This window comes from Crinia signifera, chromosome 1 (assembly GCF_055691185.1).
Source record: "Crinia signifera chromosome 1, ASM5569118v1, whole genome shotgun sequence".
NCBI classification, from domain to species: Eukaryota; Metazoa; Chordata; class Amphibia; order Anura; family Myobatrachidae; genus Crinia; species Crinia signifera.
The window spans coordinates 61792143-61864231 of record NC_139217.1 but is presented as its reverse complement, the minus strand read 5'-3'; positions in this window follow the sequence as shown (position 1 = coordinate 61864231).

Sequence of the window (72089 nt, the reverse complement as noted above, 5' to 3'; positions counted from 1 at the left end):
CTTTTGGTAAACAACTGCTCGTTCACTGCCGTTCACATTATGAAAGCTGCCGACCCTTTGGGTCGACTAGATTCCTCCCTAACTAGCACGGCATCCCTGTGCGACCCGTTATTACCCATGGTTACAGGAATAAACGTTCACAGCTAGTAGACACCGGTGGGTCGTTTATTTCGTGAGTAGCTCCCAAAACACTCCTCCTCAGCGACCTAGAACGCTTCCGCACTTAAGCGTAACGCGAAGGCTACGAGGTAATAATACTCAATCACCAAGTCTTTCGGCTAGTAGCGTACTGCTAGTCAACTTGCAAGGTGCGGCCAAATTTTTCCAGGACACAACAAAACTTGTTTTTCCTGTATCCCCAAAAACTGGTATTTCTAAAGCAGCTGATCAGATCACTGGGTTCCGATTTAGCTTCTTGTACCCTCCCGGTGGATCAAAATAGGTAGGTCCACGGAAGGGGCAGTTCCTATGGGCACGTCGTCACGTGCACCTTGTCCTACACCGGACTGTCCTACACCGGACTGCGCTACTACGCTTGAGTCGTGTCGTCACACACCCGTTCACCTCAGTGATTGTTTCACACTGGGTGCTAGTTACACCTTGGTCTTACGCTTAAACTTGAAATATTTCTGTACAGAAAATCTTCCCAGGTTGGTAGTTTCTCACTAGATACTTATGCAGGTATAAATCCCTTTTAATGGCTATAGGAATCTATTAAAATAATGTTTGAGTTGCTTGTTTTTTGTTTTTTTGAAAATGAACAATAAAAGAAAAACTTACTTTCTCTTATTAATCACCGCTTTATCCACAGTATGTTACTATACTGTTTTAAATAAAGCTAGTGATTAAATACTGTTCACCTTTGGGTTCCTATGTGTGCTGCATGTGCAGTGCCAGTGAACAGCCACGTATGTACGTGTGTTTGTTAAACCTGTTCACAGGCCGCCGATGAATCGGCCACCCACGTGTTCTATAGTGTATTTGCAAGGTCGCGCTCGGGTTTCGCTATACGCAGTAATTGCGCATAAATATGGAATAAATCCCTTAACTCCGTCCGAAAGTTACGTATAAAGATGCGAAATAAATCCAGCACTTAATCCGTAAATTTTGTACAAAGATGCGAAAATTTCCCAATGTAAGCACGTGCGCGTGCACCTTGCGTAATACACAATAGACGCTTCACGTTACTGTAAAAGGCCTAGAACTTATCGCCACGTGGCGGAGTCCTTGGCCCTGCAGTAACTAACAATAAAAGTTATAGTTTTGCACAGAAGGGATCCTCTATGTACTATAATAAACACAGGCCTTTGTCTCCACGTGTGCGAACCTTATCGCACGTGGCACATATACTGTAATGAACAAGCAACTCAAGACACTATACCCCGTTAAACTACTTGTGGCAGGCAGAAGTACAGTTTACTAAACACTTAAATATACTTTAAAACACGTGGCTTAATGTTTCCTTGGATTTCACTTATTGTACTTCGAGTTCAAACGCTAGCACCTCTCAATTCCTGCACCGCCGCGGACCTGGCCTATCCAGCAATGATTAAATAATCACTTCCACCCTTTTGCTGGTATAGGTCAAGCCGCGCGTTTGGTACCGAGTTCTAGAGTGTGAACAGGCCGGACGCCAGCCCCCAATTATCAATGTAGATATTTATTTGATCAAAGAACAATAAGTGAAAAGCGTAGGTTACGTATTATGGGTGACATTCTATGGGATGCGATTATCGTTTTTTTGCGGTAATTAGACCACAAAATGGCGATATCGCATTTTCCCATTAAATCGTTTATTTAATGGGATGCGCACAGGGGCTGAAATCGCATATTATGTGCGTTAAGGTCTGGTGAATAAAAATGCGAGATTAATTCGCATTTTTATCGCATCCAGATGTTTTCGCACAGAAAAGTATACAAGTCGCTTATTTAATGCTATGCGCATTTGCACATCGCATTTTTTAAGTGACTAATTATCGCACTTATTTCAGACCTGGGTCTGTTAGGCGAATTAGCCAGAACCCTGCACAGATCGCAATGTTCCGTGCAGGGTTCTGCTGTAAAAAATAATAGAAATGGTTAAAAAATAAAAAAAACGAGCGCGGGGTCCCCCGCCCGAGTATAACCAGCCCCGGGCTCACTGAGCCGGTGCTGGTGACATAAAATCAGGGTCCCCGACAAATAGGGGTCCCCTTGATTTTATGAAACCAGCACCGGGCTCAAGGTCCGGCGCTGGTTCCCAAAATACGGGGGACAAAGTGACTAGGGGTCCCCAGTATTTTAAGAACCAGCACCGGACACAACCAGCCAGCAGGGTAATGCCACAGCCGGGGGGAGACCTTTTATACAAGTCCCCCCGGCCAAAGCATTAACCCCCTGGCTGGTCAGCATGGGCAGGGGTCCTGGGGAAGTGGGGACCCCCTCAATGAAGGGGTCCCCCCCCTCCAGGACTTACCAGCCCATGCTGATAGTCCGGGGCTGTCCCCGATGCCCCTGGGCGGTGGGCATCGGGCTGATGATTTGTGTAAAAAAAAGAATGAAAACTATTGTTTTACACTGGCGAACTATGAGTCCCAGCAAGCCTACCCCGCATGCTGGGACTTGGGGAACCACAAGTCCCAGCATGCGGGGCATTAAAGGGCCCGCTGGCACTTGTAGTTCTGCAGTGAAAAAAATAGTGCACAAAATCACACTGACACCCTGTAAAATAAAACTTTAATACACACAAAACACACACACACTGATACTTACCTACCTTGAGCCCGTAGGTCAATCCCTGGATCCTGGGTCCGTCCTCCGGTGCTCCAGGGCAGAAGAGTCCGGTTCCGGGGCCTTGGTCCTGGTTCCGGGGCTGGTCCTGGGGTTCCGGGGCTCCTGGCGTGAAGAATCCGGGGTCCGGGATCCGTGGTAGTCCCAGGGGTACCTAAGGAGGCAAATCCAACTCACCTGCTCCCCGGCGGCGACCTCCGGTGACAGCGCTGCTCCAGACTGGTACCCGGCTTGCAGGACTTTGCCCGGCGCTGAGATGTTTCCTCCTCGCCGTCTCTGCACAGAATGATTTCTCGGCCAATCAGGAGCCGAGAAAGTCGGCTCCTGATTGGCCAGAAATCATTCTGAATACAGACGCCGAGGAAGTAACATCTCTGCTCTGGATACGCTGAGATGTTACTTCCTCGGCGTCTATATTCAGAATGATTTCTGGCCAATCAGGAGCCGACTTTCTCGGCTCCTGATTGGCCGAGAAATCATTCTGTGCAGAGACGGCGAGGAGGAAACATCTCAGCGCCGGGCAAAGTCCTGCAAGCCGGGTACCAGTCTGGAGCAGCGCTGTCACCGGAGGTCGCCGCCGGGGAGCAGGTGAGTTGGATTTGCCTCCTTAGGTACCCCTGGGGACTACCACGGATCCCGGACCCCGGATTCTTCACGCCAGGAGCCCCGGAACCCCAGGACCAGCCCCGGAACCAGGACCAAGGCCCCGGAACCGGACTCTTCTGCCCTGGAGCCCCGGAGGACGGACCCAGGATCCAGGGACCGACCTACGGGCTCAAGGTAGGTAAGTATCAGTGTGTGTGTGTTTTGTGTGTATTAAAGTTTTATTTTACAGGGTGTCAGTGTGATTTTGTGCACTATTTTTTTCACTGCAGAACTACAAGTGCCAGCGGGCCCTTTAATGCCCCGCATGCTGGGACTTGTGGTTCCCCAAGTCCCAGCATGCGGGGTAGGCTTGCTGGGACTCATAGTTCGCCAGTGTAAAACAATAGTTTTCATTCTTTTTTTTACACAAATCATCAGCCCGATGCCCACCGCCCAGGGGCATCGGGGACAGCCCCGGACTATCAGCATGGGCTGGTAAGTCCTGGAGGGGGGGGACCCCTTCATTGGGGGGGTCCCCACTTCCCCAGGACCCCTGCCCATGCTGACCAGCCAGGGGGTTAATGCTTTGGCCGGGGGGACTTGTATAAAAAGTCTCCCCCCGGCTGTGGCATTACCCTGCTGGCTGGTTGTGTCCGGTGCTGGTTCTTAAAATACGGGGGACCCCTAGTCACTTTGTCCCCCGTATTTTGGGAACCAGCGCCGGACCTTGAGCCCGGTGCTGGTTTCATAAAATCAAGGGGACCCCTATTTGTCGGGGACCCTGATTTTATGTCACCAGCACCGGCTCAGTGAGCCCGGGGCTGGTTATGCTCGGGCGGGGGACCCCGCGCTCGTTTTTTTTTTTTAAAACTTTGCGCTGTCCTGCAAATGTGCGATTTTCAGACTTGAAAATCGCACATTTTTAGGACTAAATACAGCGCACCACTTCGCTGCAAATCGCCCCTCTTCGCACTTTTCAGCCTCCAATGCGCATCACATTAAATATGCGCATTTTGGCTGAAAAATGCGATTTGAAAAAGTGCGATTTGCGGCGATATGGTGCGCTAATAAAACATGCGCATTTAGCGCAAACCATAGAATGTCACCCTATGTCCGTAACCTGTGTACCTTTTATTCCTAGCTACGTGCGAACAAAACGTAGCGCAGCGTAGCGTACCTTTATCGTGTATTATACACGGAAGAACCAATGCATTAATAGGAGATCCCTTCGCAGTACTTTGTCTCTAATCTGCGAATACACTTTTAAGGACAATGTCCGTAAAACACCTTATCGCTAGATGCGAATAATAGACGAGACCACAGTATAAAGGTGAGGAGATAGAAACTCCGTAAATAGTGTATTTAGTCCCTAATGGACAAAAGGGGATTACAGAAATAGGAAAAACACAGGGTAACACGTGATGCAATTCTCTAACAATAATAAGTACTTTTAAACACTTACAAAGATGCAGAAACAGATACAATCATAATCAGCCACATTACATAAAAATGGGAATACAAATGTTACCGTCAGGGAAAATAACGCAGCGCAGTCCGGTCGGAGCTCACTATATTCAGATTGAACTATAGCCCGGTCAATGGTCAGGGAAAGAAGCAGTGCCGAAGTGACTGAGGCCGCCCAGGGTCACCTAACTTATAGGGTCAGAAGGGGGAGGTCAAAGGCCATTCCTATTGGTCAGGGTTCGAATGTCCAGTCCTCAGTGATTGGGGCAAAGTAATACAACTGGTTTGCAAAGGTGCAGGGGGGGAGTGAACTTTGGAGTCCTTTGTGTGTTGGCATCGTCGTCAGGGGTCGTATATAGCAGCAAGAACCGGTTATAACTGGATTCTTTTGTCACACACAATTAAACAGAAATAGTCCTTGGATTATGGATTTTGTCCATAATTATCGGACCGTATGACTTGCGAATTATTTGCAATAACCGGAATACTGCGCAGGGGAAACGGAACGTAACGGTACCAAACATTATACAGACAGAAGTATGTAATGCTGATTAAACTATGTGTAGTGCTCCAAACCTTTAATTAACTATATTTTATTTGGTGTAAGTGTGGTACTATGAATTTATGTGTAATAGTATGGCTGCGCTTCTGGTCCACTTTGTCACACAGACTCGGGTATGTATACTTTATTTGCGCAACTCTGCGAACCAAAATGGCGGCCATACTATCCTAAAATGGCGTGTATAAAACTCGACATTGACACTACATCCCCTTTCCTATACTTACAATGTGCAATTGGAGACCCAAAAAAGGTACAGGCCATAAAAAAAACGTACTGTACCTGCCAAAAAATAGTAAAGTTGGAGGGTATGCAATAAAATATCAGAATCGGTATAAGTTGGGGACAGTGCAGGTGTCTATCAAGAGTAGAATCACACTACACAAGCAGAGATAGGTTGAGGCGGCATTTAACAGCAGAGGGACGGAATGAGTGGTGTGAAATGCTATAACTGTCAATTATCTCCCAATGCAGTTGCCCTATAAAGCAGCAGGGGTCAGTCAGGAAGTGACATAGGACAAGTCCACAGAGGCAACAGTGCACATATATCATATGACTACACTACACCCAGGCACAACGCTGCTACCTTGTAGCACTGCACAGTCTGCTAGCTGTACCTCACCACAGGATGACAGTTTCCATCTGCAATAAGTCAGGCCATCAGGCCAACAGATGTAAAATGATTGGAAAGTTTTAATGAATGTAAATTCAAAGAAATATTCTCACAAAATATAAATATTTCACTAATGTCTCAAAGTATATCTTAAATCAATTCTAAAACCAATGGGAAAAAAACTTACCGGAAGATAAACACAAAATAACACCACAAGGCTGATCTGTTGATTCATTGTTTTTTTGCGTTATTATCGTCTATTTTATCTGACATAAGGACGGCTTGAATTTGAATATCAGTTACAAACTGTAAAGAGCTTTGTGAATGTGTCTGTGTCTGGTGCAGTGGTAAACAGGGTGGAGTAGCAATAGGATATGTTGACACTGCCAGTCTGTTATTTATGGGAGATAATTTTGCTATATGTGCATTCAAGCGTGGCTTGTGGTGAATGGGTTGGGTTATTAACAAGAAAAACAGGGCCAGGAATCCTTTTTTAAGGGAATCGTTCTGTGAATAAATAACAATTGACATCATCCATTGTTCACTGAGTGGCCAACGTATGTGGACACCCAAAGTTTACACCCCTATGTGCTTTCTTCCAAAACCTTGGACATTAATCTGGAGTTGATTTCCCTTCTGTTGCTATTTTCAGCATCTACTCCACTTTACTGACAAAAAGGCTTTCCACTAGTATTTAAAACATAGGATTTTATTTAAAGGGCTAACATCAGAAATTGTGGGGCCCGGGTGTGATAAAATAGGAAGCCCCTATGAACCTGGAGTGAACTAAAACAAGTGAAAGACCCCCCCTCCCCTTCCCACTGTATACCAGCCATTTATTTTAAAGAAATAAAAAACTGTCTCTGTCTGATGTAAAATAATTATTTCTTTTCTTTAATTACCACGAGGCATGGGTGGGCCGGGAAAGCCAGACGCTGATCCCAGGCTGGGCTGCACGTGCACCTCACTCACCAGGCTCATGATAGAGAGGGAGGGGTGCCAGCTCTTCCTCTGTCACGTACAGTGTGACGTCATGCCATGCGGTGGGGACTTCCTGTGGGTGTTCCTTGATTCCTGGACCCTGCTGCCCGCTGCACTGCCTTTCTTAATGCAGGTGCTGGATTACTGATTAAAGTTGGAGCCGCTGTGTGACACGGGTGTCATGGGAGTAGATTTGGATGGGTTTGTGCAGTTCCCTCCATTTGTTCTAAGTGGCTCATGATTCCTTGTAGGAGGTCCGTTGGTAATCCCTGGTTCCCTCTCAATTCCATTGGGTCAGTACAAACTGTCACCGGAGTGGATTTGGATGGGTTCGTGTGATGTTCAGGAACTACACTCAGAATAGGAATTGCGGGGTTAAAACAAGCTGGTTAATTATGGATTTTTTTCATCAATAGAAAAACAAAACAGGCTGATCCGAAATAATGTCTTTGAGAAAAGTCAACAGGTTAACAAAAGAATGGGTGCAATAAGTTCGGTACTTGTTTCCTAGCACGGCGCCCAGATTTCCTACGTACGGCACTGTAGGGAAATCGCATCACATGGGCCATTATAGCGGCATGCGATGCGATGTGATGCAATTTTTTTACGTATTTTTTTCTATGCTCATTGTACCCCACTATATCGCATGGCATTGCATCGCATGTCCCGCAAAATCGCATGCGATCGCATGCGAATAGGATGTGCGATGCCATGAAACTATACAATAATATGATTGTATGTCCCAAAAATAGGTTTAACACACCCCCCTTCACTATCCACACGAGCCCGAAGCGTGGCGTGGAGTTGATTTTATATAGTGTGGCGAGCCCAGCGCAGCGAGCCCGAAGTGTTGCGAGCGGACGTGGATTACTTTACATGTATTCCGTGTCCCCTCGCGGGGCGCGCTGCGCTCGCTGTACTTCGGGCTCGGTGGCTCGCTGTCACAATATACAAAATCAACTCCGCCAATGTGGATAGTGGGGTAATGAAAAAGTCGGAGGACGCATTCGGCTGCCACTCGCCACGCTTCGGGGTGGCGTGGATAGTGGGGGGGGTGCATTAAACCTATATGTCATGGCATCGCACACCCTATAAAATCGCATGCGATTGCATGCTATTTTGCGGCAGATGCGATGCGATGGCCCGGGGCTGAGAGAGCAGTGAATAAATTACATAGGAATATCGCATCTCATCGCACGGCCCTTAAAAGGGCCCATGCGATGCAATGCGATTTCCCTATGCAGAATAGCCCACTAAGCAAATTGCTTAGTGGGCGCCGTTCTAGGAAACAAGTACCATAAGTTCTTGCATAACAGAATAGTTCAATTGGTCTGGATCTTGGAAAAAATGGAAACAGGGATGATCGAGCTCTGGCGAAGATAATCAGAAGAGATGAACACCGGCTAGGAGCTTTTGCATGAGACTTAGAAAGACGTGATTGTGGTGATAGCTGGGTCCGGATGGAGCAACTGGAGAAGACGAAGTTTGATGACAAGATGCTTGGTTCCGGTTTTGAAGAACTGAGAAGATAATTGGATCCACTTAGAATAATAGAGAGGACGTGAAGATAATTGAATCCGGTTTTGATGAATGGAGAAGACATGAAGAAGTGTTGGTAGTGCGATGGTATCGTGATGCAATTCAGTGGACCCTGAACAGAACAGAACCGGATGTAACAGACCGGGACAGTCAGAAGTTTCCACGATGCAGAACTGTGACAAAAGACAGGGTATGCAGCGGACCATAATAAAGCCAGGAGTCTCCATAAGTGAATTGCACAATAGACCTTTTTGTACTGAAACGGGACAGCCTATGCAGATACTCTATATAGTTAGAGGGCGGCTGCCATTGGCTGTCAGTGCAGGGAGGCAGAAATCTAATCTGGCTGGCCCAATGCCCCTTTAGCCCATAATCAAGATGGTGGTGCTGGCCTCCATGCACCACCTCAGACCCTGTCCCTTACACTGCACTGGGACCCGCTCTCTAAGTGTCACCTCCTGCCTGCTCACCTGCCGTGGCCAGCCTGCTGCCAGGGCCGCGGCGGACACACGGACAGCCGACAGTGGACAAGGACAGGTGAGTAGCAGACCCCCAGGCGGGCGGCGGCGGGCCGGCTGTGTAGTCAAGTGAATGGGAACGCTGGCGCCAGGAGTTAGGGGATAGTGCTGCCTGGGCCCTACTCTCTGTCAAAGCGGCCAGACCAGGGACAGCTGTCCCCATAGCAGCCCCCTAATAGTGGCCCTTTTCATATGCATTCAGCCACAAAAGAATTATTGAGGTTGGTCACTTTTGTTCAGTAGTAAGACCTGGGGCAAGATGTAATAGGATGAGAATTTTTAGACAGCAAATAAAAAACGCACCATATTGTACATGCCACTAGTGCAAATTTTTGCTGAAAATCGCACAGTGACAACCACAAATTTGGCCGAAAATCGCACATGTAATAGGGTGTGAATTTTTAGACAAAGTCAGAAGTCACTTACAATTTCTGGTGATTTTTTAAATAACGGGAATGTGCGATTTTTATTAAAGGTACAATTTTTAGTAACAGGAGTGTGCGGTTTAGATTGGTACATCCCACCCATAATATTAAACGTACCACACAGGTTATAATTCTGAACACATATGCAGAGGAAACATGAATATGTTGGATCAATTCCTAGGAAAGATACAAGCACATGTGCACCAATAATTCTTCTGCAGCCGGCTACCTAGGATGCTTACGACCCCTTGCGCTAAGGACAGCGGTTGAAGACGGTTGTGTTCACGCAATATACATTGCTTTGTCTATTTGCACTAATACAATGCTATTATTGCACCGGTAAATTTTCCTTGTTAAATTTTTATATACTATATGGCTTTTAGTTAGTTTTATGATCTTTAAAAAGGAACTCCTCCTCCATAGTATAAACTTTATTTTATAGAGTGTGTCATATATTTTGTAACTTATTATATATTTACCAGGTAAGATATATTAATACCAAAGGTATATTAGATTGGAATAGCTAATTTACTAAGATGGGCGTTCTACTGAAGATGGGATATTGCTCATAGAAACTACAGTGGTTTTTCAACCACTGTGCCGTGCCACACAAATGTGCCTTGAGCTGTTCTCAAGAGTGCCACCAGGGATAGAGATGTCCACACCAGTTCAACTGTTAATCACTGGTCTTCCTGCTCTCTCTCTCTGGGCCAGATTCTCTAAGCTTCAAAAGTGATAAAATGGAGAGTGATGAACAGACAGCCAATCAGCTCCTACCTGCCATGTCACAGACTGTGTTTGAAAAATGTCAGGTAGGAGCTGATTGGCTGCTTGTTTATCACTCTCTCTTTTATCACTTTTGAAGCTTAGAGAATCTGGCCCTTACTCTCTCACACCCATGGTGTCAGTCCCGGGGCCCTGGTTTAAGGGCTTGTTACTTAAGAAGATCCCCGGAGACTGCATAGGACATTAATCGGACATACAGTAGAGAAGCCAAGTCACTGGGACCTAGGGGAGGAGCTGCTTGGGTTTCCACTAGCTTCCTCTGAGAACATAATGGCAGCAGGGAGGCACATGAGGGAATTTTTAACTCCACTCCCGGGACACTTCACACTGAAATTGGCACAGACTGTACTGTGTTCATCTGGGGGGTCAATGTGTTTTCTTTTTGTGTTCTATGGGGGACAATGCGATTGATTTTTCTTTTGTGGGGTTTCATGTGATATTTGTTTTCATGTGCAGGGGCAAACGCAGGATTTTCAGAAGGGGGTTTCCAGAGGGGCAGAGCAAAGCACGGAGATGGACACTTAGGTGACCCAGTATATGCGGGGTCAGTTAAAGTATTATAGATTGACCAAATTTACATAAATAATAATAATAATATATATATATATATATATATATATATATATATATATATATATATATTGTGTATATATATATTTATATAATGGTGGTGGATTTCCCTGTAGGAAAAGGAGCTCATTTAGGGGGACTCATCTGGTGCTATCTGTTTGGGATAATTATCCAGTATAAGTCTACACTAAAAAAATTGGTCCAGCACTGAATGCATAGGATATTTGTATCTTTATCAGAGAATAGGCTAATACATTACTACTCTAATCCCCACTGAGGAAAGCTACCTCGGGATCCCCTTAAAGAATTAGGGCGGTTAGCAGATCCAGTTCCAGGAAGATTTACTTTAACCTTATAAGGACGAGGTATAACACGTCTGGATATCTATTGGAAGAATTTGAACTATTTCCCCTGATGAAGTCTATAATAGACGAAACGCGTTGGGACATTGTTTGAACCACTTAAGAGTTGGATAAAGAACCTCTTGGAAATCCAACGTCTTTTGGTTTTATGAACATTGATGTGACACATGGACATTTAATCTAGGCGCTATACCACCATTTGGGAAGTATATTGTGGGTATTGTTTCCTAGCCCTCAGGAAACCTGGTGGTTAAGCAGCCGCAATTGAAGTTTAAAGTTGTTTCAATTTTTATTGTGCATATAAGCGCGAGAGGAGTATTGGGGATAATATATATATATATATATATATATAGACACACACACATATATATATATATAACAGCAATGTAGACCCCTGGGCATAGCAATGCATTGGGGCCCCTACCGATCCTCCCAGCAGTAGGGGTGGGGGAAGCTTTGATGTCCCGCGGGTGGTAGGGGGTATTATATCAACTGCTCAGCATGTAGGGCCTGGATCAGTAATTTCCACTAAGTACCCCTTTACTGCACAGATGGTGGGAGATGGGGTGGGAGAAGGGGGCATTGGGCTGAATGAAGGGACCCTGATACATAACTTCCAGGGTGGTAGAGGATGTTTAATACACAGAGGAGGGGTGTATAGTGGAGTGGGCTTATTATTCATAATTTTCTGGTGGGAGGACAGCTTGCTTGACTGCAGATATCTCCAGTTCCTGGAAATAGATTTCTTAGATTTTAATGGAATTGAAAACTAGAGAATCCCACCTACCAAATGGTATTGGGGACTAGGGGATGAGAGTTCAGGAGGCAGAGCAATCTGCCAACGAGAATATAAAACTACATACCAGGTGTGCGGAGCTGGAGCCAAGCTACTAGTGTCCATCAAAGGGGGAGAGTCAGACAGAACCTGAAATATCTGACAGAAGAGCAATTAACAGGCTTGGATGGGGACCACTATTTTGAAGTCAGATATCTCCGGTTCCCAAGGGCCGATTTTTTAAATTCTTGTACCCCTGGAAAGAGGGTACCCTCAGCTTTCAGCCTAGGGTCCTTAGACTCCTGGGGGGGGGGTTTCTGGGTACTCAGAACCCCCCCCCCCGCCCCTGCATGCGCTACTGATGTGGGGGCCAGTTTTTTTTCATATGTAAGCCAATAGGATTGTTTTTTTTCCTGTGGGAGCCGATGTTTTTTTCCCCTGTGGGGGTCTGCATTGGCAAATTTTAAAATCTTGTTTGGTGTGCCGCGAGTTGATTAAGGTTGAAAATAACCATTCTAGAAGTTAATGGATATTATCTGATTGGTTGCTCTAAGTAGCCATCTTCAATAGAACTCCCACCTAAGATATGTGCGCATCACAAACATCATCGATTAAACTGCTCTTATTCGACCTATGCTCAGCATTCCATGCGGGGCGTTTCACACTGCAGGCACCATCCTTTAACATGGGAGCCGCATTGCAGGAGGTCGAGGGTCACGTTTGGCACACAGGCTGTAGTTCGGACAGAACATCCATTCTCTAGAAAGCTTGGGAAGTAAGACACCAGGCTATAAATGACAGCTCAACATATTTGCACGATTATGTTATCCTTTGTTATCACAGCTTTTTGTCCTACTTCAGAGCAACAGGGGCAGAACTCTGGGAGGCAATGGAGTCATCTTTTGCCGGGCTCCTGCTGCAAAGGGGGCACCTCTCCTCCCCAATTAGTTTAAATCAGTTAATGAAAGCCATTGATATCCCTTCTATAGCTGAGTTCTGAAATATACATGTGTCCTCTCTCTCTCTCTATCTCTCTCTATATATACATATATATATATATATATATATATATATGTGGCACCCCACTGCAGATGCCCCAGTACCCCTTAAAGGACCTAGGAATGGTTGCAAGAGCCATACTTGCCGACTTTGGCATACTCCTTTCCGGGAGAAGCCCGGAGAGGAGTGAAAGGGGGCGGGTAGAGGCTTCGTTTTGGGGGCGGGGCACGGGTGATGTCATCAAGCCCCGCCCCCATTCCGGGCTGAAGCCTCAATTTGCTGGTCCGTGGGTGGGGGGAGGGGCTAAAAATGACGCGAAATGCCGCGAATTGCGTCATTTAGCCCCGCCCCCTCCCCGCGGACCCGCGAAAGTCATAGTTTTTAGACCGCGGGGAGAGGGGGAGACGGGGCTGTAGGGAAATGTGGGAGACTTGCCCCCCTTCCCGGGGGACCGGGAGGGGGACCCGATTTGCAGGACCCGGGAGGGTAGGCAAGTATGGCAAGAGCTGCCCAGTAAAACCCCTTCCCTGTAATCAGGGCTGCAAGGGGTTAAACTAATCTGCCCAGCACTAGGACCCTGCTGGCTGCTCTGATCATGTCCTGCAGAGAGAAGCCTGCTGGGATGCAGGAAGGAGAGGTGAGAGGTCAGCCAGGCAAGCAGCACGTGTAGGAGAGAGAGAGAGAGAGAAGCAGCAGCATGGTGTGTGAGATACTGGAAGGATCACAGAAGCCAGGACTGGTGATGCATGTGGGGTCAGTGTTGAGACATCCCCAGACAGAGTGCTGATAGCAGTGTCACTGCAGCCATCTGCTTACAGCCCTAAAGAAGCATGGAAAGCAATTCAGGAGAAACCCCTGCCATGGCGTGTATCTAACAGCTAGTGCAGAGTGGGAAGTCCTGTTCGCAGAGAGGAATCCTGCAGCCGGACACAGTGTTGTGTGGGAGACTGAGTGAGTACTATCAATAGATGTCTGTGATCCCTGATCATGCCATTTAAAGGGAGTGTTTGGGCCAGCTACCCACCTATCTCAAACTAAAAGAACACTTGCACAAGTTTGTGGAGGGGAGATTGCCATTCAGAGAGAAAAGTGTGTGACTATTGCCCAAGATTCTAAATGACATTGTTTATTTCTACACGTGACCTTAAACTTTGGGTGCATATATATAAATATATTTCTTCAGCCACTTTCTACACACATTGGTGAAAGCTGTTATTGCAAAGCGCCCTCAATTGGTAGGAACTGTCATTGCCTACATCCAATGCGCCCTCTATTGGTGACTCTGATATGACATGCATGATCTACAGCACCCCCTATTTGTGGATTACAAACAATTGTACACAGTTTCAATTAAACTCTTCATTATCCTTGGAGGACATTTAAGAGCAGGACAGTTCATGCTCTGAATAACTTTAATGGTATAGATAGTATAGTAGTATAGTGACTGTTTGCCTGAATGATTAATTGTTATCATATTTACCACCAAAGCCTTATTAATTGCATTGCCTTTAATTGTATATCTTGTAACGTGATGCTTGTTGCATTTACCTAACTTTTAACCTAAATTGACTTGCAGTGGCGACCAGTTCCCTAGTTAATAAATATTATTTTCACTGCCTTTGTGTATGTTAGTTATTGTGTGTATTGCTTGGGGTGTTCATCCTTCTGCCACAGGCTCCTGCTAAGGAAGGAGAAGTTACTGAGTGCTGAACCCACCCATCATCTGGAAACCAGGTACAACACCACACAGTGTCAGTCAGCCTGTCACATTTATGTGTGTGTGTGTATTAAACACAAATATTTCAGAACAGAAAGACAGACAGACATATAATATAAGTTTGTGTGTGTGTGTGTGTGTGGTGGGGGGGGTGCACTAATATATATCTTGCCTCCGGGCAATTGTGACAAACTTACGCCACTGCAGAGCAATGCTATAAACAGTTACATAAGTTAGACATGTAATTTATAAGCGTGAGGCGTGCCACATATACAGCAAATAAGGGTGTTAGGAAAGTGATTGCATTCTTTGCCAACGTCGATTTAAAGAACAGTATGTCAATATGTCATGTTAATAACAGGCCTTGCACTCTGATGAAACAACTGGGCACTAGGTTTGGAAACAGCAGCTGTGTGCAGCTCACTTTTATCTTACATTGCTTTTGTTCTTTGGGATAATTTTCCCTTCCTGCTGGGCGAGCAGGAGTCAGCACTGATGCCACCAGTTGTTGACCGAGTACAGAGAAAGTCGCTTCGGCAAGCAAAGTGGAGCCTTCTGTGTGCTATAATTCACTTCAAATGCAGGGCCGGTGCAAAGTGTTTTGACACCCCTAGGCTAAACTTCAGCTTACTTCTCCCACAACCACCCACAAACCAATACCACCACCCATACAACACACACACAAATACCACCACCCACACAACAATACAACACACACGCACACAAATACCGCCACCCACAAACTAATGCCAACTTTCCATAACCTCAGGTGAAAATGTGGAGGGAGGTGGCATCTTAGAAGTTCCACACCTGATGTTTGATTTAAGTCCAACAGGGAGGCCTCTCTCAGAGTCATTCTTAATTTTGTGATACTCAGACTCAGGGGAGCCCCTAGATTCTGGAGCCCCTAGGCAGCTGCCGGCAAAGCCGGCCCTGTTCTTATTTATCAAGATGCCCAGCCCATGCACTCTCTAATGGTTAGGCAAACGTCTGTGGCAGCTGGCCCCACCCCCTCTAGGCAACGCCCTAATCACGGGCCTCTGCCATTACATTTCCCCGGTGCGCCCTTTGTGCCCCAGTCTGACACTGAGGGGTGAATGTACTAAGATGAGAGTTCTATTGAATATGGGCTGTTGCCCACAGCAACCAACCAGATTCGATCTATTGTCTTCAATAGAACTCCCATCTTAGTACATTTACCCCTGAATACCATCATACAAATTATGTAATGCCACATAACAAGAAAATGGTTATACACTAATGTTCCAATATCAACTTCCAACAAATACATTGAGAAAAATATAGGATTACAGTCACATTAAGATCAGACAAACATCCCTGCTAGCTATATTATACAGTGTATTAACAGGGATTGCTGCGGGCATTACTGAAAGTGAGAAATCGCTATGCCAGACATTACAGTCCCTGTGCCAGCGCATTTGCCAGTATGGACAGCACTGTGCCCAGAGGCTGCGGATGCAAGAACACAGTAAGAGACATACACTCGGGGCTAAAGCAAAAGCAGCTCGAAGATGGATCTCTAATAGCAATAAATGTTATAAAAATAAGGTTTCTGGGCATAAGAACGGGATTATTTGACACTTCAGCCAAAGCAGCGTCTCCGCCTTAGTGCCTACCAGGCTTGCCTATGACTGCTGGTGTTCTGTCTCCCTACCTCTGATGAATACTTGGAAAACATGACAGGAAAAGATAATAAACTGTTTCCATCTAGAGAGCGTGAAAAGAAGTTTGAAACTCAGGAGAGGAAAAAAATGGAGGAAATTCATCAGAAGTCCAAACTGTCACTTTACATTTCCTTTGGATACAGTAGGAGGAAATTATAGACGTTTTATTAGGAGCGCGCTGCTGCTTACAGGAAGCCAGAGAATAAGAAGCCATTATACTTTCTTACACTGCCAATAATCTGCTAAGAAAAGACGGCATCTCTCTGACACCGGCCCATAGGTTTACTCTACAGAAAACTATTACTTATTACTAGTTTTACTTAGGTAGCATACGCCGCGCTCGGGGTCAAGTGAGTTTGCGGATGTATTTTGTGGATTTCTGGGGTGGAGGGGATGGAGATGGAGGTGGTTGAGCGGGCGGTATCCCCCCCTCACAGAGCCTGACTCTGATTTGGATCTTTTGCAGCAATTGTTTCTGTGGCGTTATCATAATGCTGCTACAGAGCCCTTCCTTGGTGTACAGATGGAGCCCCTGTCAACTTTGCTCGGCGCCCGCCAGAACCTCCCCTCTGGCGAGCACTGTCGGACAGGGACTCCATTGAACTGGGATGCGAGTGTGTCTCACTCGCACGCGCGTCCCAGTCTTCCGGCGGTGGGGCAGCAGCATCCTGCCCGTCTCTGCTTCAGGGAGACGGGCAGGGTTAGGGGGGGTCGGGGCAGTGAGGGGGACCGTCGTCGGGGGAGACGACAGTCGTGGCGGGGAGCTCCGTTGCCACGGGGCGCGCAAGCATCTCATGTGAGCGCGCCCCCTGGCGGGAGCTGGTAGCTACCTGGATGAGCCCGGCTACATCTGTACTTCCAAAAATGCAGGAGTGAGACGTGCACTGTCAGTGTCTACAGATGCCAGGTTCAGCGGCAGCAAGGGAACACAATAGCCGGGCTGAGGATGACCCCTGCCAGGGCCTGATTAAAGGTTCCAGGTGCCCGAGGCTAAGTAATGCCACTAAACACATGTGTATGGGCGCTCAGGGACTGGCCAGTCATACTGCCCATGTTCATGTAATGAAGGTTATACAACTGGCATGTAGGATCTAATACTTGTGGTGTGTGAAGAAGGCTTTGGCTTTAGGCTGCCCAGCTGGCGCTGTAGCCCCCCCTCCCCATTATGTCACAGCCACACAGCCAGGGTGGGTGCTAGGGTGTTTGGCGCCCCCTGCATGCTTTAAATTTCTGGCCTATCCCACACACCCATGAAAAGAATAATTCAAATGATGCCCCACAGTGCAAAACAACCCAACACCTAATAAAAACAGATCATGCCAAAAAATTTAGAGCATGGCTTTATGGGACAGGGACAATGCCAATTACACATTATGCCACACACCATAATGTCCATTATACAATATGCCAAACTTGGTAATGCCCATTACACAATATGCCAAACACGGTAATGCCCATTTTTTATTATGCCACATAAGTGCCACTAACATACATGCTCATTGCCAGGTATTACATGCCCAGTGTCAGGGGTAACGTGCCCAGTGCTAAGGGATGTTACTGTGTGCTCTGCACTGTGTGGGAAAGTAGACAGCAGGGCAGAGCGGTGGGAAACCCGGATGTCTCAGAGCAGGTCTATCCAATCGGTGCTCGTGGCCCAGCAGCTCCTGATTTGTTGCCGTCCCGCGAGCTCCGATTGGCTCACAAGTCGTGAGTTGGAGCATCATTTAAAAATAGCTGTGCCACGGACAGATGGACCTGCTCTGAGACATCCGAATTTCCCACCGCTCTGCCCGGCTGTCACCTTTAGCGATGCGGACGGAGGTGGAACCGTTCCACCTCCAAAATGGAACTGACTGAACTCAGTTCCGCCCCGTTCCGTGACGGCTCATTTTAACCCCTGGTGGGCAGTGTTGCCCATAATATATACACTGCTGACCTGTGCCAGCAATGTATATATTACAAGCTAATTTATAATCATTGGTGCCCAGTGGTGCCAGTATTATATTTACAATGCTGGCATGTGCCAACAATGTATATATTACTGGCTTAAATATAACATTGGTGGCCAGTGATGCCAGTAATATCAGTGTGTGTGTGTGTGTGTGTGTATGGGTACACACAAGACAACATACAAACTATACAATATCACTAATGATTTCCCTTTAACCCCTGTGGAACTCATGGAAAAACAATATAGGGCCTGATTCAGAGATGATAGCTAATCACGGAATTCGCAAATGGAGCGATTATCGAACGACTGTGCATGCGTACTAGGGATGCCAATCCCGGGGCTATTTTTCAATCCCGGGATTCGGGATTGAAAAATGCCTAATCCCGGGATACCTGGGATTGAGTTTGTCAATAGAATGACAAACTTTAGTCCCCCCCCAAACCCAGTCTAACTCACCCGGCCATTGCTGCGGGAGCCGGGCAGTGATGTTCAGAGGCCGGCTTTTCATTGAGGGCCTGCGCGGGTGGTCTGGAGGCCTGCAGATGTGCGGGAGCCAGGCAGCGGTGGACTGGAGGCGGACTTGATGTAGCCGGGCGGCAGTAAAGGCAGCACGGGTACCGGGCGGTGGGCGGCACGGAGCCGCAGACAGGCTGCGCAGCGTGACCTCTGATATCAGGTCACGCTGCAAGCAGCCGCAGAGCAGCGCGCCGGGGTTTGGGAGAAGCCGGGCAGCGTCTGAGCTGGTCTCAGCGCTGCCCGACATTAGATTTGCGCATGTGCAGGACAATCCCGCAATCCCGGGATTCAAATCCCGGCATTTTTAGGGCCAAATCCCGGGATCCCGCCGATCCCGATCCCGGGATTGGCCACCCTAATGCGTACCTCACGCATCGTGCATGCCGAAGATTCTATAGCAACAGAAAATGCGTATGAATCATAAATGCAATGCGGTCAGACTTTGATTTACAGGAAGCCGGTGATTGGGGGCAGGAACCTGGCATCTTCTGGGTGTGCCTACAAAAACACAGGTGTGCCCAAGGTTAGTTTTATAGGAGGGTCTGCAATGTGATGACCACTTCCACTCGCAGATTAGTGGAAGGGTTTAGAGTGACTCCCAATTGTGCCGACTGCAAAACCCTTTCAATGGTTTCAGAACTGCGTATTGATTTGTGCATGGATAGTGACTAACGACCCATTCATAACAGACTTGCAGTTAAGCAAGGGGTATCTTCTCTGGCTGTGTGAGCGGCTGCCTACTCCTCGCAGTCTACCATTAGCAGTGAGGTAGGGATGGCCATCGATGATTCAAAATCATCGATGTTCATGGCCGATTTCAAATACTTTTGCCATCAATGGGGGGAGAACCAGATGGTTTCCCTCCATCGAAGGAACAGCAAAACGATTTTTTGCTGTTTTTTTTTTAAAGTGTCGGGACACGGAGCATAGCTCCGCCCCTGACACCCGCGAAGCCCCGCCCCCTGTGTTTTTATTGGTCCACAGGCCAATCAAACAAATACAAATGGATGACCATTGATATGTAAAATATCGATGATCATCCATTGCATAGTTAAGCACTATCGATGGCCAGTTGCAGAATTGCCATCGATGGAAACCATCGATGGTAATGGCAACGATGGCCATCCCTACAGTGAGGTCTCAATCAGGCCCATAGTGGGTACACACAGAGCGATTTTACAAACAATATCGTCAGTGGCCACATCCAGGAGTATTGCTGTTGTTGACGATATTCCCAGATCGAGCTGCATGCATGCCATGTTTTCCCCTCTGTGTGGCAGTGTAGAGCACTGCGGTGCAGGTTTTTTTGCTACTATACCATCAGTACCGAGCACTGTTAAAGCAGCAGAGTGTTCCTGGAAACTATTGCAGACTGTGAGCAAAGAGCAGAAAATCCTGATCCTGACAAGTTCCAACCCCAGCTCTAATTACGGGTTGTAACTCATAATGAGGTCACATGCGTCAGAAACAATGGCCCCGGCTGCCTCGCAGCACTCGGTAAACAGACGGTTAAATCATTTACCAGCTTTTTGACTTAGTTACCGCCCAGCGCAGTGTAGAGAGTGATTATGGTCGCCAAGGGTGGTGAGGGGATTCACCGCTACGTTCAAGTATCAGCTTTGTTATTTGCACCAAAATACACAATAAGTTATTTCACAAGTCATATTTCCTGACATTAGACAAAACTATAATTACGGGGCTCGAGGCAAAGATTTCTTACCACTAAGCATCTTCAGAATGGAATGCTGCCAGATTTCAGGTGATGAAGGTAAATTTCTGTCAGGAAAGCCTGTGCTGCAAGCTGCGTCAGGCTCAAGTTAAAAGGGGTGAAGCATGGTATTGTGAGGTGTGAGAAGGGTGAGGGAGAGGTAAAGGTGGTGTGCACTGGGGGCAGGGTGGAGACTTTCTGAGAGGTAGGGGGACTATAAACAAGGAGGATGCTGCCCCACCCTGACCTCAGTGCAATTAATTCAACATCACCAGGTTTTTCTCTAAATGTCAACAGGATATTAGTTGTATATGAGTTTCTTGTCATTGCAGTCTTAGTTTATATTTCAGAACAGGGCTGCCATCAGAAATGATGGTGCCCGGGACAGTCAAAATAGACAGTCCCCCCCCCCCCGCTTGCTGTTTGAAAATCACCTTTCTCCTCTTGTAGCCAGAGTCGCAGTTTCCTGCTCTTCCAGAGGACAGCTCCTCTGCAGGCTGCTGTACTGTCATGTGGCAGGAGGCTGGCAAGTGGTGTGCAACGGGCTGTGGCAGTGGGCGACCATCGGCCAAGGGGGGGGGGGGTGCAACAAAACAGCTCAGGCGCTCCCCTCTCTGCCGGAGTGGCGGGGCCCGGGGATGGTTGTACCCTCAGCACCCCACTGAGGGCGGCCATGTTTCAGTACATTATAGTATAATCATTACAGCCTACTCTGAAAATGTAATATACCTTAGATCAGCGTAAAACTCACTTTTCAGCCTATTTGTAATATTCTATTATTATTTTGTAACATACTGTAGCTAGTAGAAAAAGGCTCAGAAAACAAGGCAAGGCAATCAAAGATTTCACTGGGGGTAACCTATTTTGCACAGTTTACCATCATACCCTCAGAAAGAGGGCTGTATGAAGCCTTGAAGGGGCCCAGGACACTTAAGACAGTACTTTGGCCTTCCCTTGGCCACCCACCCTACCCTCACCTATTGTCTGATTTTCCAACACTTGTTGTCCGCCTTACTACTACTCATCTGGCCCGTAAAGGCTCATACACACGACTTTGAGCTGAAAGCTGGTTACTTTTGTTGGCAGAGTATATAGCGGTGCTTGTGGTGTTGTTAGACGACACACGTTTTTGGAAGCTTAACCAGGAATTGTGGTGTATTGTAGTAATATGTAGAGAATTAACAGGCATCAAAGGGTTAACTTGCAGATATGCAGTATAGCAGTAGATTATATATAGAAGGCAGGTGTAAGATATGGTACTGGTGTATGGTGCAGGCACATATCGTTATCTTGCAGCTGCAGTGGAAGGATAGAGGTAATGGAGGTCTCTTTGGTATAGAACAGGGGTGGGGAACCTTTTTCGTACCAAGAGCCGTTTGTATGGGGAAAAAAAAATTGTACAAATTGTCCTGCTGCAGCCATCCCACACTCCGCTGAATAGGACTGACAGTCTCCGGCTGCTGTTGATTAAGAGGAATCTCACAAGAACTGCCGACCTCTCATGAGAATTTCCCTGTACTTGACTCCCGGCAAAGCTGCCGTGCGGGTGGGTGGGCCACCCAGACCGGCTACGGGGGCCGCATACGGCCCCCGGGCCTGAGGTTCCCCACCCCTGGTATAGAAGAAGAAGTCTGCACAGCATGCAGACTTTTATCAAGTCTATGAAGGCTCAACAGTTGGGTAGCGCTGCGGCGCTATGTACAGACGCTGTCGGAGGTGACTGACAGCTCCCTCTCTCTCTCTTCGGCGGGATAGCTATACAGGGCTCAGGACGCCTCCGCTGAGGGGCTCCGTTACTGAGCGCACTGTCTCCTCACAGTAACGGACACTATTCCCTATGAGGTAATGAAGCGCTCACGCTGTCCTCCCTTACACACACTGTGGTAAGCAGCGCTCTGACTGGACAGAAAAGGAGCGCTGCCTGCTGATTGGCTAAGTGCTGCTGGGGTTGCCATGGGGACAGGTGCAGAGCGCACCTTACTAACACTTCCCCCCCACTTAAGGCTGTCTCTGGTTACATATAAAAGAACATGACATTTCAACCTATTCATACCTGGAACCCATAGGTTAGGAGAAGCAAACCGTGAAAAACAAATCAACAGTATTTAAATCACATTCAAGTCCACAGTTCTTCAAGAATGTAATTTGAAAGTAGGTTGACAGTCCTTTGGTCAATATGTCGGCAAAGTTCTCTTCACTTGCGATCCACTGTTGTCTCCCAGGATCTATCACGAACTGGCTTGCTCGACTGACTTCATGCGCGATGTCGGGACGAGTTCAAATACTTGCGTAGATCCTACTACCAACTGGAAAGTCTTGCATCTCCTCTATCTCCCCATGGCTTTGGACATTTCTGTACAATTGTCAATGGGAGGTTTTACTGGTTTTGCGTAAACTTTTTCCATCAATTCTCCATTTAGGAATGTAGAGTCAAAGTCAGTCTGGTATAGCAGTAGATTATGTGGAGTCACCGCCAGTGGCAATCTCCAATTTTAGGGTGCTGTATCTTGCGACTGGTGAATAGATCTCTCCGTAATCGATTTCTGAAGTTTGGGTGTATCCCTTGGCAACATGGCGGTCTTTGTAACAGGCAATTGTCCCAGCTGAATTCACCTTCTTGCAGAAGATCCACACCCATCGATGGCAAAACTATTCTACATTGGTCATAAACCATCGATGATTTTGAATCATCGATGGTTGATGCCCATCCCTATTTAGCGTAGGCACAGGGCAGGCAGCCATTGGGCCAGATTCTCTAAGCTTCAAAAGTGATGAAATGGAGAGTGATAAACAGCCAACCAATCAGCTCCTGCCTGGCATTTTTCAAACACAGTCTGTGACATGGCAGCTAGGAGCTGATTGGCTGGCTGTTTATCACTCTCCATTTTATAACTTTTGAAGCTTAGAGAATCTGACCCATTATGTGCAGCCAGCAATAAATCATCAGAACGCTGTCTGTCTGCTTAGATAGGAACAAACTGGGACTTAATGAACTGATAGATCACATTTACATCACTGTTAGTATTATGGCTGCAGCCAATTTGTGTGGGGGCGAGGGAAACATTATGGTAAATAACACCTGTGTGATGGTCCCGTGCTCCATACTACAGTTACCAAGCAACGGCATAAACACACAAGGTCCACAAAAGGTGATATCAAAAGGCAGTGATGTAACTCAGTGCTACGTACAGCAGATGCGCCTCATCAGCATCTCATCATGCTGTCATTATATACATTAGCTGCACGTATTGTTGTCAGTTGTTGTTCCATATGACAAGTAATAGGTCACAACAAAGATCTCCTGACGGTCCCGGGCAAGTCTTAGCATTCCCTACTGTACATGGAATTGCTGCACAGATTTGGTTTGTTGTGACTCGTGATCAGAAGCTAGTGACTCACTTAAACCAAACTCACCACTATATAGCTATATTATTATTATTGCTATCATTAACCTCTAATGACAGTAAATGTAAAAAGGTGTTTAGTTTTCTAATTGTACAGATGCATAAATAAAATTGTCCGTGCTTGTGTAATGCTGTACATAATACACCAATAAGCCCTAAAGCAGAAGCAGCTATTACATACAAGCAGAAAGCAGGCCATGTAGGTTCAGGCCACGGGAGGACGAAAGGTGAACGGGCAACACCCTGCACAGACTTACTGATATTCATTTTACATATACAATATATATATATATATATATATATATATATATATATATGAAAAAGGGAAGGGTTCAGGGTGTGCTATGAATAATTAGATATAATTAGAAATTAATTTATTTAATAAATAATGCCAAAATGCCCCATGGGCAATACATAAAAAGAATATACAGAAACACATTCAATGTGACATGTAAGCTTCGATCTTTCCAACAGTACTATAGGTCCAACGCGTTTTGTCAGCAAGGTGACTTCATCAGGGGCTTTAGAAAGCATAGAATTTTGAAAACCGACAGGCAATGCTGCCAAAAAATGGAATGAGAACTTAAAACGCTGGCCAGACACACTCTGTCTCTGGGACCAGAAGCAATGGGGGTTTTATCAGCCCCAAATCAGTATAACATCAATAGTTGGGTAATAGTAGCAGAATAACAGCCCATATATATTAGGGTTACAGGAAGTGTACTCACTGGAATCCAAATACTGAATGAAGCAGAGCCCCGGCTGCTGGCTCTCCTGCTTCTCTCCTTGTTACTTCCTGTCAGCGCGCACTGCAGCTTGGCCACCGCTACCCACCACCCTGGGGTGGCCGGCTGTGATGTCTTCCCTGCAGGCCCCGCATCCTGCCATTTCCAGATGCACACAAGCGCAGTCTGGATTTTAATGGGCAGGTCTCAGAAACCGCATACCCAGAAAACAATTTGAGAACTGAGAGCAGCCTCCATACAAAGAGCCACAGGTCAGCTGCCGCTTCGCTGATCAATAAATAAATGCATATAAAAAACAGCATTTAAATTAAAAATAATAATTTTGGAATGCAATTCATGCATACTGCTTCTTAATTTGCATATCAAGGAATTATTTCCAGATATATTATAAAATTCCCAAACCTAGCACAAGGGATTATATTATAATCCGATACTGCTAATATTAGCCCAGCGCATGTCATATCTTTCCTGAATAGGCAATGGTAGCTCCAAATATTATTATCAAGGAGATCAGTTATTTAATTCAGAGTTAATTAAATTTACTGAAATATCTTCTTGCTCAAATATTAATGTTGATGAGTATCTCTTATACGAAATGCTCAGGGATTATTATGGATTTCGGAATATTTTTATACTCAGAGGCATCCTCTGGCGTCCACAGTGTCCTCCAGAATCCATCTCATGAGAATTGCCGGTCCCAGTGAAGCATTAAGGCCCTTATTCTGATCTGTGCGGATATTCCCGCATTCTTACGGAGCGGTCCGCACGCCACGGTGTTTTCCCGCGTGCGGCCATCGTCCGTAGAAACGCCCACGTGTCCTCCGCATTCGGACGGACTCACTCTTTAAGAACAGGGCGTGTTTACGGACGACATACAAACCATGCGTGTGCGGGAGAAACACTCCGTTTCGGCACGGTATTACAGAGTATTACAGAGTATGCTCGGGAATACCGCATCCGAACGGGAGCCAAGCGGTGCTACCGCACGTAAGCGGAGGATTTACGCCAAACAACCCACTATGAAGTATCTTCTGCAAGACATCACATGACCCACTTATTCAATTACCTATCCTCATAAAAAACTGCTTATTTGGAATTGGAATCAATTAGATTCCAATATATCCTTACAAGCATGCCTAACACATGCATTGCACACATTAACCCTTACAGCAATTGAAGTGCAATGGTTTCAATTAAAGCACTGACAAGCGTCCTATTAGTGAGTAATGAGTAAAGGAGTAGATTGTATTGGGTTCAGGTGTTAATGGTTGTAGTCATTAGGCGTACGTTCGCCTACCGCATGAACGAGTGGTGTCCGCAAAGCAATAGTACACTTGTGGACACCGCACATTTCAGCCCTTTTTGCTCGCGTGCATTCGGAGTGGTTTCCGAATGTACGCCCCCCAACATAAGTGTACTCCCCCGTGTCCGCCCATATTTCCGCCCCGTTTTGCCCACTTTGAAACTACGCCCATGTGTCATTCCGCATGACGCCCATAATACGCCCCTATTTCCCGACTGATTGCGGTGACCAGTTTTGGACGGGCTTTGTCCGAACTGGTACCGAGTCAAGGCGTGGCACATGCGCGTAGCGTTCTCCACGCATGCGCAGACGCCGTAAAGACGCGATCCGTAAGAACGCGGTAAAGTCCGCATCAATCAGAATAAGGGCCTAAGTGTGTGACGGATTTTATACCTGTACCAGCACTATGCTGCATTGGGACAGTGGATGCTCAGGAGATGGATGCGGGACACCTCTGAGCCAGGTGAGAGGGTGAGTGGGGCAGCGAGGGGGAAAGTGGAGGGGGCGAACGGACGACGTTTAAAATTTTAAAAAAAGGGACATTCCGAAAATCTCTGATAGTATATTAATATAAATTAATATTAATATATTAATAATACAGTAAGTAGGATTGTGGTAAAAGTATTCCTTTGAATTGAATTCACAATATTGCATGAGTAACGGTTAACAATTACATTTGTTATCTTGAGGCCTTGAGGCATACAGTAAGTGTCTTTCGTTTTATAGGCGTACCCTATATTATTATATGCTACTTCCTATTATTACGCCATATTTGCCAACTTTGTGGCTGCCTGGTCAGCAGAGCACAGCTAAGGGCAGAACGAGGAAGGGGGCATAGCTTGGTACAGGGGGCAAGGTTGTTGCATGACATGACATCATCCTAGCAACACTACTATGCATTGTACAGCAGGGGGCGCTGCTACAATGGCATGATTGACTGGGTAAGTGGGTGGCTAGGTGGTGGTACGACCAATCCTGGGAAACCTGGGTGCCCGGGAGCGCCATACGATTTTCAAGAGCCTCTCTGCCTTCTAATAGATAGCACGCTCATATCCAATGCTGACCATTCTGACACCTGCAGCTATCGATATTGGCTACAGGCTCTATCTCCGCAGCTGGGACAGCGTTGTCCCTGGCTGTGGCAGGTGCCGGCTCCGGGCTGTGCACCTGCCACAGCCAATAACCAGCAGTGTATGTAATTATATAATTTCGAAACTCCACCATTAACCAGGATAGGAACCTTTAACACATCGAGGATGGACCCAGGGTTGTCGCTATTCACACCTGACCTCAGTTTCCCAGTGTCTTCCGGCTTACAGTGGTGATGATGTCATGCAGACCCTTTTAATGCCTTTCAGACTACAGGTGACCGAGGCCAGTCCCAGGTATAATCCTGGTACTAGGCAGGGACATGATGACCATAGAATACCCGTGATCACACACAGCCGAGACCCTGATTAAGCCACAAGCCTGGATAAAAACCCGGGTAGAAAGGCTTTGTGTGAAATGGGTACAAGCATTTTGCAGCTCAGACATACTTATAGTACTATTATACCGCCAATATTTACCAATACTCACCTGTAGGGGGCAGTCTAGTGTTGACTTCTTGCTTGCCGCTGTCCTCTCCTGTGTTGCTTTAGAACAGTAAAATGGAGAACTTTTCCTGTGTTGACCATTTCCATGTTGACAATCTGCTTGTCTTGACCTTCTGTCTATGCTGGCTTTGTGCATGTCGAATTTTTGGTGTTGATCTATACCGTTGACATAGACACTGTGCACGCCTTATACCATAAGAAGAGTCTGCACCTCTTTATGTAAGTAGCCTCCAGCCACTAGGCCTAGCACCAGCAAGCTTGCCATTGTTCTTGGCTTACCTGGGCACACGTGTGCGACTTTACATTTTGAAAGGCAAAGACAAAATGTGAATGTCTGATTGACAGCTGCAGATTTTTTATTACTGTAATAAGTGCGTTTACTCTGATACTTGGGAATAACAATGATCCAAAGTACACAACACTGAGCAGGATAATTGTTTTGTAGACAAAGTGGAGTATTAGCATTGTGTACAATATTTCAGATAAAGCACTTGTACAATATAAATAGTATAAAAGCATACGTGAAGACTTGCCAACGGGAGTGACCGGTCATACAAAAACTCTGATAATCTTTCCCTGTCCTTATGTCCCTGCTATCACTCTTCCTTCCCCCTACTTTCACTCTCCCTGTCCCTAATGTCACTCTTTCTGTCCCTGAATTAGACTCATTCCATGTGGCAGAATGTGAATTTTGCCTCATTCCACAGGAATTTTGGCCACACACCCTTTTTCAGTGAGCGCATAATATCACTTTTTTGATGGGAGCCCCCACAAGTTTGATGTCCAGGGCCCCACAGACCTTAAAATGGCATTGTCTGTTCTCATTGGATGGGCACTGAATCATTTTTGGTCACCCCAATAGTCCAAACAAAGGGCTTCTCAGAGTGATCAGTAGATCACTAGCATGATGTTCAAGGCAAGAACTGGCCTTCAGATGTTGGAGGGTATGTAAGCATTAAGCATCTGAAACTTTTACATGAATATTTTTGAATCTTATAATTATCTATTTCATATAAGCCAACTCTTAGGTTTTGTGGCTTCCTAAATTAAACATTTAAAGCATCTTCATACAATCTCAGTAATGTATACTGTATGTTTAGGCATAAAGCAGCTTCTAAATACTTTTTTTTTTCATTTATGGTGGATGAGTCATTGACAAAAGACTGTTGAGATTAATAATATCACTTAATAGTAGTTTTTTGTGATTTGTTTTATTACATTTTAAAATCAGGGAAAAGCCCGGAGAGGTGACTGTCAGCAGCACAGTCGGGGGCGGGGCCTTATGTAAACATGATACACCTGGGGCTGTGGTCACCGTGGCGTATACACAGCAGTGCCGTGTCTCTCATCCGCGCCCGAAGTCTGCTGGTGACCATGCTCCTGCAGCGATCTCCTGTAGGTGCTGGATGGCGAATTGTCCTGCCTTTGTCAGGCTTGGCCAAGTGGGATATTTGATCACTGCAGCCTGTGATCAGATCCCTGGAAAAACGTCGAGTACTTTGTACACATATACAACACAGTGTAACAAAAGTGGAAGCAAGTTACTAAATTTCCATTTAAGGAATTAACAGTGGGTTTCCCCTTTCTTATTTGGGACGTTATTTCCCATAAACAGTGGAGTAAAAGCATGGTCCAATTCACTCAGTTTGGGTCCATAGATTCTAAAGGAATTCCTTTCATAAAATTGATATTGCCTGCATGTTATTATTAAGCAATTCTTTATTTGAATGTTATTCTTGTCCTATGTATAATTAATATTTTAAGTTAGGCGGCCACATACAATTTATTGAAAAACATCATTTGTTTTAATAAATCATTTTTGATTAATACATGTGTGTTGGATGGTAATTCAGACCTTTATGCACCCTTAGTATAATAAGTCTTGTTATTGTTCACAGCTTTACATTTAGGCAGACGCCCAGGGTGCCAGGGTCATGCCTATCACAAAATAAAGCATGTTTATCAGGAAGTCATGCTTGTACTTAATGCATGTGGCGGCTGTGGAACTTCTAAGATGCTGGCTCCACACTTTCACTCGAGGGGCTGTAGATTGGGTATTGGAAGCAGTGTGGGGTGGGGGAGGGGAAGTTTTGCCTGAGTGGCCGAGAAGCCCTACATCGGTGTAATGTGAATTTGGCCCTGGTTCCCAATATTAACTAGTGCAGTATCTCTGGTGTTTGTATTTGGAGTGAGAATACCAGGAACCCGCGGAAGGGGGTAACCCTGGTTAGTTAGTTGTGTAGACACTAACACACCAGATACCTGTGGCTTTTTTATTTCATTATTGCCACAGATTAGTGTTTAACAAATATATATTCTATTCATATTAATGCCTAATTTAGACTTTAGAATATGAATGCACATAATGGGGGAGATGCACTAACGCTTATCGATTCGTCATGTCGCCTTTTCTGGCTCCGTTGTGTCATTGCACACGCACTAATAAAGATTTCCCGCAGTGCGGATCCTTCACTGCCGCATTCTAGTGATGGAGTGGGACCTATTGAGAAACAATATACCACACAGTCAGGGGCGCTGGAACGTTTTTAGGTTGGGGGGGGGGCAGGATATAATCTCATTTTGGCGCCCCCTAAATTGCTATATGTTACCCCCGGGCACTATACACACTGGCAGCGGCATATACACGTGGGCATTATACACAGGGCAGCGGCATATATGCGTGGGCATTATACACAAGGCAGCGGCATTTACGCATGGGCATTATACACAGGGAAGCGGCATATACACGTGGGCATTATACACCGGGCAGCGGCATATACATGTGGCCAGAGACACCAGGACTGACATTAATCCAGGGGTTGTCATTTACTCGTAAAAAGTGGAAAAAGTGGCAGTGTCACCCCCAAACAGATTTATGTGATTATGTCTGATTATGATAATCAGACATAATTACATAAACCTGTTTGGGTGTGAATCCAGGGGTAAATGACAACCCCTGGATCTGTCAGTCACTGGGGAAGGGAGGGTGAGAGGAGCTGCTTCAAGGGCTTGTCCTGAAGCTGCTTCAAGGCAGTGGCGTAACTTGAATTTTTGCACCCCCAGCCAAAAAAGTCTCTGACTTGGGGTGGGTGGGGTGGGGGGGGGGGGGGAGTCCCATATTGCACACATATACATAGCACATCACACACACATACACAACTCACCAGTCACACATACACAACTCACAAGTCCCACATACATAGTGCAGTATATCACACACGCATAAATGATAAATAATCCTCCATACAGACCTTTGTCATTTGAAAAAATGAATGCAGCCAAACACAGCCCCCGCACTTACAGTACGTCCTGACTCCTGCTCACCTCGCACTCTGAGACACTCGGCGGCAGCTGTCAGTCAAGGCTCTGGGTCCATGCGCTGATGCTGCATGCGGTTCCTTCCCGCCTATGTGGATGTGGCTCCGGCACCCCCTGCTCTGTGTATGCCTCACCTCAGTCACATTCGGCGCCCGGGTCATGCAACGTGGAGGGGAAGGATAGCTCTTTCCTTACAGGAGCCGGGGTGTCAGGGTGCGGGCGCTCTGCCTCACACTCCCGGCTGCCGTGGGGGCTGCGACATGATTGTTAAGCCACTGCTTCAAGGGCTTCTCCTGCTTTACTCTGCTGGGGGGAGAGCGGAGGAGGCTGGTGGCCTGTTGGGGGAAGGCGCGGTGGGGATGCTCCCTGGGAGCCCTCAACGGCTGCCTGTGACACTCGCCGCGCGGGACTGGGCTGCTGGGAGCTCATACACTGGCACCTGTACTGCACTGGATGCGAGATGAGTCTCCCGGCCGACTCACAATCAACTGACAAGGGGGGCGCCGCGCTGCACTCCGGGAGTTCCGCCACTGATCAGTAATATAGGCGGACGGGCGGGAGGCTGGATCAAGCTTAATCAGCCCACCGCCCGCCCGCCTATATTACTGATTAATCAGCCGCCCGCCCGCACAGATGCTTTAGCGCCTCAGTAATTTTGGGGGGGGCAAGCTGCCCCCTCGCCCCCCCCGTTCCGGCGCCACTGCACACAGTGGAGTCAATTTACTAAGATGGGAGTTCTATTGAAGACGGGATGTTACCAGCAGTGGCTCCTACCTCAGTGTAAGAGAGGGGCTGCTGCTGGCCACGATGCCTCTCCCACCCCTTTACTGCTGCCACTGATCCCCGCAGCGGTCCCGGGACTGGCACATGCACAGCCGCAGTACCATCCTCTGTACTGCGCATGCCCCTAGCTGTTATGGGCTGCTTTGGCAGTATCGGCCTCTGAACTGAACTTTTGGGGTCTGCAACTGCCCATTGTAAGTATAGGAAAGGGGGTGTGGCCACACCCCCTTTACCTGTGACCACGCCCCCTTTCCAAATGTTTTTTGCTCTTCAGATATTGGAGGGTATGCAGATACTATGGGCTGACAGTGCAGTCTCACAGATTGTATCTGGCTTCACTTAGGCAGAGCACAGTGGTTGATTTTACCTGGGGTGTGTGTGTGTGTGTGTGTGTGTGTGTGTGGTGGTGAGCCCACAGGTAAAACCACCACTTGGTATAATAGCGAGTAATCATAAGTGTGACATTTATAGTGATACAACAATGTCGACTGTTATGAGTTGATGACAACTAATATATCTGCATTCTAAGAATGTAGAAATGTGGCATGCCAACATAGAATGCTGACATTAGGATTAGGCTATGGGATGCTAGGGTTAGGGCCATTCTAAGCATGTGCATTAGCCTGGATAAATGGGGCCCATACTGAATCCAGTGTTTTACCTCATTGCATGAGCAGTGAAACCTGACTCAGGCTGGCAAATGTGCAGAACGGCACCGTTCTTTGCTCTTCAAGATGGTGACACAGCATTGCAGGACAAACCTCCCCTCAAAGATCCATAACAACTGCACACTCTGTATTGGTAGTATGGGTGCCCCAACGGTAACATACAAACCTTTCTTCAGCACTCTATAACCCTTCAAATGTATCATTCCTTGTCGGAAACACCCATGAAGATATGGATGGAGAGTGGAATGCAAAAAGTCCATCATTATAATGTGGAAAACTATCCTTGAAAGGCATATTTACTCAACCCATTGTAACTGCATATAGGAATATGTTTGCGACAGTCCTGCGCTTGAGTAATAACTCCCCCATTGTCTTCCCCAAATGCTCCCTGCCATTCACTTTGCAAAAATATCCTCACTGTGACCCCCACCAGGTCCATCTCTTGGGCAGTTGGCCATAGGTCCCAGGATTGACAAGGCTCTAGATTTAATAGCGCCCCCCCCCCCCCTGGAAAAACACTGCCAAAAGCACCAACCCTGGCATCTCAGCAGCCACCACAAGGGAAAGCACCACCTCCCCCTCACCCCTTCAGTCATCACACGCAATGCTGTCGATTGTGCCTTTCCTTTGGGAGCTTACAGCTTCCATCTCCAGCATCACCCCCCAACCAGACATCCCAGCTGCCAATAGACCTGGAGGTAAGGGTCCCTGTGCATTGCTTTGCAGATGCTGGGTGTTCTCATGGTAATGAGGCCGCGGCGAGGGTGCAGTGTCTGATGGACTCACAAGACTGTGAAATTTGCAGCCTTGAGAGTCAATCAGAATAAGATCCTAAATGCATGTGCATTGGCATATATAAGGCCCAACAGAGAACCTTCTTTTCATTTGACATGTGTTGCTGACAAGCTTCAGCAGAGATCAGGCACAGAGCGATCCTCCTCCCGCTGACTGTAGCACGATGAAGGTGCCCTAAGGACAAGCTCTGCAACCCAAAGATCGGCAAACAGAGAGATATTCTATACATAGTTCTAGGCAAAGTAAAACAACTGTGAGCATGGACGCATATTTTTTGGGAAGCTAATCATGGTGTTCTATTTCTGTGGAGGACACTTCAGTACACGTGCTGGGCTTGCTGATTGAGAACGGTAGCATGGAGTGATTGGTTTGCATGGGTTAGCATTGTCGGACCAGTGTACACCCATCACAATGCTGCTTTCATGCAGTGACAAACTAATCCAGGGAAAGGAAAACACAAGCATTCTAGACATGCCACTCCTATAAGTACTGCAAGCGATGGAAATGCAATCTGAGGTCGATTTATATTATAATTATACAGCTTACTCCAGTCATTTTATTCTGCAAATCATAGGACAGTTTCATCTCTAAATTCTGTACAGAAATCTGTGATTTGCCTTGAAAAATATGTCTCTGTTTTTTTTTTATTTAATTATTGGGACTAGATATAAAGCCCATAAATGCGCATCATTAATGGCCATTGATATCTGCTGAATGTGCAGGTCAATTTGGCCATATACTGTAACCATATGACCCACATGGTACCGATATCGTTCAGTGTGTACACTCAATATTGGTGATAATATTAAATATATTGGCTGAGGCCAGGGCCGCCTAGTGTGTATGGGGCCTAGTATGGTTTCTGTATTTGTTTGGGGTCATTATGTAGTTCTAGGGTGAAGATGAAGTAGAGGAAGGGAAGAACAGGGCAGGAGCACTGGTGAGGTAAAGAGGTAGGGTGAGTACGTGAGGAAGGAGGGCCCTACTCATAAGAGTTAACAGACTAAAAGGAGGTGGGTGGACGAACGATAAACAATAGGATAAGTAGGAACGGATGGGAACGGATGGAGGGGTAGGGTAGGCAGGATAGGAGAAGCAAAAGAGGTTAGGAGGAGGAGGGATAGGCTAGTCGGAAGAAGTGGGGAACCCGATCACTTCTGGCCACAATGATCGGGACCATAAAACTCCTGAAGGAACCCTATTAGTAGGAACCAATATAATATTGTACTTAAACGTAAAAAAAGAAAAAACAGGGTGTGTTAATACGGTACATACATAGTGAAATGGGATTATTTGCTATTAGTTAGTATTCACATTTGCATATACTTTTTGAAGACTGATGGATTCCTCCTATATATACGGAATATAAGTGGCCAATCATTAAAAGATACCAAGCATTTATAAAAATCAATATATTATTTTGTTAATATAATTGTTTACATACAATAAATAAAATCAGTGGGCCACAAATAATACAGGAGAGATGTTACAGAAGTCTTCATCCACCTTATTCACATGTGAGTTCGAGGATGGCTCCCTCCTCAAATTAGGCAATGGACTGTTAATTTATTAAAACCCTACGCATTTCATCCTGCAGACTTCTCCAGGGGTAGGTATCTTATTATTATTTAAGATTATTTAAAATATTTCTCACAATTCATTATAGTTCTGTCAACAGATTATGCCACACAGTGCCTCCATTTCACAATATGCCACACATGGGGCAGCGATCAACCGGATCTTACCTGAGGGGGATAACTTCCTAATACAGGACATTCCTTACTGAGGGGGAGATATAACAAGTCTCCCTTTTCAGGACGGGAAATGGTTTGGACCCAATTTCTTACTAGACAATTTCAGGAACTTGATAGACAACTATATGAGCTGGGTCTGGGGTCCACTGAGTCTCGGCTTCAGAGTAATGGCATCCTTTGTACCCACCATAGCTACACACCCATATTTTCAGGTATACAGACATTGCCTTTAAATAAGTTCATAATACCTAGACAAGGCCTCAAATCAGCACACAAAGGATACTGGCTTACTGGAACAAGGTGTTTGGTGGGAAACCAAAGTGGTTGCTTGGGAAAGATGGCACCCTGTGAATGCATAGTTTATGCAGAATCTATGCAATATGCCGATCCAATGCAATCTGCCCATCCACATGGAATCTGCTGAAAATAACCCTCCAAAAATGGGCCCCGCATTGAAGGAGACTTATACAAGAGGTCCTACTGGACTCCAAACATCTGTCTGGGAAGTGTAGCAAGTATAGTGTAACCTGGAGTGCCAGATTCCGGGAACGCTGGTGCTGCAACTGAGAGCATGTAAACCCTGACAACAAACATGTGACGGTTACATGCTTGTTGCCAGGGGTTACATTGTAACCCCTGGCAACGAGCAAGAAACCCCTGGCAACAAGCAAGAAACCCCTGGCAACGAGCAAGAAACTCCTGGCAAGGAGCATGTAACCCCTGGCAATGACCATAAAACCCATGGCTCTGAGCATGTATGTAAAAAATTATAATCAATGTGTCAAAGTGCACCAGAAACTTTTTTGGGGGTGCAGGGGGGTGCAAAAGGGGGGATAGAAGCAGGTGCTGAAAGGGGAGAGGTGGGGCAAATTTCCATAGCCCCAATTCTAAATTCCCACTTCGAGCACCGCTGGTATGCATTTATATAGATGCTCTACAGATGTATAGCAGGTTACTAATGTAAGGATGGGAAATCTCCCAAAAATGACTCCAAAAAGTGCAACAGAACATGATTATTTTTCAGCTAGATGCTCGTTGGGATCACACAGTGGTTTCTTTCAATAGCATTTGAAGTTAGAGGACAAGGACAACACCCAACATAAAATGCAGCTTTTCAGCTTTTCCCTTTGGAAGGCAGGCTGGCTTCTTGTATTCAGCGATGACTGACGGCGGTGAGTGCAGTAACTTTTTTCCTCATCAGTGAATTTCTTCTTTGTCTAGAAACCATCAGGAAAGGCGTGCGATAGGTGTGGTCTGCTATTGGCACTTGCACATCAGGCAGAATGGCTCATTTTCCTCTCGCCGCCTGTTTCCTTTTGCCCTGGGCTTTAAATCTTCGTTTCTCCAAATGCACAATGTAGTCAGTGTTGGTTTAATTACAGCGGATCTGCTATGATTTTCATTGCGCTCAGGTAGCTTGCCAGTGATGAAAATACAATAGGCTCACATTCTCTGTGTAAAACTGAGAACAGCGATGCCAGCAGCGTTCTGGTGACACGTTGTACGGCCGCTTCGTGGTCATCGCTGCTGAATGCAGGATTGAAGTTCCCCTATTATAGATTAGCGATTGCAATTATCATGGCAATTAGAGGAGACTACAGAGGTGGAGTGGAGCACAGTATAAATTCAAATAGAGGAGCTACACCAACTGCCGCCCCAAATACTGCCAACCTAATATACGGCCGCTAATACGAATCCACACGAATGGATACGCCATCGGGGATTACAAAGCAGTTGTATTTAACTGCTTTGTAAATTTTATTTTTTAAATTTTTTTAAATGAAATTTAAAAAACTCATGTTGACCTGTTCATGTGTCTACCTCTTTCATCTTGAAGTTTTGAGCCTGACCACCTTTCCCATGTCGATGTTTTGACCCTGTCGACCTATTGACTGTCTAATAATCCACACCCTTCAGAGCTTTATCTACTTGCCCACATTGGAGCCCCTTGCAAACCTGAGCACTTCCCTGCATACTGAATACAGAGGGGCGTGGCGTTTGTCTTGTGCAAGGTTTTACAGCACCCTAGGCAAAGCTTCAGCTTCCTACTCCCACCACCACCCACACACCAATACCGACTTCCAAGAACCTCAGGTGAAAGTGTGAAGGTGGCGTCTTAGAAACTCAACACCTGCTGTTTGCATTAAGTTCATCTTGATGCCTCTCTCTGACTCAGGGCCAGATGTACTAAGACTTGAACAGTGATAAAGTGGAGAGTGATAAACTACCTGCTCCTAACCAAAAATTTTCAAACACAGCCTGTAACATGACAGTTTGGAGCATATTGGCTGCTTGTTTATCACTCTCCATTTTTATCACTTTTCAAGCTTAGTACATCTGGCCCAGGAGTTATTCCTAATTTTGTGATAGACAACATTTTGGAGCCCCTGGGCAGTTGCCTTATGGTAATAACGGCAGTTTTCTGAGTATTTCTTCACCAGTTAAAGGTTCTGCTTTGATACATCTCCCCTCTTTATCTCATGTATTCATTTATTTACAGTTTCTTATATAGCGCAGCAAATTCCATTGCGCTTTACAAAATGAAACCGTGATAAAAAAAAATGGGTAGTAACAAACAGACATAGAGGTAGGAGGGCCCTGCTCGCAAGCTCACAATCTAATATAAGCCATCCATTGCCCTAAATGTTTTTTCTGGAAGAAGAGAGCTGGGTTCTTTATGAGATAAATATGTTGCTTTTCTCTGTCCTACAACTTAATGTACCAGGTCCGAGCATTATGGGGCTGATAGTCATACTGTACTACTGTATGTTATCATTAAGCCTAAATATTTTATTGCCAGAAATTTAAAACCATTTAACCTACTAATCATAATCATAACAAGTGTCCACTTTAGGCTACATACAAACTGCGGTTCTGGTATCTACGGCATCTAGATTGACATTCACTTTGTCCACCAATCTTGGTCGGTCGCGTCTAGTTCCTTTACTGCTGATCTAGACGCTGTCAACCATCTTTATGCATCTAGCTAGATGCGTTCTGTCATATACTTGTGTCCGTGTCGTTATTCTTAGATAAGTAAGTTAAGTGTCAAGGGTTTAAGCATGAGAGTACCGATGGTGAATTTATGCAACAGAGCATAAATATAATACAGAACAGATAACCACACATGCTGAATATTACTGCCATTATGTCCAATTACCCTTCTTAGCAACTTTACTGTCATTAAGAGCTTGCTATTAAAATGACTATTTTTATGTATGTATTTTATGCTAGCTGGTTATTGCATAAACCCTGTGTCTTCAAGTCTAAATAAAGGGAGAAGGTGCTCTCACAGTAAAAGGCTACGGAGATGTGTAGCCCAGGTAATTGTTATGACACCTCTGTGTTATTTGATGGAAGGGTTAATCGCAGAGACACATAATGAACAGGTACACACAAAGTCTCCTCCTTGCATCAATACACAACTCCACCTATTGCCTCTGGGGAAAAGGAGGGTGAGATGTGAATCCAAACACATACACACCCAATTCGTTTGCAAAATTACATGACAATTTTAATACACTGGGGTTATACTCAGGTCATGGAAACTAAATACCTTAAAAGACCTTCTCTATATTAAGGGCCTGATTTAGATTTATGTAGAAATCAAGGTAGAAGGTGATATTTCGCACATTGGCTAAACCAGTGGTGCCAACTGTGTGCCCTTGCACTTGGGGAACTTGCGGGGGTGCCCTGAGTTGGTGGTCCATGCCCATAAAAAAATCATTTATGGCTAATGTAATAGGCAAAATGTGGACAAACAGAAGTGAATCCTGTCCATTAGCACATGACAGACACTGAGGATGAGATATAAAAACACAATTTACTCAAATTTATATTTTTTTCTGATTTAATCTATGAGAAACTTTTGTCCTAGGGGTGCATTGAAAAAATTCTGATACTCAGGGGCGCTGTGATTCAAAAAAGTTTGGGAACCACTGGGCTACACCTTGAACTGTTACTTGGGGGGGGGGGGGGGGGGGGTGTGGTTGGGGCATTTACAGAGGAAGGTGCTATAATTCTGTCACAGTTATCGCAGTTATGGGGGTAGAGAATCGAGTTACCCAGTAGTACCTGCGTTACATGCTGGGGCAGCTGTATTGTATCTTTGCATCTTTTCTACACCAAAAATGTTGTCTAGGTGCTAATTTGCACATGCACTGTCAATGGCCACTTTTTAGAGGAGTAACCCCTCTAAGGGAGCAACAACACCTCTTCAATGCGCGGCCATGCAGATTAGATTTATTAAAAAGTTGAATCTGAATTGTCGCAAATGGCCACTAAGTTGTTGTATGCGCATCTGTTTTTGACAAGTTTATATACCCCCCTTAATAAGCGAACGCACGGTGGCTGAACCCAACGGAGGGGGCGAGCAGAAGTCATCTACCAAAACTGGCTGGAAAAGCCAACTTGAATATGCTAATAAGGCTAAATATAAAATTATGTATTACTGAGGGGGAGATGTACAAACCTTCTAAAGAGTAAAAGGGGAGATGTTACTTAGGGGGTTATTTTGGTTCACTCCTTCTTGAATGGACAAATCCATGTGCACTGCAGGTGGGGTAGATGTTACTTGTGCAGAGAGAGTTAGATTTGGGTGGGGTTTTACTTCAAAGTGAGATCTATATTGCAGTGTACAAATAAAGCAGTCAGTATTTACCTTGCACAGAAACAAAATAACTCACCCAAATCTAATTCTCTCTGCACATTTTACATCTGCCCCCCTGCAGTGCAGATGGTTTTGTCCATTTAAGAAGGAATTTGCCAGAAGGAGTGAACCAGAATAAGTCACAATCAGTCACAGTCTACCTATCATTTACCTAGTACAGTCTATCAAATGGTAGCTAGGGTATATTTACTAATGCTGCTTTTTTAGAATATGAGGTGTTTTCCCATAGCAACCAATCAGCTTCAACTTATCATCTAAATAGCACCTTCTACAACAGAATAGCTAGAATCTTAGAGGGTTATTCTGGTTCTCTCTGCACATTTTACATCCATCTGCCCCCCTTCCCCCCTGCAGTGCACATGGTTTTGTCCATCTAAGAAGGAATTTGCCAGAAGGAGTGAACCAGTATAGCCCCCTAAGTCTATTTGGGCACCACCTCCAGGTCTTTGCTGTAGACAGTTTGATACATCTCCCCTAGTATCTATAATGACAAGTTAACATACCATTTAAGACGGGGTGTTACAGTATACATATTAAATAAATATTTCTACCCTAGACTCATATTGCACCTTTTCCTTTCATAAGCTCTTCCTCATACCTAAGAAGTCAAACAAAGCCTGGCATCGCACGGGAGTGTTGCAATTGCATGGAATTTCTATTTCATACTGTTTGGAACCTCAGGCACGTTCACAAGGCTGAGCACAGAAAGAACTATTGAACATTTTAAAACAATAGAGTTCTACAAAAGAAAAGAACAACATACAGAAACATCTGATGTGAAACTTAAAATGCAGAACATGTTGTAGAATTGCCCCAGGATGTTCCAACACCCACCAAGCCAAACGTTTCGCTTCAAAACCACTTGCTACAATACTGACAATTCAGATTTTTTTTATATAATAATAATAATAATAATAATGTTATTTTTATATAGCACTTTTCTCCTAATAGGACTCAAAGTGCTTGCTTTAGCCTTTTACAGCACAAAATACAAAACAAACTTAACTTAGGAACATTAGTGAAATGCTTGGGTGAACAGGAAAGTCTTGAGTCTATCTTTGAATTTTTCCAGAGCGAAAGCTTCCCGAACTGAGCGGGGGAGAGAGTTCCATAGAGTTCCTAGCTCTCTGAGTACACTCTCTAGCTCCCCCCCCCCCTACAGCCTGTGACGCATAGAGATTGTGAGTGTCCATAACATGAGGGTTTAGAAAATGAGCCTATGTTCTAAGCCAATCAGTTCCTAACTATCATCTTTAGAACACATGCTAGTTGTGTCTATGGAAGCAGAACAGGTAGTTAAACTCCATACACACTAGAGGATATTTATTTATTAACAGTTTCTTATATAGCGCAGCATATTCCATTGCGCTTTACAAAGGAGACAGTGATACAACAAACTGGGTATTTACAGACAGGCAAAAGGTAGGAGGATATAGTAAATGACGTTGCCCAGAAAGGGCTTTCTGGGCGATACCTTGATACCTTTTACTATATCTTCTGGTGTACACTGAATATTGTTAATGATGCGCGCTCCTGCGTATTTTTAATGACCCCTTTCCACTTCCTGCATGTACTGGCCTATGCTCCCCCGCTGGAATCAGCAAGTGTTTGTATGCACTTGCCGATGCCGGGTTTTCGCCGCCAAAAATTCCGGTGGTTTTGGGGATCGGGCTGTGTGTATGGGGCTTTACTGACTCAGCAAAACAGAGTAACTCACATGTGCATGAATAAAGAGAACCACAAAACATGACCTGTTGGTGGTGCCTGAGGACTGGAGTTGAAAACACTGAAGTTCTATTAAGAGCATCGTAAGAACAGACTACTGCTTAGCTATACTACATATACATTAAGGAGTGTGAGCCGGGGGGGGTTTCAGGTCTGTACTTATTGAAGACTCAAAAACCGCCACCCAGAAGAGAGGGAAGTGAGCTAGAGAGTTTACTGATGTGACAACAAATAGAGAACTCAGAGAGCTAGAAAGAAGTCTAGTAACATAAAATTGTTACATTTGTTCATTTATATTATACATATGTGTGCATACAAGGCCCCCCCCCCCCCCACCCACCCTTATCAGGGCCAGCTCCAGGCCTACTAGCACCCCGAGAGCACTCTCAGCCAATCAGCGGCCGGTCTATCTTTTGAGTTTTCAAATTCTGCCGCCGCTGTCCGCAGTGTCAGCTCACTCAGCGCATCCTGGACACTTTGCTCTGCTGATGCACCCACAGCCCCCTGGCGCTTCACACTGCCCAGACCACACGCTGCCCAGGTACCACGTCGCCTCCCCCTGTATCCGTCCCTGACTGAGGCCGCCTTTCCGAGTCGGCGCCCAGCTCCTATGGAGTGTCCCTCAAGCCGGCCCTGCCCCTTATAAATCCTATGTATGCCCCTTGGCATAACAATTACATAACAAAACAAATACATATCAGGCTGCCACTGTATTAATGTAAAATAATCTAGAATGCGATATTTAATTAATATTAAAGGTTCATATGTGAAAATATAAGTCAGTATATATTTCCTGTACAATATACACCCTTCCTTTGCTTTATATCAGGGCAACAGTGGCGGTGGTGGGGAGGCGCAGAGAACATGTGGGCGCCGGGGGTCTGCGGGGCTATAGTTACCTGCTGCGGTCTTGCCTGCCTTCATGGTCCTGTCTCTCCATCTCCTGCTGCTATAATGAAAACTGACTCTTAGAAAATGGCTGCCCACAGTTTTCTGTCTGCAGTATGGGGGCAGCCATTTTCTAAGAGTCCGTTTTCATTATAGCAGCAGGAGCCGGTGCCGGGAGAGACGGGACCGTGACCGCAGATGCGGCCGGGCAGGTACGCCGAGGGGAGGGAAGGCGCCGAGGGGAGGGAGGGGAGGGAGGACACAGAGGGAAGGGAGGGCACCTAGGGGAGGGGTGCGCCGAAAAATCTGCGGCGGGGGGGGGGGGGGGCGAAAATTAGGTAGTTACGCCACTGCAGGGCAAGTCCAGTTTATTGCATTTCATAATCATTATTATCCTCTGCCAGTTCAAAGAAAATATTTATTACAGTACGTGGCAAACTGTGGAGTCCATAAATCCTTACATTCAGTTAGGAATACACAGTAGGAATAAATACTTTGGGGGAAATTTACTAAGCTAAAATCGTAAAAAATAATTGTATTCGTATACAAAAATAAACCTATTTTTTAAGAATTCTTATTTACGGGATTTACTATCCCGAAAATACGTAAATTCGTATTCGTATTCCTGGCACATTTGTATTTGTATTTACAAATATGAATGTATACGCCATTGACAGAATACAAATAGGAATCACCATTCTAAAGAATGGTAATTCCTAATTTACTAAGTGGCCGTATTGAAAATATGGACGCTGATTAGCGGTAAACGACAGCTAATTGCCGGCCAAATACGCCAGGAAAATACACTCCATTTCCCATTATTTTTTAAAACCAGCACCAGGCCCAAGGGCCGGATCTGGATCCCAAAATATGGGGGACAAAATGCGTAGGGGACCCCTGTATTTTAAGAACCAGCACCAGTCCCAACCAGCCAGCAGGGTAATGCCACAGTCGGGTGGAGACTTTTTATATAAGTCCCCCCGGCCAAATCATTAACCCCATGACCGGTCAGGCTGGGCAAGAGTCCTGGGGGAGTGGGGACCCCCCCCCAATGTAGGGGGTCCCCCCCTCCAGAATTTACCAACCCAGGCTTCAGCCTGGGCGGTGGACACCGGGCTGATATATGGTGTAAAAATAGATAAAAGTATTGTATATTGCTGGTGAACTATGATTCCCAGCAAGCTTCCCCCGCATGCAGGGACTTGGAGAACCACAAGTTCCATGATGCGGGGCATTAAAGGGCCTGCTGGAACTTGTAGTTCCACAGCAATACAAATAGCTAAATAAACACATTGACACACCAGAATAATAAAACGTTATTACATACATAGCCCACATATACTGATACTTACCTATCTTGAGCTCGTAGGTAGGTTGCCGTCCATCCATCTGCCCATCAGCTGGTGGTCCTGAAGAAATCCATAGGGGTACTTATGGAAGGAAATTATACGTACAAGGGACCTCCGGCATAGATCTGGTCCTCTTCATTCCATGTAGGCTTCCAGGGGACTTGGCAAAAAAACAAACGAAAAAAAAAACAGACACCAGGGTGTGGTATTACCCTGCCGGCTAGTTGGGCCTGGTTCTGGTTCTTAAAATACGGGGGACCCCTACTCACTTTGTCCCACAAATTTTGGGAACCAGGACCGGCCCTTGGGCCTGATGCTGGTTTTAAAAAATAAGGGGAAGCCTATTCGTTTTTTCCCCAGATTTTTTTAAACCAAGACCGGCTCTGTGAGCCTGGGGCTGGTTACGGCTGTGGAGGGGGGACTGACGGCATTTTTAAAATGTATTTATGTTTCTATTTTTTACACATCTACGCCAGGAAAATTAAGTGTAATTTCCTGGCGTATTTGGCCGGCAATTAGCTGCCGTTTACCGCTAATTAGCAGCCATATTTTCAATACGGCCGCTTAGTAAATTAGAAATTACCATTCTTTTGAATGGTGATTCCTATTCGTATTCTGACGATGGCGTATGCATTCGTATTTATGTGCCATGAATACAATACGAATAAGAATCCCGAAAATACGAATTTGTAGGAAATAGGTGTATTTTTGTATACGAATACACCTATTTTTTACGACTTGAGCTTAGTAAATATCCCCCTATGGCTTTTCCAGAAGAGAAAACGGAACATTAACTATAAAGATGATAATACAATAATAAGAAAAACGTGTTTGGAATGCATCATAAAATGTCATGTATGATGTAAAGATGGAACTATATTATTTAAAATATAATAGATAAAAATAAATATTCCCTATAGATGTGTTTTAGGCTAATACACAACATGCGGATCACAGCTGGTCTGTATAGGCAGCAGGGTGCTATAAATCCAGCAAATAGCATTGATTGAATGAAGAAAGATATAATGCAATACGGGAAGATATATGAAGTAGGAAAACCAAATTACCATTATTTTCCATCAACTCCTAAAGTTTTACAAAGCCGAATCCTACCTCCAGAACCTCACTCAGTAGTAATGTAGGTCTGTTTAATACATATTTCATTTTCATTTTTACCTGTCCTAAATCATTGCTGGAAATATAAAGCAGATGGTTACACAATGTTGTAATATGTATTTTAAATGATTTTTAGTCACATTCTCTTTTTTTTGTTCAACGACAGAAATGTAAATATGGGCTCGCTGGTTGCATGACTGATTATCTGCTAACTTGCAAGTGCATTTTTCCCGAACTCAAACTGGAAAATAACATTAACTTAAAAAAAAAAATTTAAACGTCTTGACAGTTCACATCTGGAATTGCGATAATCGTCTGGTGAGCTTCTGGTCTTTTGGATGGAAGAAATATACACAGGAATCAGATTGTACAGGATCCCTTGAGTAAAAACAATGCTTTCTACCTATAAATACAGTATTAGTAAGTGTGGGGCCTATTGATTATAATTTGTGATGGCCCCGTGGTGGTAGACACAAACATACTGGAGCAATTTACAATCGGATGTCTGCTCCGAAGAGCAGATGTCCTGTAAGCCTTACCACTAGTACTTTTAATGCCAACCAAAGGAGGATTTTCCACAAGGCAACCTTAATGCCTGCCTAGGGCCCAGCAGGTCCCAAAGGGCCTGTAAAGATATCTTGGCTGCCCAATATGTTCCCAGAGGAGCATTCTGTGACTACCGCGTGACATCATGACATCACATGGACTGCCCACTCTCCCAAAGGGCGGGATGTATTAATATACATCGCCTCCCTTCGCCACGCCCCCATCACGAAGCCAGTGCATATGTACTAACATATGCGGCTGGCATCGCGGTGCGGTGACGGAGACCTCCCACGATACCTGTACTGTTGTGTGCGGGAAGTCTCCGTCACCTCCAAGCCGCCTACTGCTCCCCTGCAGCCGGGACAGCTCAGCGTTGCTGTTCCCGGCGCCTCCTCCTCCCCCTGCAGCCGGAGGGATGGCCGGCTGCCTTGCTAGGGGCAGGAAGGGCTTACCTTCCCGGGGTCCAGGAGGATCTGCAAGAAGGTAAGCTGGAGGGAGGGGGAGAGGGGGGTCAGTGAGGCGGCGGCGTTGCGGTGGAGGCAGCAGCGGCGAAAAGATGCCCATAGGCTTCTATAGGGTATAGCCACCCAAATGTGTCGATACCCTACTATGCGGTATCGGTGCAGCCGGATTTTAATACGTAGGAAAATGCAGTAAAACAGGGGTTTTACTGCATTTTCAGCTTAATACATCTCGCCCAAAGTCCCTTTGATGTTCTTTGATGGAATAAAAAGTTTTGGACACAGCATGGCTTCATCCACTGTATGCGGGCAGTCACTTTATTTTAAATGTGACACAGGTGACACTAACTAGTAGCAATGAATCCATTCACATTTTCTTTTACTGTTTTGACTAGTGCATGTATAATGCATACGTACAGTACACATGTGCAGTCATTCGATAGTAGCTCAATTCTCTAATTAACAATCAAGACCAGGGGCCAGGTGCACTAAGCTTCAAAAGTGATAAAATGGAGAGTGACAAACAACCAGCCAATCAGCTCCTGCCTGACATTTTTCAAACACAGTTTGTTACACGACAGGTAGGAGCTGATTGGCTGGCTGTTTATCACTCTCCATGTTATCACTTCTGAAGCTTAGTGCATTTGGCCCTATGTCTGGTGGGTCAGAGTAAAAACACCTATTTTTTCACTTTGGGAGCCAAATTGTCTAGAACGCTATTGTGAAGATGGTATCAGTTCAAAGTTGATAAATAGATTAAGGTCACATCAGTATTGCCATGGTGAATGGTTATGTAAAACATGCTGAAAATACTGTTTACACATTTTTAATGGACCCATTCACCTTAGACCAGTAAGGGCTCATGTGCTATTCATAGGTGAATCTTGAAATATGATCATAGGAACATACCCTCCAACATGATCCATTCCATTAGGAACAAAATGCTCTGTTCCTGGACTTCCCTGTCAGTGGCAGTTACATATGTGAGCCTGCAGCACAGTCCAATATTCATAAAGGGGAGCCACACCTACTGCCACCCCATACATCACTGTCCTGGACTCACTATCAGTTGATATGACTTATGGAGCCCACACACGCACCGATCCTGGCGTGCGTTGTGGGCTTAACTAGCACACATAGCATCGCATCGTATGCCTTGGGCATACGATGTGCATGCGATGCGATGCTATGCTAGAAAAATCTAGTACAAAAAGTATGTGCAGCACATAACTTTTTGTACTGTACGATGAGGTGCCGCGGGAGCGCGCACCCCATTGTACAGTATCGCACCGCCAGCAACGGTGCGTGTGTGGGCTCCATAACCCTCTTTGAATATTGGACTGTGCTGGAGCCCCACCTCTGTAACTGCCACTGGCAGGGAAGTCCAGGAACAGAGCATTTTGTACCTAATGGAATGGGTCATGTTGGAGGGTATGGGGGTGGTCCCAGATCCAACTAACCATGGAGTAGGGACCCTTGCGTGGCGAAAAATGGGCATGGCCTCACAAAAGGGGCCGTGGCGATACATATTACCCCACACCGTAATGCCCATTATATCAAATGCCGTAAATACCCGTTAAACATTATTCCGCATGCCGTAATACTTGTTACACATTATAGCAAATGCCATAATGCCCGTTTCCTGTTCATTGCCAAGGGGGATGGCATATTTGTTGCCACAGGGGAGTAAAATGCTCATTGCCAAGGAGTAGAGAAATTGCTCTTTGCCAAGGGGAGGGTGAATTGCTTCTGCCTGCCGCTCCGCACACAATTTAAAGCAATGACAGCTGAGCAGAGAGAGCGCTGTGCTACCTGGCTATACGGTCAAAGGAGGTCCGCCGCCATCGCGGGACAAAATCTGTTTAATAGGCAGATACAGTCAGAATTGCAGGAAATCTATTTTCACAGATCAGACTATATTTTTGACTGATCGTAAGGTTAGAAATAATTTTAATAATATTTATATGTTTACAACATATGTTGTAAATGTGCTGTAATTTATGTACTTGTAATTGATCTTCAACACTGACAAATACAACTCAGCCCAAAAAACACAGTGTCCAACTTTATAGAGCTGTTTTGTGTCAGATTTTCTAACACGGACTCTATTACATCGGCTAAGTTGTAGGTTTAGCATGGCAAAAACATCTGGATCCGCTTTTTGACATACCGCTCCAGAAAACATCTGACCTTTCATTAACTCCAACGCTATTACATTGGCAGACTGGGGTGATCTTGATTTACCCGCAATAATGCGAGCTCGGCCCCGTCCCAATGTTTTGGTTTATTATTCGCATGTGCAGCTCCCCTTTGCGGACGATTTCGGCGACTTGCATAGTCACCTAGCCGTTAGCAAACATCGGGGCGGGCCGGGGGCAGCGGGGATCGCCCATGGGAACGGACAGTGTTTTATGGGTGTCTCCATGAAAAATGCTGGGCTTCCCATGGGTACGCAGGTGGGCCGATGCCTGCCAGGGGTTGGGGCGGTTGACATCACAGGACATCGGCGACCATTGAATGATTTCACCTGCAGCGGAGGCATGCAACGGGATGTGTTTTTGTTACACAATTGGCAACAGCGGGGGAGCGGGCATATGGATGGGCAGCAGGCAGCATCTCAGGTGCTCGACAAGCTGTGATCTTCACAGCTTACCGATCCAACCTGAATCGGCCTCCATGTGTGACTTTTGCAGACAAATCAGACATTTTCTAAAATCATACCAAAATCCTTTGTCATTCCAACTGGCCAATATATTGCTTGCTATTAATACATGCAAGACTTTGAGAACCTTGCATTAAAACACGCCAATGGAGATTTAGGCATACTTGCCTACTTTTGACAACTAGTTCAGGGAGATTATAGTTGGTAATAGAATTTTGCAAAGCGTCCCATTTGAGGGGGTGTGTCATGCTCCACCCAAAGGGCGTGTCTAGTTCCCTACATGGAGAGATTGTGAAAAGAGATTGTGAACGTGGCACCTAGAAGCGTGGGTGTGCACTGCTACATCTGAGAGGAGTCTTGTAAAATGACTTATCCAAATGTAGATGATCCCCAAAGCAGTTAGTAAGAGATAATATACTTGGTAAAGTGCTGGGAAATGGCGCTGATGATTCACTGTAAATGTATCTGTCTCTCATTCCTTTTGTCCTCCAAAAAGTGTAATGTGGGCTAGGTGACATGAGGGAGATTGCTAGACTAATGAAGGAGAGAGGGAGATTGCTGCTATTTCAGGGAGTCTCCTGCAGAATGTGCCTTTCAAACACATACACTGGGCTAGTCCATCTCAAACATAAATGACATTTAACATTCATCCTAATCGCAGATCTGCTCCTATCATTCCTGGAAACCCTGAAAAATACATGGAACAAGACATTATCTTTATATAAAGAGACAATGGAGGTCATTTACTAACATGCGAGGTATGCATGACATTCACAGCCAGAGCTCCAAACACACAAAAATACCCCATGTAAAGTCTCTCTGCTCTCATCATTTAACCCCTTCAGTGCCTAGACTGGCAAGCCCAGAAAATTCTCAGTTCTCAGGATTGCTGCTGCTTAGCGCCGTTGAGTTGATCGCTGAACTCAGCTAGCTTCAGCGCTGCCCTGCTCTGGCTGCTCGGCCGCACCTCCTCCTCCCCCCCGGCTGGTGTGTGACAGTCTGCGACTCCGGATTGCGACACGCCGGGTTGCCAGGGGCAGAGCCGGTCAGCGGCTGACATATCGCTCAGCGGCGCTGCCCGGCCCCGGGAGACAGAGTGGTGTTTTTTTTTTAGGTAGCGCTCCCCCAAAAAAGCTCGCCCAGTGGGGAGCGCTACCTAAAAAAAACACCACTGAAGGGGTTAATACATAACTTAATGACTGATTTAACCATCATAATACTAGGCCAATCAGTATTATTGGAGTAAAGATTAAAAGTTTTATTCAGGGAAAGGTGGGTTCTGAATTGAAATTTTCACATTTGCCTTCTTAAAGGTTTTTCCTTCAAACCTTCAAATTTTGGGGAGAGCAGATTGCAAGAGCAGAGAGTAGGTTTAGGGCACCAAAATATCTGATGGGCTCTATTGCATGAAAGGGGGTGTGGCAAAGCATTAGGGCCTGGTCATATTTACATAGAAGAGACTTACTATGACTCCGCCTCCATGGCTAGACCAGTCCCCAGCATTCGCCCACAAGACTATCCCAGGTCCATATTATCGGTAGAGGTCCTGCCTCAAAACCCTAGTGTAGGCATGCATCGTAAACTGGGCACCATCTTGGTGCAGCAGTACAAATTTAGGCTGCAGTTAAGTGTGACTGCAGCTACAAAGACTCTCAGGTGCTAGTTCATTGCAAACAATTGGATTGACCCCAATGTGTTTTGCAGTTGGAATACAATGTAATCAAGGTCCATTTCATCAAGCAAATGCTTTTTATTTTCATTAGAACTCTTTCACTCATAGGGAGGTGTTCAATGTTCTCCGGATTTTTCACATAGCCAAAAAATCCTATACCTATTCAATTAAAGTACGACTTTGTTTAAAGTCGGATCTGCATTGGCGGAAAAGTAAAAAATGTACACATTTTTGATTAATACATGTGGAGTAATTCACCTCATAGGTTTTCCGACGATGCCGATTTTATTGACATTCAAAAAATCGGCACTTGGGTTGAATAGGATTATAGGACAAATGTAGGTTTGACCGAAATCTGTACAGACTGAATACTCCCATAGCCTTGGAGCTCGACCAGTGTCTGCTATATGTGAACAGACTCAAGCCAGGTCTGTTCCAGGGTTATTCCGAGTTTTTTTGTGGAATCCCATGCCTAAAAGGATCTCATTGGTGGGGTACAGTAACGTTTGGAGTTGACATCATCTCCATACATCCACTTTAAGTTAGAAGACCTCGGTCACTGGAAGACCCAGATACAATGTGAACGGTGATGACCCAGGAATAACCTGGGTCTATCACCCTTATCTGAAAGAGGGTAAGTACTGAATCCCTGGCTTCAACTCATCTCAATGTTGAGTGTAAGGTAAGGTGTGCTGCTAATTTTAGTTGGTTCAAGGATTGTCGGTCCTCAGAATATACGGAAAAAGAAAAAATGATAATGAACCGATGCCGGCTGTACCAGTATATTTAAAGAAAATATTTTTGAATAGTATAAGAGACGGTTTCTTTGATGTAAAAAAATGTAGTAAACAATTAACTGTGCAATAAATTGCAGAACGCGATCCTCAGGCGCTTTTGGTGTCAATGATAAAGGGATCAGCTCGATGCATTTCTCTGGGATATGAGTCTTCCTTTTATGCGCATCTATGATATAGGAGTAATTGTTATATTGTGACAAAGGATATTTTTAGAATTTTAGAAATTTATTGTCCAGTTAATTTTTTTATTTAAAAAAAAATTTAATTAAAGAATAGAAACTGTCTTTTACAACATATTTCCTTTAAATATACTAGTTCATTATCATTTTTTGTTCACCCTCTGTGTCCCTGGTCCAAACCGGTTAAATCTGGGGGTTTATGTGTGAAAGGGGTATTATTATTACATGAGTATTTACAGTGCAGTTTAGTAGGTTTGATTCATTACGAAACTAATGTATTTAACATGCTAAACATCATAGTAAATGATAACGCAGATGCTCTTGAATAAAAAGGTTTGGCATCTTTTACTGCAAGGGCTTATGGAAAAATTATTAAAGGAAAAGGTTACAGAAAATTAATAAAAGATGTTCTCTAGCATAATGACTTCTGCCTGAGAGACATTTACTAACCTATAGAAGCACTGAAACATTCTGGTTCTGTGTTTTTGTCATAATAGTGGGATTACCTGCAGAGATTATATAACAAGGCAAAATATTAGCCAAGCCAACCACAGTTTCCTATCCCCCCCTTCCCCCTCCCCACATGAAGAAGAATCAAAATTTATACAGGGGAAAAAAGGGAGGGAATGGGAGGCCAAAGTCGATGATATTAGCCAAAAGGATGCAATACAGGGGAGGTGGAATAACCTCCATGAGGTGAACATTGGGAATACAAGGATGTGGTATATTTAGTCAACATTGTCTCAATGTCGGCATGCAGCATACAACATGTTTAGTATTTTGACATTCAAAGCATGGACACTGATGAAATGTTGACATGATTAGAATGTCTACAACATGTTACTGCTAGTGTAGTGGTGACTTGCTTGTCCTGGCAATTCTGGTGGTTCCAGTGATGTTTTCCAGATCCAGCAGGGATGTCGAGATGGCTTCTGGCTCATCCTGTGGTAATCATGGTGGTATCACTAAACCCTAATCCTAACCAGTGGTGACTCCTGCCTTCTTGTTGTAGGAGCAGTGCCGCTACCCATGCTGTGCATTAAGAAGAGAGGAAAGAGCCAACTCTGGCCAACTGGGCACCTGTGACGTGGATCTGACAGATGCCGGGCGGTGTGGAGGACAAGGTGGACTGCTGACTGACCCGGGTGACCAGCTTCCAGGGATGCCTGTTTGTTGTTTATAACATCTGCTTGTTTGTCTACTCCGTTTTGGTAGACAACACCACTCGGCGAGAGTCAGCTGATATACCTTGGTTTTAATGTCTATATTTGTTCTTATTAAAAGCTGTACTTAAACTATACCAGCTTTTTATTCTCATTTACATGTGACAACAGGATTCTTTGGATACCTGTAATTGGTGGTGACGTGACCGCTCCCCAAAAATGCGATTGTAGTCTACCTTGAAAAGTAGACTTGTTCTAAGGGTACGAGTCATAACTAATAGAAATATTCTAAAAAGATATGCTACATTGGTTTTGATCGTATTACACGATTGTTGTTTTCTCTCTTTCTGTTCTGAGTACAACCGACAAGAACATTAGAGAGCCCACATCTGCCGCAAGGGTTTGTCAGTATCTTTGTGTGGTATATATGTCTATGTATGTTTGGTGATACATACAACTGATTGGAATCCATTGGCAGCGTTAAGCGCAGGGACCTATCCAGCACCTCCTTTGTCTAGATGGAAAGGTGCATATGCACAAGAGGCCGCAGGACTGTGTTATGTGCAGAAAAAAGGATTCAGCAGCTCATAAAAGCCAGACAAGGTCACCCAAAAGGCAGGGAGTGCTTCTGGTGTCTGTGTGTGTGTGTGTGTGTGTGTATGTACCATCCTCCATTACTGTTGTGTGTAGCACCCTCTGTTACTGTTGTTTGTACCACCCTTCGTTAATGTTGTGGGCACCATCCTCCGTTACTGTTGTGTGTACCAGGGTTCTTTTTCAACCAAGGTTTTGTCAACGTGGAGTTTTAATGTTTTAGCCATGTTTGTGTTTACAAATACAAAACCCTCATGAAAAATGAAAAAAACATCACTGTGTAGCCATTCTCTTAGAACATTGCATCAGGCAAATGGGACATTGCAGAAGTTCCTGAAGAATAAGCACAAAACAAAAGCTGGAAGACCTATATCCTTTTGTATGGAAGGTGCGGATTGTTGGCCTACATAATCTATTTATTATCTTCTAGAAGGTGCTAAATAAGAAGTAGATTCTGATTGGTTGCCCATATCATCCCATCTGAAACAGAACTCAGATCTTAGTATATAAACCCCCATATGTGGCAGATGTTATGGGTGCCTATATCAGGCTTTCAGGAAGGTGAATTTGCTGATTGCCATAGGTTGTGAACGTCATTGGAGATCTTTATTGACTAGCACTGGGGTAGCCAACTCCAGTCCTCGAGAGCTACCAACAGTTGATGTTTTCCAGATCTCCTCACAGAACCACAAGTGAAGTAATTAGCTCCACCTGTGGATCTTTGAAAATGTTTCAGCTAGTAACGAGTGCACCTGTGCAGCAGCAGCTAGGTTGTCTGGAAAATGTGAACTGTTGGTAGCTCTCGAGGACTGTGGTTGGCTACCACTGGACTAGCACAACAAGGCTGTGTCCTAAAAAGAGTCTATGGTAGTTTTCACTTGTGGGTAGCTCTAACCATACTGACCAACTAAACTAAGGAAGCATATAGCCACAAGGTGCCATATTAGTCTAGGTCTCGAAGTTTCTTATATAGCGCAGCATATTCCGTTGCGCTTTACAAAAGGAGACAGTGATACAACAAACTGGGTATTTACAGACAGTCAAAAGGTAGGAGGGCCCTGCCCGCAAGCTTACAATCTATAGGGAAATAGGCATTGATACATAAGGATAGATACTGTATTCTTTATTGCATTCCACCAGCATGCAAGGTTCCGTGACTGGTTCTGGAATTTGATAAGCTTGCCTTATTACAGCTGGCCCAAGTCAGGAAATTGGGATTTTTTCTTTCCTTTCCTAAAGAACATTATTTCCATTCCTAGGATTTAGGGCCTAATTCACCTTTTGACGTTTTTGTAGCTGCAATAATTGTTGGGAATAATGTTGATATTGTAGAAATATATAGGAACACACCAGCCTCTGTGGGAGCGACTATACATCTGATAAAGCAGACGCTTTTACTGACACGTCGGGGGCACTCCCATGAGGGGTAATTATTTCTGCTCACTTCAGGTGACCTTCTAATAACTGCCCAGTGCAGTCCAACACTTTCCTGCTCCATTTCTGCTATCGTCTGCCCCATACACAGCAGCACCTTTGTGCGTACACTCCTGGTAACGCATGTGCTATAGAGGTTTTTGATGAAGTTTTTGCCCATGCGCACTACACAATTGTGTGAACATCGGCATTGTGTGTGCTTTGCGCCTGTGTCAGACCTCCTAGTGTTTTACCATTTCTTTCATGGAGTTATGTTGTATTACATCAGGGGTGAAATGTAATAGGGTGAGAAAATCAGAAAGTGAGAGAATTGGTAAGAAATCTCCAGTTTTATTAAAGCGGCAATCATTTACACTGCAAAATGGAACTGGTTACAGCCTCATCCAGGGCCGGATTAAGCCTTCGTGGCTCCTCCTCCACCAGCACCTCCTTGAGACAGCATCTGCAGTCTGCACATCTGCAGCATGCATTGTTTCTGATGAAAGCATTCTCCTCCCAGGAGGCTGCTGCAGATTGGTACTTGTGTATTAGCCGGGCGTCGGGTACGTAGTTATTTATTTGCAGTTTCTTATGTAGCCCAGCAGATTCCGTTGTGCAGTGCTTTACAATAGTAGACAGGGATAAAACAAACTGGGTAACAGCAGACAGACTTGAAGGTAGGCGGACCCTGCTGCAAGCTTACCCTCCTATGTCCCTATAGATTGTAACACAAGGACAGGCACCAGTAATAGCATTGCAGTCCCACCAAGTTACAAGTCCAGAAGGGAAGCTAAATAATACATAATTGCCTCAGAGGTTTATGCGTGTAGAACTTAAATATGATAGGCTTGTCTGAAGAGGTGAGTTTTCAGGGAACGCTTGAAAGTTTGGAGGCTAGTAGAGAGTCTTATTGTGCGTGGAGGGGAATTCCATAGCAGCCCGATGAAAGTCCTGTAATAGTGAATGGGAGCTGGTGATCCGTGCAGAAGAGAGATGCAGATCTTGTGCAGAGCGGAGTGGTCGAGATTGGAGATATTTTGTGATAAGTAAAGAGATATAAGCTGGTGCAGTATGGTTAATAGCTTTATATGCTAGTAGAAGTGTTTTATATTGAATACGGTAAGATACAGGTAACCAATGGAGGGACTGGCAGAGCGGATCAGCAGACGATGAGCGTCTTGCAAGGAAGATCAGCCTAGCAGCAGCATGTGAAATGGATTGTAGTGGTGAGAGTCTGTTCTTGGGAAGACCAGTTAGGAGACTATTGCAATAATCAATGCAGGATATAATGAGTGCATGGATAATAATAATAATAATTTTATTTATATAGCGCTCTTTCTCCAATAGGACTCAAGGCGCTTAACAGATAGAATGAATGTAATACAGTACAGGAACAGTAAAGTACAGAAAAGCTTTTCATAAACAATACTTAAGGGACTGAAGGAAACGCTTGAGTAAATAGGAAAGTCTTGAGTCTGTTTTTAAAGCATTCTAGAGTTGGGGTCTCTCGAACTATGCGGGGAAGTGAGTTCCATAAAGTCGGAGCTGAATGGCTAAAAGCTCGACCCCCAGATGAATTACGGGAGATCCTAGGTACTGCTAAAAGTCCTTCATCTACAGACCGCAGTAATCGGGTGGGACAGTATGGAATCAGAAGCTGCTTCAGGTTAAGAGATTTGGTAGTGTCTTGTGTGAGATACGGTCGTATTTTGGATATGTTTTTTAGATGCATGTAACATTATTTGGAGACAGATTGAATGTGGGGAAAAAAGGACAGGTCAGAGTGGAGGATAACCCCTAAGCAACGAGCTTGTGGGGTAGGGTAGAATGTCCAGTTGTCAACAGTGATGGAGATATCAGGATGGTAACTGTTCTTAGTTGGCTGGAATATAAGTAATTCTGTTTTGAAAATATTGAGTTTGAGTTGGCGAGAAGACATCCACAATGAGATGGCAGAGAGATATTCAGAGACTCAGCCCAAAACCACTGGTGACAACTCTGGGGTTGATAGATAGATTTGAGTATCATCATTGCGTGGGTTTACTCCGGGTACTCCGGTTTCCTCTCACAATCCAAAAATGTACAGATAGGTTAATTGGCTTCCAACAAAATTAACCCTACAATGTCTGTGTATGTGCGTGTACATGTGGTAGGAAATATAGATTGTAAGCTCCACTGGGGCAGGGACTGATGTGAATGTTCAAAAATTCTCTGTAAAGCGCTGCGTAATATGTATGCGCTATATATAAGAAACTGTTAATAAATAAATAAATAAAATCTGCATATAAGTGATACTGAAATCCGAAAGAGCTGATTAGTTTGCCAAGCGAGGAAGTATAGATGGAGAAAAGCAGAGGAAGTAGAGTCAAAGAAGCGAACACTGAAAGAGTGATCAGATAGGAAAGTGTGTGTGTAGTGTAGTGTTTGTAAGAGAAGAGTGTGATCCACAGTGTCAAATGCAGCAGAAAGATCTAGAAGAATAAGTAGTGGGTAATGGCCTTTAGACTTAGCAGTTACCAGATCATTCACCATTATAGTCAGTGCTGTCTCAGTGGAGTGTTGAGAGCGAAAGCCTGACTGAAGTGGGTCTAATAGGGTGTGAGAGTTAAGAAAGTTTGTGAGGCAAGAGTAGACAAGTCTACCTAACCTGTTCTACCCCCACTATCCACGTGGAGTTGGTTTTAAAAAGTTTGGCGAGCCACCGAGCCCGAAGTGTGTCGATCGGACGAGGATAACTTCACATGTGTTCCGTGTCCCCTCACCACGCTTCGGGCTCACCGACGTGGATAGTGGGGGTATGAACAGGTTGGGAGGACGCGTAACATGTCTCCTCGCAGGGCTTGCTACGCTCGCCATGCTTCGGGCTGGCTTGGATAGTTGGGGTTTGAAAATGCCTCCTTAATTGTACATGATCCCCTCTCTGGGGTCCGCCAGTGCAGGGCATCTTTGCAGCTTATCCAGTCAACCAGAATCAGGCCCTATGTCCAAATCTTTATCACTGGCGAGTGCATCTGATTTGCATAACATAGAAAAAAAGCCCTCAAGTTCCAGGAAATCATAAACTTTCAACCGTAGATTATGTCATATAAGACTTGGCTTGGTTGGGAGTTTCCATTTTAGACATTTGATAATACAGTATCCTGGGAAGAAAAGAGATGATATAACGTTCTAGATTATAATCTGTAATAACATGACAATTAGTTACCGTAAGAAACTATTATTAAAGAAAAAAAAGAAGGTAGGGGCTGGTGCCGAGCGACAATCCAATCAGGGCCTGATTAATGGTTCCAGCCACCCTAGGCTAATACAGAAGTGTTTTTATTTCACTCATATTCCGCTTAAAACCTGTAGTAGGCTCAGGCCTCAGCTCCATTCATATAGCCACCTACCACCATATCAGTGCTGGCAATGGCGGCAGTTCCATCAATCACAGCCTTGGCGATGCTCTTATAGGATCTCCCCTTCCTGGCAACCCTGCATCGGTGACGCCAGGTGACACTGCTGCTCCCACGGTTCCCCACCCCAGTGGCACCAGTAAGCGCTCACATCCCAGTGCATTCTACAGTGCTGGCACTGCTCCTCCCAGGAGCCAGCACTCCAGGCTGCAGCCTAATCAGCCTATTGGTTATTCAGGCCCTAAAGCCAACCCAAAAGCCAAAGTATGGTGGGAAATCATTCTAAACCCCTGCTTGTTTACATGGGTGACCGATATCAATATATTCTGTTATATTGTTTGAATTTTTAACTGTCCTGCAGCCTCACCACTGGATCCGCCACTGTTCATGACTGTTCAGAAGTATTGCAACCACTAAAAGTGTTCATCCTGTGTGATTTCTTCAGAGCTGTTTTGATCAGTTGCAAAAGCATAAGGTGGGCTCCTTATTTTGAAACACATCTAATTTCACTGGTATTGAAGCTGGAAAAATATCAGGGCCTTATTTAAAGGTTGATGCATTGACCATGGTAGAGGCAGACGCCCAAGGCCTTCAAATACTAGCAAGAGCCTGTAGGAAAGAAGCCCTGTGTAACTGGATTGCAGCTAAACAGCAAATGATGAGCTCCCTAAAATCCAAAAAAGTATTAGATATCTCTTAGCGCAAACAAATTAGGTTAACATAACGTTACTTCTTATACACAAGACAAGAGTCTTTAGAAGTATCTTACTGGTAGAAAGACCAAATAATCAAACACTGTCCCAAGAGGTAGAGAATTCCAGAGACGAGGAGCACAAAAGCCAAAATCTTGTATTTGCGGCTATCCCCCCCAAAATGGGTGTTTTAGGGGATAGCCACAAATATTGCTTGATAAATGGGCCCCAAAGGGAGAGAGGTACAGATGCACTTAGCTTGAAAAGTGATCAAATGGAGAGTGATTATGTAGCAGCCAATCAGCTCCTAACTGTCATGTTACAGGCTGTGTTTGAAAAATGAGGGTTGGGGGCTGAGTACATCTCGCCCAGAATCTGCTGATAAGACACGTTCATGTGTGGGGGAGGGGAGTGGCTGATTTATATAGATAGAATAACAGGACGCGAAAACAGATAAATAGACAGCTGGATGAGAAAAGCCATTATCTGTTCTGTCAAATGAATAGACTACAGATATGTCTGTAGAAACATAACTTATGGGGCTTACACACGGGGCGATTTCAGGGCTCAGCCACATCTCACCATGAGTAGGCCATTAGAAAACCCTCTATTGCAGAGTTTCCGGATCTTCTCTGTATATTGTATAGATTACTTCAGCTCATCGTATGTGGTTTGAGCATTGTTAATATTTCCAGTGTACTGTGAGGAACTCTTACTTGTACCCTTCCCCAACTCAGGCTTAAAAAAACTATTTACATGGCCGTGTTAATGCCTCGGCCAAGTGAGATAATCAGGTCAGGCAGGGGGGAGACCAATGGTAGAACATACCCAAATTGGCTGACAAAAGCCGTAAACTCTCACAGTGGATTAAGCAGGATTTACTGGGTCCCATAGCAAACTAAAAATAAAACACAATATCACTCTGCACCTCTGCTATAAAGCTAACGTTGTAATACACACTCAATATGAGTCATCGTAATACCGGCTTCTGCTAAGCACTTACACAATAATTACATATTGCAAACATTGGCCTAAACTGTAATGTGAGGTGTGAGATCTTATGTATGTAGTTTAGGCCTCACAAGTAACCTGTGGTTCATGAAATATTATTATTGCCATCGGAACGAAGTGTTCATGTGATGAACTGAAGACCAGTGGGGTCGCTGGGTATCTAACAATTCCCATAACCAATATAAGTGGTTTCAGTGGTGGTCAAAGTTGGTCCTTGAGGACTTCTGACAGTTCATGTTTCCTAGACCACCTGTGATTTATTTTTGAAATGTGGGGTCTGTGTACTTAGCAGTGGTGTAACTATAGAGGGTGCAGGGGGTGCAACTGCTATGGGGCCCGGCGGTTTGGGGGGCCTTTGGACTCAGCATGCTATCCCCTGCACCAGGGGCTGGCTGGCAACTTTTAGCCCGGAGGCAAGTCCAGAGCACTGGCCCATAAGTAACAGCGCATCATTAAAATGGAGGTTTTTCGTTAAAAAATATAACGACGCCACAGGCTTCTCCCCCTGTATAATAACAGGACACCACAGACTGCTGCCCTGTATAATATCAGGACACCGCAGGCTGCTACCCGCACAAGGATCAGGGGAAGCCAGGCACTGGCACACACAAACTCACAGTAGCCGGCGGAGGGCTTTTGCACACACCACTCCACCCCTACTGCCATGCTTACAGCTGGCTGCGGATGCTTCCGGATGCTCTTACTGTCATAGCTAGTCAGCTCCGCCTCCTTAAACAGCTGAGTAGCTGAAAGAGGCGGAGCTGCTCACCTATGGCAGCGAGAGTGACCGCAGCTGCCACACGGACAGTCTCCTACAGCCAGCCTAATTTATGATGCAGGGGGACTAGTGACACTACCCCCTGGCCTAGCACATTATTGTCATGTGGATCCAGGTTAACTGAGATTTTGCGCAAGTGCAGAAGCTCCGATTGTGGCAGCTGCGGTTTTGTATGTATCAGCCTGGCTTAGTAGGCCACTGAGAGAGTTGCGGGACACGGCACACTGAAAATTTGCCTGGCTTCCCGGCGTCCCACTCCGCCCCTGCCACAGGCTGCTCACGGACACCTGCATAAAAATAGAAGAGGACACCACTGGCTGTTCTCCTGCATAAATAACGGTCTGGACACCACAGGCTGCTCTCTTGCATAAATAAATAACAGGACACCGCAGGCTGCACTCCTGCATAAAGAACACGACACCACAGGGTGCACCTTTGCGTAAAAACACAGGACACCACAGGCTGCTCCATTGCGTAAAAGACAGGACACCACAGGCTGCTCCCCCTGTATAATATAATAATAGTAATGCCATGACACAAATTATTATACAGAGGAAGCAGCCTGTGGTGTCCTGGCATTATTATCATACAGAGGGAGCAGCCTGTGGTGTCATGGCATTACTTTTATATTATACAGGGGAAGCAGCCTGTGGTGTCATGGCATTATTAATATACAGGGGGAGCAGCCTGTGGTGTCATGGCATAATACCATGACGACACCACAGGCTGCTCCCCCTGTATAATAATAATGCCATGACACCACAGGCTGCTCCCCCTGTATAATATAAAAGTAATGCCATGATACCACAGGCGGCTCCCCCTGTATAATAAATGCCATTACACAAATTATTATATAGGGGGAGCAGCCTGTGGTGTCATGGAATTATTAATAATATACAGGGGGACACCTCAGGAAACATCAGAAATATATATTTTTTTTATGTGTGAGTTTGATTCCCACTTACTCCCAGATTTTCTTTATTTCTTGCTGGTCAGCCCCCCGATTCTCCAGCCTGCTGCCTGCCGAGTGCCCGCTTCCTTTCTCTGCAGACGCGTGGGTGGGAGGCGTCATCGTCATGACGTCCACACCCAGCATCTGCCACTGCTGGGTGATCAGAGGGAACAGGTGGCCGGCCCTCCTCCACGTAGCTGTGGAGGCCGGCGGCCATGTTCCTGTAGCCGCAGCCCGCAGACATGTTTAAAAAACTTCAGGAACATGGCCGCCGGCAGTGTAAGCATAGGTAAGGCGGACGCAGCCGTGGCCCACAGCAGTCCAACCAGAGCGGCCTGCCCCTGCCCTGCACCCTTTTGCACTTCTTTTAATTCTCTTTTTTCAAACTACGCCGAGCATTTCCCTACACTCAGCAGCCGGGGCTCCTCCCCACCTGTCCAGTCTTCTTGCTTCCGGCGCCTGTGTACGCACTATGCAGGGGTGCTTCAAACACAAAACAAAAGTAATTGAACAATTAGGGAACAGTGATCACAATATGGTTTCACTGGAAATCAACTTCAGTAAATTACATCAAAAAGGATCTGCAAAAATACTAAACTTCAGAAAAGCGAACTTTGAATTATTCAGGGAAGCCCTAACAGGAATTGGGTGGAAAACGGTTATGGAGGGAAAAAATGCAGAGGAAATGTGGGATACTCTAAAAAAGGTGCTTGATTCACTAACTATTGAATACATTCCTAAAGTAACTAAAGGTAAATTCAACAAAAAAAAGCCACCATGGTTGAACAAAGAAGTAAGGTCAGCTATCAACAATAAAACCAGAGCCTTTAAATTCTATAAAAATAACTTGAATAAGGAGGCGTTCGCAAAATACAAAGAATCAAACAAAACTTGTAAAGGGGTAATCAAAGCAGCTAAAATATTATATGAAGAGTGCATAGCCACTGAAAGCAAAACCAACCCAAAGAAGTTTTTTAAATACATAAATAGTAAACGTTTAATTAAGGAAAACATAGGCCCACTAATTGATACTAGTGGAAAAAGTGTTACTGAGGACAAGGGAAAAGCAAAACTGTTAAATGAGTTCTTCTCATCAGTATTTACTAAGGGAGAGCAGACTGTGGAACGAGCATTTACCACAAACGGGACAAATAAGCCAGATCTCATTGTGGATTTCACGCCGAAGGAAATAATACTGAGGCTAAGCAAACTCAAAACAAATAAATCACCAGGGCCAGATGGGATTCATCCAAGGGTATTAATGGAATTAAGGGATGAATTAGCTACCCCCCTACATTATATCTTTAGCAAGTCACTATCGTCAGGTATAGAACCAAAAGATTGGAGAATAGCAGAGGTAGTGCCAATATTCAAAAAAGGAAAAAAGGAAGATCCCGCTAATTACAGACCCGTTAGTTTAACATCAATTGTGGGTAAACTATTTGAAGGATTTTTAAGGGATGGTATCCAGAAATATTTAGATCATCACAGTCTACTCAGTGCTAACCAACATGGGTTCGTGAAAAATCGTTCATGCCAAACTAATCTACTAGGGTTCTATGAAGAGGTTAGTAAAAACCTCGATAATGGAAATGCTGTAGATGTGATTTTCCTAGATTTCGCTAAAGCATTTGATACTGTCCCACACAAGAGATTGATTAATAAAATGGAGAACCTAGGATTGGGGGAAAATATCTGCAGATGGGTAGGGAATTGGCTATGTAATAGAGAACAAAGAGTGGTTGTGAATGGTGCCGTATCAGATATGATACCGGTACTAAGTGGAGTGCCCCAGGGTTCGGTTTTGGGGCCCATTTTGTTTAACATTTTTATTAACGATATTGGGATAGGGTTACTCAGCAATGTATCCATCTTTGCGGACGATACAAAACTTAGCAAAGTCATCAAATCATCAGAAGATGTCACCATGCTTCAAAATGATCTTGCAATTCTAGATGAGTGGGCAAAAAAATGGAAGATGAGGTTCAATGTAGATAAATGTAAGGTTATGCACCTTGGGAGACACAACCAGTGTGCAAGTTACAACCTTAGCGGAGAGGAACTGGGTAATTCCATACTTGAAAAGGATCTAGGAGTCCAAATAGACAGCAAACTAGGATGTAGTGCCCATTGTAATGTAGCTACAAAAAAGGCCAACAAAATTCTGGCATGTATTAAGAGGGGAATGGAAACTAGGGACTCAAGGGTAATTATGCCACTATATAAAGCATTGGTGAGACCTCACCTGGAGTACGGAGTACAGTTCTGGGCCCCACACTATAAAAAGGACATCATAGAATTAGAAAAAGTCCAAAGGCGAGCAACAAAGCTTATTAGGGGAATGGAGAATTTAAGCTACGGGGAGAGATTAAGCAATTTGGGACTATTTACATTAGAAAAGAGACGTTTAAGGGGGGACATGCTCAACATGTACAAGTATATCAAGGGCCAATATAAGGAACTGTCACGTACCCTCTTTTCTACTAGAAAGGAATCTAGGACGCGAGGGCATGAGTATAGATTAGAAGAAAAAAGATTTCATTCAGCTAGTAGAAAGAATTTCTTTACGGTCAGAACAGTCAAACTCTGGAACTCTCTTCCCAGAGAGGTGGTAACGGCTGGCTCATTAAATGCGTTCAAGGCAAAGTTGGACAAACATTTACTGGAGAAAAACATCCATGGGTACAAATAAGAAATATAATTTGTCTGTAAAATACCAGAACCTACCAAATCAGCAATGGATATCTATACCAGGTTGAACTAGATGGACGCAAGTCTTTTTTCAGCCTTACCTACTATGTAACTATGTAAGTATACCAGCAGAAGGCTCAGCGGGAGCGCAGGATCATCATCCCTGGCAGCGGCAGTGACCAGGAGAGAAGGAGGAGGCCTGGCTGCAGAGATGACCAAAAGAACAGGAGGCCGGCGGCAGTAGCACTGACCTGGGGATCAGAAGGCGCGGTGGCAGTGCAGGAGTCCTGGCGGCAGCGGTGACCAGGGGAGGAGGCCTGGTTGCGGCGATGACCCGGAGAACAGGAGGCCAGCGGCAGCAATGACCCGGGGAGCAGAAGGAGCAATGGCAGCGCAGGAGACCTTGAGACAGCAATGACCAGGCTAGCAAGAGACCCGGCTGCAGCAGTGTGCATGCAGGGATGTAGGAGACACAGAGGTGAGCGGGGAGGGGGGGTTCAAAATGGTATACAGTGTTTGGGGTTGGTGCAAAGTGCCGGGTGTTGGGGGGTAAGGTACCCTCTGGTGGAGGAGGTAGGGTTAAATATGGAAGTAAAAGATGCCTGGCTCCCATGCTCCCCTACTCCTTCACTCTCTCCTGTAGTCCCCTGTGCTTTCTCCTTTTTTTTCTCCCTCATGTGCTCCTCCACCCCCGCCATCTGTCCTCAGCACTCCTTTGCTCTTTCTAGTCTTTTTTTCTCCCTCCTGTGCTCTCCCCACCCCGTCCCTCTCTGACTCTCGCTCACCTGCTCTCTTCTTTATTTGTTTTTCTCCTTCCCATGCTTCCTCACCCCCACCCTATCTACCCTACTCTCTCCCTGTTTCTCTCAACACTCTCACTCCACCTCCATTTCTGTCACTTCTCTCGTCATCTTTATCTGCCCCTCTTTTCCTCCTCTGTCTCTCTGAACCCCATCTACAGTATTTCCCCATGTTTCCCCTCTCTCTTTCTTCCCTCTCCCTCACATCTCTCTCTACCTGGCCCTGTCTCTCACTCCCTGGGGGAGATTCTCTAAGAATCTCCGCCCCCCTTCGCCGCCCATCGCATACTTAATTATCGCATATGTTGTAACATATGCGATAATTAAGGCAAAGGACAGCTCTTGCGTTAAGAGCTGTCCTTTGCGGTGGGAGTCACCGGGTCCCAGCAGGTCCCGGCGGCTCCCCCCTCCCTCACACACCCGGCGCTGCTGCTGCTGCGCCGGGCTCTCCTCCTCCCTGCACCCGGAAGAGGATCAGTGCAGGGAGGAGGTCACAGGTCCGGGCAGCACTGCGCTGTGCTGCCCGGACACAGGTGAGGGGGGAGGGGGCGATGCGGCGGGGGGTCGGCGCGGGGCGGCGGAGGGATGCGGTAGAAGCCCATTGGCTTCTATGGGGCATCGCCAGATTTTTTCTGGCGATGCCCCCCGCCGCGTTAACCCGGCGGGGGATGCTTACAGCATCCCAAAATGCGGTAAAAACCCTGATAACGGGGTTTTTACCGCATTTCTTGTTTAGAGGATCTCCCCCCCCGTCTCTCCACCTTTCTCTCGCAGACACCCACTCTCTATCTCTCTACCTTACACCTTCCATCTCTTTGTCTCTCTCTGACACCTTCTCTCACTCCGGGGGAGATTCTCTAAAGCAGGAATGCGGTAAAAACCCCGTTATCTGTTTTTTTTACCGCATTTCTGTATGCTGTATGGGCCCTCCGCAGTGGCAGCGCTGCGGAGGGAATCGCCAGCTTCTTACCGCAGCGCTGTTTGAGTAATCCGTCACAGATCCCTCCCAGCATGCTCTGCGGATGGCGCCGTCACTCTGCGCATGCGCAGATGGACGCCCGGGTCACAGACCAGAGGCGTGTCACCAAGAGCAGCCACTTAAAAGTTTGGGAGTCAGTCCAATAAAAAAAGCAAAGGTAAACAAATATGAAGTGGTGCTTGGGAAATTGGGAATGAAAATGTTTTATTAACATACTGAATAATTAATAATAATGACAAAAACAGATGTACAATGTAAACAATGATAACATATAAAAATACGTAGTGGGCCAGGACCAGTTGTAATAAGCGATTATTTGCCGCCTTAGGAAAACAATTCAGCACCAGATATATGTTTGATATACTGGATTTCAATAGTTACCTTCAATGAGGTAATAGTTGCCAAACAATTGCTGGAGGCTTGTAACCCACGTATGATGGCATATGCAGCAGATGTCCTCCCTAGGGGCCTTATTCTGGTCTGTGTTGACGGAGCCGAATATGCGGCCAGGACCGTGCGTCCTAAACCCCGCCTTTCGTACGGATCGCTAACTCCGTCCGAATGCGGTAAGAAGCTGTCCGAACGGACCGCAAGTGTATTTCTCATGAATACACCTCCTCCATCCCAGGGAACCTCCTCCATCATTCAATGGTCGCAGACCATCGAATGCAGGACCGAGTGGTCAGGCAGCTCCCGCAACCTCGGGCATTTCTCCGTGCAAAAGCAGGGATCTGGGCGGGCAATGTCATATGTCCGCCCCCTACACGTGCGTCATGACCGCATTACCATACATACGCCCAGCGTTTTCATGGGAACGCCCATGAAACGCGGGGTGTAAACATATGGTAATGAGCCCAAACAGCCCTTCACGTCCCTCTCCACCCCCTGTTCGTAGTGTACAAATTTCATGCGGAATTTGGATGTGCGTCCCGTTCGCACATGCGCAGAGACGCCTCTGCACATGCGCAGACACAAAACATCGGCGGACCGACCGCACGCGGACATTACCGCACCAACCAGAATAAGGGCCCAGGTGCGGTGCAAGTGCCAAAAGTGGGGCACAATTGTAGTCCAAGGTGGGGGTAAATGAGGCAGGCTTGTTCGGGTAACGCAACAATCAGTGTTAGAGATGATAGGGTCCTGTCCTCTGTCTCCTGGCTCCTTCTGATGCGCTTCGCTGTCTGGGGTACAGCTTTATCAAAGGTGTTTCGCGACTGCGCAACCGCATAGTCATTTATGCACATGTGCAGCTGCTGTGTGCAAGTGGCCACAGCGAATAGATTATTCGCTGGGCGCTTGCACACAACAGCAGGGGCGTGGGACTACGGGGCAGGGGATGCACCCATGGGAATGCCCAGTGTGTCGGGTGGCGGGTAGCCAACATCACTGGATTTCAGCTGCCTACCCTGTTCCCGTACAGGGAACACACAAAACAAAGACACCTGAGAGTGACTTAGTTTTGTGGGCTCGTTCCACATCATTCAAATTATTTGGTCCACCCACCAAAGGCTGCGAATGGATGTTTATGCAAAACACCCATTCGCAGCCCTGTGGGGAACATGCTAGCGAGGGGGGGCGTTGGCTGGATGAGCGGTGGGCGGCGTTTCAATCACACTCAGGGCCTTATTCTAGTTCACTCTTTCTGACAAAATTCTTCTTAGATGGACAAAACCATGTGCACTGCAGGGGGGCAGATGTAAAATGTGCAGAGAGAATTTTATTTGGGTGAGGTTATTTTGTTTCTGTGCAGGGTAAATACTGGCTGCTTTATTTTTACACTGCAATATAGATCTCACTTTGAAGTAAAACCCCACCCAAATCTAATTCTCTCTGCACAAGTTACATCTGCCCCACCTGCAGTGCACATGGTTTTGTCCATCTCAGAAGGATTTTGTCAGAAAGAGTGAACTAGAATAAGGCCCTCAGTGCTGTGAACTTTCCCAGCGCTGCGTGTGAACCAGAATAAGGTCCACTATGTGCGTCCTGATCAAATTTCAGCACAAACCATCCGATTTTACAGCCTTGCCAGAACAAAATCTATCTATATTAAATAAGAATATTAACACTGAGTTGCAAAATATTCTTAATGACAATGCAAAACAAATCAGCAAGAAACGCGGGGACTTTATTATTATAACAAGTTGTGTAATTCTTTTGGCGTCTAGCGAAATGATGTTTAATAGTTGGAATTTGCAGAAAGTCCAAAAAAGCAGAATAACACAGACAATCTCTCTGGATTTTAAATGGAAAAAGTGAGTTCATTCCGTATTACGTATCACAGATGGATAAGAGATGGGAAATAAACCTTTCTAAAAATATTGGCAAGTGATCCCCACCGTTTTTTATAATTATTAACACACAACAGTGATCCTTTTGTGGGTCATTTATTACTGCGCATCTTGGCTTGTCAGGGGCATTTTGCAAATCTCCTTAATCTACAACGCCACGTCATTGCTAGCTCACTTTACTGACAGCGGACGCTGGCCGGCCATTCGTGTGATTCGATAATGGTGATGCGCATAGACGAAGGGTAGATAATTACATTTACATGGTCATTAACGTCAGATTAATTTAGCAAACATGAATACACTCTGAAGAATTATATAGGGGTAAAGAAATTGCTTCGTAAATGGATCATATTGATCCTCGCCTGCACTGTTCATCCATGTGTCTAGTTTAAGGTGAATGGGAGATGATCAAAAAGCAGCCAATGGGGGGCGTGGCTTGGCGTTCATGGAGAGCAGCCACGTTTCTTCACTGCTCTAGGCCCTTTCCTGCAGCATCCAGCTCCCTCAGTGCCCCGACGGTCGGACAGCCTCCAGTGGTGTGCCAACACGTCCCTGGTACCCTCCGGAGTGCAAGGTAGGAGCCGCGGAGTCGGGGACCCTATTTACAGGGTCCTGCGGATTGCGGCCTACCAACTGCCTCCAAGCCGGGGACTCACGTGATTCCCGCGGCCGGCGCAGAGTTCCAGAGCCTGCCGCATGCGCGATCGGGACCCGCCGGACGCTCTGAGACCCCCCACTCGCTGCTGCCTACCCTCCTGAGACCCTCTGTGCTGGCGCAGCCCGCCAAGGGTGAAGGGGAACCCCTGTTACCTGCGGGGAGACTTTTGAAGCCTGGGGTAGTCGCATACATCAGCTCCCGGCGGCCATCTTGGATTTCTCCTCCACACCCCGGAGATTGCAGCCCGCAGCCCCTGGCACGCAGCCCTCTTCCCTACAGCCCTGCACCTCTCAGCCACCTTCAGTGCCTCCTACCAGCTGCCTGGCTCCCAGGGAAAGCCCCAGCAACAGGTACTCTGCTCCATATATAAATAGATACAGGAGGCTGGCCCGGCCTGATCTAGCCACTGCTGTGCTGACCATTGTCTTTCACCCTCCCTGCACCCTCTGCCTGCTGGTGGCAGCTCCCATACGGCTGCCCACCTTCACTGGCATTGGCCACGTCCCTCTGTAGAGGCGAGCACCGTTATTTGGGGTCCCTCATACCAAGTACTGTCTGAGAACAAATAATTACTCTGATTGCTGCTGCAGTTCACATTTGTCCCTGTGACATGGCACTGAAGTGCTACCAGCTCATGCGGCCTATGTCTGCTTGGCCAAACGTGATGTGATGCTCTCCTCATTACCACCCAGGGTCACTATGGTTACTATATAGCTGACTAAGAAAACCAACACTGCATATGTAACTCAAATCTACTGCCTATCCATAGAAATTACATTACTTACTTGCTGGCAATTATCCACACGCAAATATGCCTACTAAGAAGACCAAAGTCACTTTGCCTCCCCCTGTGTCCTTCCAGACTCAGAGAATACGCCGCACCTCCCTCGCTGCGAAAGACGGACAGCCCTCTGCTTCACCTAGAGGGTCTGGACTGAGCAATATTACCCAACCAGCACTATCACTATCGGGTATAGATCCTGACTCCTCTGAGCCCCTTACAGTCAAAACCCTCTGCCAAGTACTAGCGGCTTTCATGTCAGACCTATCTCAAGATCTCACAGCTGCCATACGGGAGGTCAAGGTTGAACTTACAGCTATTGGTGACCGGACAGATCATCTAGAGCATAAAATGCAAGAACTGATGACCTCACACAACGACCTAATTGCGGCCCATGAACACCAACAATCTGAACTGGAATCCCTTAAAACCAAGATAGCAGATGTTGAGGACCGTTCCAGGAGGAACAATATCAAGATTAGGGGAATCCCAGATTCGGTCACCAACGCCGAGCTGTTAGGCTATGTGATGTCTTTGTTTCGAAAGCTACTACCTTCAGCGACCGAAAACGAGCTGCTAATTTACAGAGTCCACCGCCTCCCCAAGCCCAGGTCCCTTCCGACATCACTTTCCAGCGATAAACTGCTGTGGGTCCACTTTTTTACCACAAAAGAACGTATCCTCCAGGCGGCCCGAGAAGCAGAAATATCTGGCAATTTAGGAGGAATCCAGCTGTTTCCGGACTTCTCTGCATTTACAATTCATAAATGTAGGGAATTAGCCCCTATCACTTCGGCACTTCGGTCCCAGGAAATAAGATACAGATGGGGCTTTCCGGTTAAATTAATAATCACTCACGACAATTCCTCTTATGTTGTTTCCGACCTCGATGCAGGGGCCAAACTGCTGGCCGATTGGGACATCTCAGTTAAAATCCCGGACGCGACCAGAAGACGACCTCCGCCAAGCTCCGATTGGTCCACTACTTGAACTTTCTCAGCAGGTGCTCCTATTTGTATCTTTTGGCCATGAACATTCTTTGCCACGTTGAACTCCTACTGTACCCCGGTTAGATTTCCTTTACAAGAAGCCGTGAGTTGTTCTGTTGGTTCCTAAAGTTGTTTTTCTCCCCCTTAATATTAGCCCATTATATTTGTCTTACACGTTTATGTTATGATGACACTATACAGTCATGTGCAATTTCTGTCCATGTTAGGTTGGCCCTGGGTGGGTAGCCGATGCCACTTTCCCCCATGTTTACCCTACTGCATTCTGTTACCCCTGCCGTAGCTACACAGGCCCGAAATACTGGGTCATTTTGGTTTTTCTTCCCACCCCTATTTGTGTTTTGTATGTCTTTTTTCCTTTTTCTTTTTGTCCTCTCCCCTTCCCTTTGTAATGTCTTCCCCCAACCCTCGGGATGCCCTCAACTTATCGTCCAGTGTCTATGCCCCCATGGTTAAATTGATCTCTTTAAATGTCAAAGGCCTGAATTCACCCAACAAATGCAGACTAGCCCTGTCCTTTTTTATAAACATAAGGCAGACATAGTGGCCCTTCAGGAGACCCATTTTTCATCTATCCATCCACCCACCATGAAAGATCACCATTACCCCACAGGCTACTTTGCTAACGGCCCTTTCAAAAGGAATGGGGTAGCTATTCTCCTTAGTAATAAGGTATCCTTTGTCCTACACTCCCAAACTGCAGATAAATCTGGCTGGTACCTAATCCTCACAAGCCTTCTGGATGATAAACCCACTACTATTGTTTCCTTATACGCCCCTAATTCAAACCAAGTTCCATTCCTTAGGAAATTGTGCACACTTATACCCCTTTTACACCAAAATCCCTGGTCGGACCCTGGTCTTTGAACACGGGAGTTTCCAGGGTTGGACCCAGCTTCATACCCAATTTACACAGCACTGTGACCCAGGTCGGACCCAGGTCTGCGCCGTTTACACTGAACCTGGGTCAGCACTGCTTTTCCCTATGAATGACATAAAAAATTTCCATTTTAGGACTGATAAACTGGCATCCAACTTTCCCTCAATGATTTTAAATAAAAATTAAAAGACATGACAAGTTAGCATTGAAAAATGTTGGTTTGTTTATTTAGTAAAATATTTTTCAAAAAGTTTTATTCAGTGCTCAAGCACACATAGCGGTATAAAAGTGCAGCATCACCCATGTGCTCTCCCCAGCCCCCTCCCCTGCAGCAGCAGACTGAATCTCCCATGTGCTCCCCCCACCCCCAAAATAATAATAATAATATAAATGATACTGCATCCAATTATGATTTCTGTGTGCACTGCCCGTATCCTTCCTGGCTGCTGTCTTTTGCCACTGCAGCGCACTGTGGAAAGGCGTCCAGCACTTCTGGTATCCTTTCAGCACTACCCGGATGTCCCAACCTGGGTTGGGACCATTTACACCGCCCACGACCCAGGTCCAACCAGTGTTCAACCCTGGTCAGGACCTGGGTAGGAGACCAGTGTTACTGGACCTAGGTTGGCCCCTTTTACACCAAGGCTGACCTGGGTCCGACCTGGGTCCAACCTGGGTTATTCCTTGGTGTAAAAGGGGTATAATTCAGAAGGTGAAAAAGGGCTCATTAGTTTTGCTAGGGGACTTTAATTTAGTTGTTGATCCGAAGCTGGATAAATCCCCCCCAATTAACCCTGACACCAATAGACCTCGCACTGCCCCCTCCTTAGCCTTACGTAATCTCTTAACAGAATTTGACCTTTATGATATATGGCGTATACAAAACCCATCAGGTAGGGACTATACGTTCTTTTCCCCAGTTCACAATTCATATTCCCGTATTGATCTTATTGTATGTGATAAATGGTCGCTACAATCTGCTGGCAAGGTGGATATTTTGCCCATTTCCTGGTCGGACCACGCTCCTGTAGTGTGGTGCTGGGAACTTTCAAAGC